Source organism: Cyprinodon variegatus, unplaced genomic scaffold, assembly GCF_000732505.1.
Source record: "Cyprinodon variegatus isolate N-32 unplaced genomic scaffold, C_variegatus-1.0 Scaffold56, whole genome shotgun sequence".
In the NCBI taxonomy this organism is placed as follows: Eukaryota; Metazoa; Chordata; class Actinopteri; order Cyprinodontiformes; family Cyprinodontidae; genus Cyprinodon; species Cyprinodon variegatus.
The window spans coordinates 1-71489 of NW_015150509.1; the positions used below are offsets into that span (position 1 = coordinate 1).

General features: G+C 38.0%; 5 protein-coding genes across 7 annotated transcripts in view; 2 read left to right on the forward strand and 3 right to left on the reverse strand.

Annotated features, from left to right (window-relative positions):
• The first annotated feature begins 4429 nt into the window (after positions 1 to 4429).
• On the forward strand, positions 4430 to 28700 carry LOC107082582. The gene is made up of 4 exons (XM_015371345.1): positions 4430 to 4714; positions 20141 to 22227; positions 22637 to 22939; positions 24136 to 28700. Exons 2-4 carry the CDS (start codon positions 20157 to 20159, stop codon positions 24399 to 24401), a joined length of 2640 nt encoding a protein of 879 aa, XP_015226831.1. The 5' UTR covers positions 4430 to 4714; positions 20141 to 20156; the 3' UTR covers positions 24402 to 28700.
• Positions 28701 to 33800: 5100 nt separating this feature from the next.
• Positions 33801 to 38474, forward strand: gng3 (guanine nucleotide binding protein (G protein), gamma 3). Its single transcript, XM_015371308.1, has 3 exons — positions 33801 to 34031; positions 34632 to 34731; positions 37960 to 38474. Exons 2-3 carry the CDS (start codon positions 34633 to 34635, stop codon positions 38086 to 38088), a joined length of 228 nt encoding a protein of 75 aa, XP_015226794.1. The 5' UTR covers positions 33801 to 34031; position 34632; the 3' UTR covers positions 38089 to 38474.
• A 4126-nt stretch (positions 38475 to 42600) lies between these two features.
• On the reverse strand, positions 42601 to 47583 carry banf1 (barrier to autointegration factor 1). Its single transcript, XM_015371352.1, has 3 exons — positions 47445 to 47583; positions 45375 to 45527; positions 42601 to 44128 (listed from the first exon to the last, which is right to left on the reverse strand). Exons 2-3 carry the CDS (start codon positions 45498 to 45500, stop codon positions 43982 to 43984), a joined length of 273 nt encoding a protein of 90 aa, XP_015226838.1. The 5' UTR covers positions 45501 to 45527; positions 47445 to 47583; the 3' UTR covers positions 42601 to 43981.
• Positions 47584 to 48277: 694 nt separating this feature from the next.
• Positions 48278 to 53614, reverse strand: prdx5 (peroxiredoxin 5). The gene is made up of 6 exons (XM_015371319.1): positions 53448 to 53614; positions 51863 to 51997; positions 51649 to 51780; positions 51514 to 51552; positions 51369 to 51433; positions 48278 to 48612 (listed from the first exon to the last, which is right to left on the reverse strand). Exons 1-6 carry the CDS (start codon positions 53541 to 53543, stop codon positions 48507 to 48509), a joined length of 573 nt encoding a protein of 190 aa, XP_015226805.1. The 5' UTR covers positions 53544 to 53614; the 3' UTR covers positions 48278 to 48506.
• Positions 53615 to 57938: 4324 nt separating this feature from the next.
• esrra (estrogen-related receptor alpha) overlaps positions 57939 to 71489 on the reverse strand; it is an 18521-nt gene continuing 4970 nt past the window's right edge. For all 3 annotated transcript variants that reach the window (XM_015371334.1, XM_015371336.1, XM_015371335.1), the window contains 6 exons: positions 66245 to 66628; positions 65827 to 65943; positions 65595 to 65708; positions 64891 to 65058; positions 62232 to 62501; positions 57939 to 58359 (listed from right to left, as the gene is read on the reverse strand). In XM_015371334.1, coding sequence (XP_015226820.1) covers positions 58106 to 58359; positions 62232 to 62501; positions 64891 to 65058; positions 65595 to 65708; positions 65827 to 65943; positions 66245 to 66623 — 1302 coding nt within the window. In that variant the 5' untranslated portion in view covers positions 66624 to 66628 and the 3' untranslated portion in view covers positions 57939 to 58105. The remainder of the gene's footprint in view (positions 58360 to 62231; positions 62502 to 64890; positions 65059 to 65594; positions 65709 to 65826; positions 65944 to 66244; positions 66629 to 71489) is intronic.

Sequence of the window (71489 nt, forward strand, 5' to 3'; positions counted from 1 at the left end):
TGGATACGACGGTCAAAAACTGTTGGTCTTTTACCATTTCTTACCGTAAATTTACTGACTTTCTTTGCAGTTTCGACTTACGGTAGTTCCATGTAATTTCTACGGTAATGCAATGTTTTTGGATACGACGGTCAAAAACTGTTGGTCTTTTACCATTTCTTACCGTAAATTTACTGACTTTCTTTGCAGTTTCGACTTACGGTAGTTCCATGTAATTTCTACGGTAATGCAATGTTTTTGGATACGACGGTCAAAAACTGTTGGTTTTTTACCTTTTTTTACCGTAAATTTACTGACTTTTTTTACAGTGTATACTTAACTTATCATACTCTCATATATTATCAGAATGTGATAATCCCTTCACATACCAGATTCACACATAATTTTTTCAGAAGCAACATATGCCAAGACCCCTAACAAATGGGATGTTAACTACTGTTAGGCTCAGGGTGTTAATTTGAAAATATAAAATACTTTATCCATTAAAATAACAGCTGTGACTGGCACTGCTGAGATAAAGTGATTTCAGTGTTGGCAGGGGATTTATCATTAAGTCATAATTTCTCTTTGGGAAACTGCAACATGTGTTTCAGGAGATATAGAAGAGAAGCTAATACAAATTGCAGCTAAAGCTGTGGATCTTCTCTGAGGCTTTAAAGATAATTATATCCTGCAGCAACAACAGACCTCAGTTTCACTGAGCTTTACATTAGTAAAATTAAGCTAAGATACATAAAACAATATCAAATCGAAAAAGGGTGAAAAAAACAAAGGGATCATTCCAGTGCAGGGGATAGATAAAACATGACCTTCCATCACAGACACAGTTCACCCCTTTTCTCTGCAGCCATGCCATCTAAAGCAGCTTTAAGAGCTGAAATTAGCCTGCAACTCATGGCTCTCTACTTCTTTGAGATTTTACACAATGAGAAAATGACTTTCTGGTCAATGTGACATCCCTGCCAATCATCTCCTTTTCTTTAGAGCAGAGAAATAGGGCGCTCTGCTACTAAAGATAATACAGCCTCAAAAGAGTCCATAGAGAAAAGAATGAACTGTTATTTTTTATTGAAATAATTGAATGAGAAAAAAGGATTTATAATATCAAAAAATTATCTAAATTGATCATAAAGATTACGTTATATTGGATTTATGATGCACCTGACACTTCTTAAGAGGGAAATATGTCACGTGGCAATGTGACAAGTGAATTTCTCCACTGTTAGATCAATAAAGTCAATCAATCAATAAACCAGCTGCTCTGTGGTTTAGTCAACTAAGAAGAAAGCAGCTATTTAGAAAGCAAGAATAAAGAACAGACAGCTAAAACTAAATAAACAGAAACTATAAGGTCTCCAGCTAAAGTTATTTACAATATATCCAATATAACCTCAGGGAATAAAAAAAAAATAATAATAATAATAAAATAATACTTTAAATGATCTAAGACAGAGGTCTTCAACAGGGGGTCCGTGACCCCTAGGGGGTCCTTGGAGGTACTGCATGGGGGTCGCGAAAGTTTTGATTTATTAGGCTTTTTTTTTATATTCCTCCTGCTATTTTCTACTAATTGAAATGTCTTTAAATACACATTAACATGAATTCAACACACTGTAGTAAGCAGATAAATGGAGGCAGAAGATGTCTTTCAGTCATCAATGCACACATTCAGCGACACACAGGAGCTCTTTCAAGCTGAGCACCGTTTCATTCACAACACCTGTTCCATCAACCAGGAATCAGAATAAGAAATACCTTAATAATCCCAGGGCGAAATTACTTTCGTTAGAATAATAATATTTTTAATAGAGTGGCTATAGGACCAGTTTGATATAACACAATTTCATACAATATAAATAATTAGGGGGTCCCCGCTCCATCTCGCCATCAGTTTGGGGGTCCTTGGCCTGGAAAACGTTGAAGACCCCTGATCTAAGACAACACAGAAAATATTCATGCATGTAATTAAAGCTAAATACCGCATTATTCTTATTAGCATCATCTTTGAATCTATCTTTGACAGTAAAGGCAGTAAAAAATAAAAGTAAAGAATGACATAAAGGTTCACTGCTGATCTTAAAAAAAGCTGTACTTGCAACTTATATTACTTGTGTTTCTTTTGTTGTTTTTTTTTTTTTTGTTTGTTTGTTTTTTTTGCTTTTGTAACATTCTGATGTTTTTTGGTTTGAACAAATTCTTAAGGATGTGCTAGAAAGGCCCATCTGAAACCAATACCCAAAGCCAGGTTAAAATCAGTTCCAGGACTTTAAAACGATGCTTAGAGATGGATGTATCTAACCTAAGTTTCATCCATTTTATGAAGACCAAATTATGTCTACAGATGTTTATTCATAACAAATGTATTTAAAAACAGATGCATCAATTTCCGCTTCTTTCACATCACAAATATGATCTAGTTTGTCTTTGTTTAAGTTTATCATTCTTTCTGTGGTTATAGTACTTTTGCAAGTTGTTACTGTTAAAACAAAACCAAAACAACACAGAGAGTAAGAGGGTGAAGGGTGAAAAAGGTTTAACTAATTTTGACATTTTCATTGATTTTTATTTTTATATAGTTTTCACTTCTGATTTTCAGTTTTATTTTAAGTATTTGTTAGCTACTTTAGTTCATTTTGTATTTTTTTAAGCATTGTTTCAGTTTACGATTTACATACTGGAGATTAGAACAAGTAATTTAAAAAAAGAAATAATTGAAATAAAACCTCAATTAGCTGCTGCAACATAAATGGCCTGACCGTCTGTACCTGCACCCAGGCTCGGACTGAGAACAATTTTCGGCCCTGGCATTTTTCCATTTACACCGGCCCATCTATAACGCCCCCTGCCCCAACCCTTCCCTACACGCTGCTGCATAATGTTCCCACTCACCACATCAGCAGGGTTGCCGACTCAGTTTTCCATCCCAAAAATTTTTTATAAACCGCCTGGATATATGAAATCTCGCCCAATTTGAACCAAAGTCTATTGATCTCTTAGGCCATAAAGTTAAAGAAAAACATGTTTTACCCATAGGCCGCCATTCCTAAACTCTCAGATTGGGAAATCTGGCAACAACGGACCTAAGAAGGGAAATTTTTTGCCTTTAGATGCAAAACCCCATCATGGATGCAACATATTTTTGCAATATAATTCAACATAGATTCGCTAAATATAAGAGGAACATCGTAGGTCGGTTTAAAGAAAGCATTTTAGTTTTATTATAATTTAGTTTGTTGCATTTTATAGTTTGAAGAAATAGGATTTTACAGTTTGAAGAAATAGAAAATGACACCATATGCCAACCATCACAAGGATGAGCATGACAAGGAAGGGCTATATATACTAAATGCATAATTTAAGGAGTTAACATTGTATTACTTCTTGAGCCCCTTGAGTTATTTCCTGTCACAGGTAGGTGCATCGGCTGGAGAGTAAATGTTGGAGCCAGTATGATTTGTTGAAAATAGGACCGGCCCTCTGGGTGTTAGGAATCCAGTTTGTGTGGGTTGTTTGTATGTTTTTCTCCCTCCACCACCAGGTGGTGCCCCGTCCTCGTTGGGCCTCCCTGCACACCTGGTTGTATCATTACTGGAGGAGTATTTGAGCAGTGGGCTGTCACTGCCTCGACGCCAGAGTGTTTGCCAGTTTTGGGTACTCTAGCCAAGCTGAGATTAGCTGAGTCTAACCTCAGTCTTTGTTTCTCTGAGTCTTACTTTTTTTTTGTCATTCCCTCTTCTCTGGATAAACCCACGGTGGCTGGATTCAAGGATAAACAAGAACCCCCTCAAACGTGAGTCCCACTCCATCAGTATTCAAGCTTCAGTCACTTTTCCTATGGTTCCTGCTGTGATCTCCCCTCCAGACCTTCCTGTTCCGGTTCACCAGTTCTCTGAGTTCCAGATCCAACTCCTGTACTAATTCCCCCAATAAACCTGTTTAACTTTTCCCCTGGTTCTCTGAGTGGTTCCCTGCATGTGGGTCAGATGTCTTAAAACAATCATGAAACCGGGGACATGCCCGATTTCACAGATTACCAGTCTGAGCAAAACTTTTAATTTCCTATAAAACTTTCAATTAGATTTAGATTTTTTTTTTGAAAGACCTACATTTTATTTTTATTTCAGTTAACAAAATGTTTTTTTTTATCTATTATGTTTTTAGTTAACAATAATAACATTGTAAATTAACATTTAAGCATAATTAGATATTTTTATGTTTAATATTAAGTCCAGAAAGGGGACACTCTATTCTGTATTTTGATGTTTTTATTTATTATATTTACCCCCCCATATTGCCCGTTGAATCCTCCTCCCCCACCAGCCCGCACGTGCCGCGTGCTCGCCCCTGCTCCGCTTGTCTCGTGCTTACACCATTGGTGGGGGATGATGTCATCCACAGCGAAGACAATAGAGCCCACCTCCCCCTCGGTGTCTCCTCGCCACGCGCGCACCGCGGCTCGGTGTGACACACGCTCGGACGTGACGCCAGCTGAGTGAGCCAAAAGCACTTCTGATGACATTCGCTGCTGAAACAGCTGAGCACCTGCCACTCTCGCCGGGGTTATATCTCCTTCCACTGCTATGCCCCCATCTTTCTTTTTTTATAAAAGGTGTTCCACATCTGGATCATCATCATTCCACGCGCGTCCGCAGCAGGCATGAGGATTTGTGATTCCGCTGCGCGTAAATGATGATCACACAGCGGGACTCTTGATGTAAGTCATGTCTGATCTCAGTTATGTTGGTAATTTTCGACCCACAGGCTGTGATTGGTTCCCATCAGCAGCAGGAGGACCGCTGTGCTGCTTCTCCACCAGCTCTACGTGTTGGACCTCCACCTGCGTGGCTTTGTGTCAGACTATGTGCTCCAAACACAGCAACGTGTTTTTCCTCCTGCCTGCAACGCAATAGCAGGTTTTAATGTGCAGCAACATTCTTTATTTTCTTCTGAGGAGTAAATGTGTGCAGAATAACCCCTGATTGGATAAATGCACATTTAAGCAGCTTGAAGTGAGCAAACATGTCTGCAGCAGGCTCGGGCCTTCATCACCTTTTATTTGCTGTTTGCAAAACCGCAAAGATGCGATAAAAACAAAGCGCGCAGTGCGCCACCTAGGTGCGCTTTAAACAGCGCTGCGCGTGTGTTTTCTCCTCATCTCTGACCTGCAGAGTAGCTGCAAAAAAAAAAAAAAAATGTGGAGGAAGAGCAGCTAGATTTAAAAGCTGATTTACTTCACTCTGTGGTGCATATTTAAGGCATTATGGGAATCTTTAGGTTCCTGATTTAGTGAAATGGTTAATATGTTTAAAAGATGAGCTGTGTTGAAGATTATTTACATAGAGTTGGAGCTGAAGGATTGCTTGCATAGAACATAATGGATAATGATAAAATACAAAATTGTGCAAAGGTGAAATAATGCTAAGCGAACCAAAAAAGGTTGTTTTTTTATGCACTGTATGTAAAATAGACAGCAACACAAGTCTTTAATGTGACAGGGTCACTCCTATTGATCACCCCGCTGAGAGCCATCGCTCAGCAGCACAGTTTTACACATCATAGGCCTGACTCATTGCTTATATAAAACCACAGGAACCCATGGTGGTGACAGAGAGATGTCTCACTAATGAGCTTTATTCACAAAAGCTTGTGGGAATTAAAATAAAGAAAAAGATGCAGCACTAAAAATTACTTCCTCTGTGGTTTGATGATAATCATTGACATTAGGACAGCTCCAACCCTTACCTATGAGCAGTTTGCACCTTCTGATTGGCCTGGTTTACAGTTTTTGATGGTGTACTTAGACAGAGCTCCTTCATTCCTTGATGTGTGTGTGTGCATAGTCCACTCCTTCACATTTCTAAATGCAAAAATCAATCACCTTGTATTTCTTGTGCAGCACTAGGTACTGTATGGTAGCTATACGCTTAAATATCTGATGTTGCTTGAAAACAAATAGGTTTTAGAATCAGTAGAGCCAATAATAGCAATATTTGCAGCGTTATTGTTAAAATAAAAAGAAAATGATTTAAATATAAGAGTGTGAAATCCAACTCTTGGTCTCTAAATAGTATAGAAGATTGTTTGTTTGTTTTTTTGGCCATAATAAATAAGAATAATCTGTCACCAGTTCATCACCTGACCGACTGTCTGATGCTAAGCATGGATTTTAGCCATAAAGTGAAGTCATAGTTGAACTAGAGATCACTAAACAGGAAGCTTTGACCTTTCACACCTTCTTCCAGCCAAAGGAAAAAAACTGCAGCAAAAACACCACTAAATGCCTCAGTGTCTCAGATCTGAAAATAAATAGATTATTTAGTCATATTAATGACAACTTTTAGATATGAGAGACACATTTATTTGACTTGAACTTTGTGTATGATTTTTTCAGACCTTTATATAAAAGAGGTCGTTACATCCCCCAGGTCATGAGAAAAGATTGCTCATAACATTTAGTTCTAACTAACATGTTCAGATGTTTATGGCAAAATTAAAAATCTCTCTTTTTGTTTCCAAATTTACCTTAAGTCTCAAACTGTGCTTAGAAACATCTGTGATTCAGTCCTGATTGGATTTATAAGATACCAGTATAAACAGCTTAGACTGTTGGCTAAACTGTATTTAAAAGCCACTGGGTTTTCTGTTTGGTTCCATTTCTTTCTTTAGTCCTTTTGGACACACAGGATTCCTATGAATATCCTACATTGCCTTACATCAGTACTTGTTCTGCAGACAGATTTAAAATCAGACAGAGCTCAAGTTAGACTTACACAAACTTTATTGTAATTTTGCATACATAGAGTGTATACAAAACAAAATCTTGATGCATACAGCTTTCAAAATTTAAATGAACATTACCACTTATAAGGTGCAGAAGTAATCAGAATGTAAACAGTGTAGGAGAAAAGGAAACCCATTTTAAAGTCATGGTGTAAAACACTTGTGGTTTCAGCAATTGTTTGTCAAACATGAACCTAAAGTGAAATCAGATTATTCCTGCTATCAGTGTATTATGACTCTTTCAAGCCCAAGGGCAATAAACAAGTTGGTGTGCCACCTGTTAGAAGTGGATAATGTTTGCATCAGATAAGGAATCTCAGGAAACATGGCTTCTTCAAAATTTGAAGCAATCACTGAAAAGCCTGTGAGGCCTAAAGCTTAAATGCACAGAGGGAAAAACCTTTTCTGTGTGTCATAATTGGCTGTAGACATCCAAAATAGAAGAAACACCTTATTTTAAGAAATTAATAAAATTCAATACTTTCCTAAAAGAAAACTGAATGTTGTTGTTATATGTAGTGTTTTTTTTCTTCCCCCAGTGTGTTGTTGTAGATGTTAATAACTGTAGTACGATTATGTGTGGAGGTCTGTCTTGCAGAAGCCTGTGAACCTTCTTATAAGGATGAGGTTCACCATTGTTCATCATTTTCTTAATTTTATTAGGAATTATTCAACATGAAATCATTTTTATCAGCTTGTTAATTTTCTTTAGCAGTGCTTCTATAATCAAATCAGTTCATGATAACCAAAGTATTTCCATTCTGATCACATTTTCAGACTGCATTGAAAAAAATCCCACTTAAAATGCATTTAGATTAAAAAAAAACATTACATTTTATTAAAGCCAAAGAGAGTTGGAAAAAAAATTTAGGTACAGAATTAAGTCAAATTGGATTGTATTTATTGGCAAGCAGCTAAATATGCTAGTTCAAATTAGCAGAGGCATTGTCACTATCTTCATGTCAACCTTAGTTCTTTCAAAGATCATCCATTTTCCTGCATATTATAATTTTTTTTTTTTTATATGTAACATAAAGGTTTGAGTTATTCCATCAGTGGTTGGAGGACAAGGCTACCATATTGGGGTCTTCATGCTTGTAAACATGGTTGAAGGGACTGCAAGTATGTCTGGTGTACCTACTCTCCAAGACTACAGAAATGTGTTTTCTCCCCTTGGAAGACAGAAACAATTTGGCATCTTTCAACTCCTGAAGCTATGACTTTAGAGTTCCTATAGCTTGTTTTTTAACTCGCTATCTAGGCAGATTGTTTTCCTTTCATTAGTGGCTGAAACTCTTAAATGCTGCAGTCATGACATCCTCCAAAGTCTGTGTTCTTTTACAGTAGAAAGAATGAAACAAATCTTTGTTTTTGTTCTTTCAGCCCTGGTAGGTTCAACTACATGTTATTCCTACAATCCATCAGTGGTTGGAGGAATAAGATTACCATATTGGGGACTTCAGGCTTGTCTTAATCTGAAGCTGAAGCAGAGCTGAAAGATGCCATATTGTTTTTGTCTTCCTATATGGTGAAAACGCAGTTCTTTAGTCTTGGACAGTAGGTACATAGAACTCCAAAATGACGTACTTGGAGTCCCTTCCACCATGTTTACTGATATGGACGTAGGTTTCTATGACATTTGGCCTCTGGCACTGTTGTCTTTATTTTCTTTGCCTCAACATCTCTTCTAAAATAAAGTCTGATGCAAATTGCAGAGGGAGAAAACAAAAGACTTGTTGTCGGTCACTGCAGCTCACAAAACTTATGGTTAGCTTTGTATGTCCAAGCTTAGCCCACTCCTGTCAAAAGGATTTTTCATGTGTCATATGTGGCATACCTGAACACTAAATGGTTTGGGGGATGCTTTTTTTCTCCAAAAGTTATTTTTTTTACCTGAAGTCTTTAAAGGCTATATTTAAAGTCTAGCTGCCAAGCTGCTTCAGATCAACCTAAATCTAGAATATCATGACGTATAATATTAGTCTTTGTGTGCTATCTCCTCCACCTTATAGTACCTCACAAAATCATGAGATCATAGCTTCAAATGCTTGATTCAGAGTGTAAGAATAAAAGGTGGCATTGGCTTTTTTTTTATTTGTGATTCCTTATCCTATTGAAATGCACATGATATCTCCATTTTAATGCGGAGACACATGGAGAAGTGCTTTCACATTCATATTTTTTAGTTTATATTTCAGCGAGGTACTATCTGAGTTAGAAAGTGTGCTGCTTGAGAAGCCGGCTTGTGCATTAAAACGTGAACGTTTGCCGCAGTTTCAAGGCCGTCATCCACCAAGTTGGTCCGCCTTTTAAGGAGATTATTCGAAATGTATTCAGAGCAGATTACGGTTCGTTTTATCTTCACCTGTCAGGGGGCCCAAATCTCAGCCAGCTATAAAACCTTCTTCTCAAGCTTCTTTTTTCTGATTCTATTCAGAGACTTCTATTTTTGGATGCCTTTTGTTCTAAGTTTGTGAGAGATAACAGTCCTGATTTCTTATTTTAAGGCTCTTCCTTTGAGCTGTACAGGAGATGGTTATAGGAGAGCTTAGCAAACGTTTGGTCCTACAGATTCAGTTTTCCGTTACTTTGTTTTGACCAATGAAAAAACAGCATAAAACTTGTTTTTGTCTCAGACAGGAAATCTGATTCTACATATTCTGTCTGCTGCATGTTGCAATCATGCTGTTGGCTTGCTGTCCTCTTCACGCCGCAGCTTCAATCACTCTCTGTCTGCTGACTGCGGAAATTAAGTGATGTAATTATTTTGACTTGCCCCTTTCTCGCCCGGCGTGATGTGAGGTCTGGAGAGGCGGATGTCAGCCAGTGAAAAGCGAATTTAGCAATAGCCTGGGAAGGGCTTTACTGGAAACGTGCCGTTCTGTTTTCCTCCTCACTTTATCCGAACAAACCTCAATCAAACAGTGTGGGTCATTTTTGGGGTATGACCATGCCAGTGTTAACGCAACGCTCTCATTTGGGAGCCTGAGTCATAGCGGGAAGCATGCTAAGCTGAGTCACATTGTTTATTTCTTTTGACATCATTAGATTTGTAACATAAGCCTGAATAGTGTTTGAGTCATCAGGACTGGAATGCATCCTCTTGTTTTTACTTTCCTCTACTTGGTTAAACTGTTTATCAGTCATTTGTACTATCTGCATCCTAAAACCTGACCTAAGTAAAGTTATTATTTCCATTCTGTCTGTCATAAAGACATATACAGCACATCTCCTCTGAGGCCAAGCCCCATTAGGCCCCCTAAGGGATCCTATATAAACATCAAGGCTCCTCTGATGCCTTCCTGACCATATCTGTTTTTTTTTAATAACAAATAGGTTTGAGCCTTATTTATGTATTCATTCCTGCCTCTGATAGTCAGCCAAGTGCATCATTTCGTGTCAAGCATCACATCAGTGTGGTTGTTTCTGCCCTTTATTTATTTAATGCTTAATATGTGAGTGAACCCATTTTCTGCCTACTGTATCCTTTTATACCGCTACAAGGTATTGATAGTTATTTTTCTTATTCATAAAGCAAACATTTTTCTTATGGAGAATGTCTTCTTTAGTCCCGTTATTTGGATTAATCGAGCAAACTCTGATCCATGCCTCGGCATTCAATCTGTCCAATTGACCCGTTTCTGCACACTCTCACAAATGTTACTGCTGCATTAAAACAAATGGAGCAGCCTGCATGTAATTCCTTGATTAGTTCCTTGTAGTTAACTGAGGGCCAGAATTGGTTTTATGTCTTTTTCTTGTGTAGCTTTGTGTTTAGATTAGGGGAGCTATTCAATTCTGTTTGGTCTATTCATGAAGTGCCAATTTAAAATAAATATCATCCTAAGGCACTTTAGAAAATAAACAGGCCTAGATTGTATCCAAGTGTTCTGTCTAGTTCATACCACAATAGAATCATATTGCCACAATTTGTTTAGATAGATTTTATAATAAGGGTTGATAAAAAGTAGTCTATCTAAGGAACATTGTATTCGCTCTACAGTGCAAGCATGTGGTGACAGTGGAGAGGAAGGATTCGCTTTAAAGAGAAAGAAACATTCACAAGAATAAGGTTTAAAATCCTTGTCCGTCTGCCTGGACCAGTACTTCTAACCTGGTAGTTCTGGTCCAGTGCTAAGTGCATTGATGGCAGCACTATCCCTGCAAGTGGTTTTATTATTTAAAGAGTATTGCCAAACATGAAATAATTGGTTTAGAAATGCTTTTAATAAAAAAAAAAAAAAAACAATGAGAAGGTTGGCAAAGTTAATGGCAGGTCTAGCTCTATGATTTGCTTTGTCCATTAATGGGGCTATGTAGCTAAAGAGAAAAGGAAAACGCTATGCATACTTTCTATGGGGGGGAAAACAACTAAATTATGCTTTATTTTGCAGAAATTTGCAAATATACAGCAGTTTTGAGGCTGAAGGATCTCTGCTAATAGCTTCACCAACGAAGGAACAGAGCAACACACAGGATGTCCTGATGAACTTCCTTAGAAAAGAGAGAAGCACATTTATGCAGAGGTCATTTGGCCACAATACCCCTGTTAATGGCTTCAAACAGTAATGAGACATGGTAAAATACAAAAGAACAGAATCCAGTGTACTTTAAATGAGAAGGAGAAATAACAGGACTTGGCTTTATCCAGTAATAAAACATGGCAAAACACTCAAGCAGTGGGCCTTGGATAGACTCAATTAGAAAAAAAAGTACAAGGGTAAATGAAGGTAATGTAACAAAACAAAAAAAACTTGTCACTTAGTTACTTTGTCCATCTGTACCTTCAAGAGTTACAACTGAGCCAGTAGCGCCTTTAATAAAACAGAAAAACAAATCTGAAAGAAACCTCCGGGGCAGTGGTAGCAGCATTCTAAATAATATAGAAATAGAGTGTGGTAGAAGAAACACCATTGTGACACTTAGGATACCCAGATTAGAAATATATAAAGGTGATGAATAATGAACCTACTGGATCCATTATTTATTTGGTCTGGGTCTGAAAACACTGCTGCTCAGTGGGTATATGCGATAGGTACTAAATGCCAGAGTTAATGCAGCATCATCTTGCATTACTGTAGATTTAAGAAGTTTGAACTTAAAGCAGAAAATTATAGATCCATAGATAGTTACAAGAAATATCAAAGTTTCTTTCTCTGTGCTTCCTTGAAATATATATCAGAATCAAGTTTATTGCCAAGTAGGTTCGCACTTACATGGAATTTGATGTGTTGATGGTGCAGAAAAATATATATAGAGACAATATAGAATCTATAGCTATATACAATATAAAACATGCAATATAATATATATAGTATATAGCTATATACTATATACACAGTAGGTTGTGCATTAATGTAATGCAGGAGGTTTGGAGATGCTACGTTGGTGTAGCTTGTAGGTCCTGGGTGGGGGAGGGAAAAAGGCATTGTCAGTGTCAAAGGGGTCTCTGGGCCTTGGTAGTGGATGGGAAGAAACTGTTCCTGTGGCATGAAGTTTTGGTCCTGATGGACTGCAAACTCCTGCCAGAGGGAAGTGTCTGAAATAGTTTTTGACTGGAGTGCGAGGGGTCAGCCACAATCTTCCCCTGTATGCCTCAGAGTCCTGGAGGTGTACAGAAAAGCGGCAGCTTCGATCATTTTATGGATAATAATGCTGCCCAAATATTTTGCACTTCATTAGTATCCACTGAATATATCATAAAAGCTGATTGGTTAGTTAGCAAATTCCTGTCTAGTCAGCAGCAGTAATATTTTTCTAGAGGCTATGAAAATTCTCAGCTGCATGCGTTAAGCTGTGAATCAAATTCAAATCAGCCTTCCTGATGCTTCTGTTTAGAGATTTACCTCTTCAGTCTGCAGCTATCAGGTTTCCACTACGTGGACAGTAGTGAGTAAACGTTTAAGGATGCAGCATTTCCCATCAAAGCAGCAGCTCTACGGTAAACTGAGTCCACACCTTAGAGTTTTCACAAAACAAACATAACAGTTGTGCTATCACTGATCGTAGAAGCTTGTTGCCGATGTAAACAGCCAATATTTGCTGTGGTGGCTGATGAAGTCTGATGCAGCAAAAGAATAGACTGTGCCGCTGAGATCATTTTCTCGTTGTCCCTCGGATGTCGTCCGCTCTGCTGTGTGGGCGTTTGGCCCTGTCCTGTGCTTTTTGATGAAGTAGCTGCACAAAAGCAAGTTGGAGAGTGGGTACCAGAGCTCTTCATCAATCTTGTACATTCAGAGAACCATCTGCACCCTTCCCGCGGAAAGAGAGAAAGCAAGAAACACCAGCCTCCTGAACAGCCTGTCCCCAAACACTCCGCCTCTCCATTTGGAGAAGAACTGTACACCCCATGGCCCAAACAAGCCCTGTGACTGATGACTGTGGAGCCTGCAGGAGAATGAGAAGTCTGCTGAAGGTTTTATACAGTCTTACATTGCAAATGCTAGACTCTGTCTTGCTGTAAAGCTAAATCTACAAAAAGTGCCTCCATCATAATATTTTCCTTGCCCCATGCATGGCATGTAGAGTTTTTATACCTGTCTTCATACCTTTGCCTCAAAAAGGCTAGATTCATGGCGTACAATAGTAATTCCATAACTACTTTCTCTTATTTAGTCTGGCTCTATTTTTGCTGCCTCTCTGATTAACGATGTCCTTCACAAAGCCTGTCAGTTTAGGTTTTCATTTCTTCCACAATCTTTTTTTTTTTGTTTCATTTTGCCAGAAGTTTTAGATATTATACCTTTCCTGTCTTGTTTCGTCACAAACTTCTCAGGTCTTGATGGAACAGCTGAATTTATAGTTGGATTAACCTTAAAGGTATAGTGGAGGATATTCTTTTTACGGGTGGATCATCAAAATAAGAGATTCTCCTAATTGTCATATATTCTGGTGATGTTTACGTAAGGCCGTCCGACGTGCTTGTCCCCATTTTCACTTACCGGTGGTGAGTCTGACATAGTGGAAAAACTGCTAATCTTCTATTGGATAGTAAGCTCGTATGAGCGATGCAAACAGAAACTTTTAAATGGGCTTGTGCATGTTCTCACATGCATTAGATAGGCTTTCCCTCTCAGGAGTGGGTACAGGGTTGTGCATGTGGATTTTTTTTTAAGTGGAGAGGGTGGGTCTTTTCAAAAATTCGTGAAAATCCTCCACTATACCTTTAATACATGCATAAATGCATTTACTAATTAGTTGACATCATAGGGTAATTCTGTTTGGGTTATTAAAGTTAAGGGACTGAATAGAAATAAAAATACTGATACCTATAAATTATATTTTCCTTCCACTCTACTGTGGTCTATCTCAAGTGGAATAAAAATAAACTGTGGTCTGAAGTTACAGCTTTACAAAAAAGTTTAGTGGAGGTGAATACTTTTGCAAGGCTTTATCTGTCTAAACACCAAAACTGTGAGTTAGTTGTTTATGGAAGTTAAATCTGTTGGAAAAACCTTGACGTGTGCACCGTCCTCCTCCTCCTCGTGGCTCCTGGCTGACTGTTAAAGCTGTTATCGTCTCTCTGCTGGTGTGTTTTTAGCCGAGGGAGGCCGTCATGATCTCCCCCTGAAGACTTGTGCAGCTCTTGCTACGTTAAGACTGAGTGCTGCTCCTCAGCTCTCTTTTTTTGTGTGTCTTTTATCTGTGTGAGTTTGAATTTCAAATCATTCCGCTTTCATGTTCTCCAGTTCGGAGGCAGCTAAAGGGATTTCATAGTGCTCCCTACTTAGGATCATTCATACCTGAACCCATGCATTTTACATTAGTTTGGCCACAAATATCACCCTAAGGCATTTAGGTGTATTCTTATGTTTCAAAAAATTAAGCTAGTATAATATATGACCCTGAAATATGATCACACCTTTTATTGAAATATGCTGATAGCTTTCTGCCTAATGTGATATAATGCCGTTTTACCTGCTGATGATAGCTGTTATGCTGCCAATACTCACTGCTATTACACACTGCCTGATGGGTCCCAAGTCAGTAACACTTTGATTTGAGCCATTAAATTGATGGAAGAGTCTTTGTCGTCTGTATCCCAGTCAGCCCTAAGCCAGACTAGGTCTGTGTTCTGACTCTTATCCGTAGCACTATGCTCAGCCTTCCTTTATTTCATCCCCTTTTCTTACTTGGCTGTCACCTCAGAGGCATTCTGCCGTATGGCAGCTTCAACGGTTAACAAGTGGACAAAAATGAAAGGTTGCAGAGAGAAAAAAACCCAAAAACAAGTAAGTTCTTTGATCACAAGAGCAACAGCCTTTTTCCTCCGACAAGCATCAGACGGGCCCTAAACGCTTTGTACTCTGCTGTTTGGCAACACGCTTCAAGTGAGGCAGCTGCAAGAGGAGCTCAGCGTGGTAACATAGATGCTTTCCTTCAGTTCTTTCTAAATGTCTTTAGCCAACTAATTATGAACAACTAACAGAAGTGCTTTCACACAAAGCGGGTTAATTAAACACAGCTCTGATTAACCTCCTAATTACCAGTTCTTCGACCTATTTAGATGGTTTTGTTCTTGAAGCGGTTTGCCTTTGGGTGCAGAGGAAACAAAGCAGAGACATGACAAGATAGCAAATGTTGTTTTGGTTTTAGAGTTCCTACAGCCTTGGCCACCGGGGAAGAGCTGTTAAAACACTAAATATAAACATTGTACGAGTCAGTTTACAGATTACATGATTATAAATAATTCCAGATTCAGTATATACCAATTATACAAAGTTAGGCAGCATACAGTGTCCTTCAGGATGTGAAAAAGGGGAAACATATATGTATGTTTAGCTAAAGGTACACCACCCAACACATATTTATTTTTATTATTCAATGCAATGGAAAATTGTATACCTTATACCATAATCACCAGTGCTAGATGTACTTGGAGCCCTATAATCCATAGGAAATAAATATAACTAAATATTTTTTTATTTTATTAGGTTTCAGGAGAATTTAAAGGTGCCTCAAACAAGCTGCATAGGCTTCACACTTTATGAGACTTACTTCAGACTATCCAATTGGATATTGGATTTAATAAGCCAATCAGGCAGAATGTTTGACCTAATCTTGCTGTCAGATGAAGCGACAAATCAGATCTTCCTAATCACTACATAGTGTGCTACTGCCCTAGCAGTGATTTCTACTAATGTTTTTGTTCGTTCTTCAGTATTTTTGCTGTAAAATCCAATGTAAACATCAAACAGCTACAGTACTGCTGGTTCATTTTGAGAATTTTTAACATCTCTGTTTTGGTCGAAGCTGTAACTGTAGTTGAGTGAAAACGCCAGTGGCCAGCCCCGCTCTCTCTGTCACACACTATGTTTGTGAAGGGGAAAGTGATCAGAGTGATTGTGACTTCCACCATGATAAAACTGGGTCAATGTTACCCCAACCCCCCTCCACTACAGGCAAGGCCGAAAGAGGGGGGGTGGAAAGAGATGTGGATACCATCCCCAGACTGCGCGTGGATTTAAACATGGAGACACTGGAGCGTGCTGTGCTTTCCCGATGGGTTGGTAACTGTGTTGTATAGGGGTTGAACTCCCCGCCACCCTACCCCACCCTCAAGATTGTTCTGACTTGTTCCTTCCTCTCCCTGTAGTCTGTGGTTTATGGTGCATCAGTATGATCTGTTCCTCTGTATTTTATCTCTGCCCACTTTTGTTACTGTCAAACAGTGTTGTGCATTTCCAGGGCCTCCCATTGATCTCCCTTTTCCTAAAGGAATCTTTCATACAATGGCGACGGGACAGCGAAGGATGCGTTGAAATGAAAATCCACCCTAAGGGAGAGGGGGGTTACAGACGGTTGAGGGTTCCTTGAAATGCTTTCCAGTTCAATAAATATGGCAAAAAACGAGTAATCAGTCATAATTTCCTTATTAGCACATTCCTTTTCTGCCTCGATTACTTAATTACTAAATAATAACTGTAACTACTCAAAATGCCCTTCCCAATTGATATAGATGATCCAAAGCAATATAATGGTGAAGATTCTAAGTCATCCAGGTCTTGATCATTCCAAAAAAGTAATAAAAAAAAAAACAAACAAAAAAAACACAGGGCTTTCTTTTCAATTCCCATCCAGGAAGCTTTTTAAATTGAAAATGTCAGAATCTCAGTAACAGCTCATTCACTTTGCGGAAGAAAGCGCAATAGATGATGTCAGAGTTTCTTTTCCAACCAGCAAATAGTTCGATGGGGTTAATTAACTGAAAATCAAAATTAGCAGGAACTTTTTCAAGCATTTGAAACAGGGACGGCCTTACAGAGGATTAGAAGGAACAGATTATCAATAAATCCTGTTTTCAGCCCTTTGTTGTCCGGGACCTTTGGTAGCATGTAGTCTCTGTTAAGCAGAAACATGCTACAGTTTTAGAAATGCTATGACCTACTGACTAAATGCCAGTCATGTAGTTCAATTATTTTGGGTCTAAATGGAAAGATAATCCCTTCAGCAAATTCTGAGGTTCTTGTACTGGTTGGATGTGCTGGGAAAACATCCTAAGGGGAATAATCTGGCAGGCTTCCAAATCACATACAGATGCGTATCAGATATTTAATCCATATCAGATAACTTCAGAATGTCCACTTGATACTGAATGTGTTCCACCCATTTTTAGGGGCTAAGGTAACCCATCGATGTAAAGAGAAACAGTAAAAAATGGAGCTCATCTTTCTCGACTTGATTTCGTTTCCAAAAAGAAAACCTCTGAGCCTTTTCAGCCAAAACAGATTTTATCCTGATGCTAATTTTAGCATGATAACGTTGTCCCTGCTGGCCAGCACTGTCAGAACCACGCAAAGAGGAAATTAAAGCACTTCATCAAGCAAAGATCAGGGGCTGATTATAATTACCAGTGTATCAAGAGGGTGGATTTTCATTTAAATGGCAGTAATATTTCATTCCAATGGTTTATAATAACAACATTAAAATGAGTTTACTGCAAGAATGTTGGTATCAAACTTCAATAACCAAAGTAGCAATTCTTTCGAATTGATCACAGGAGCAATTTAAACCATTCAAATTGTGAGGATTTTGCACAACTGTTCACTTATTAGAAACTCTCCGATAATCTTTTCTTACTTGGAAATGAAGTGAAAAATGACTATGTAATTGTTCTGTGTTGTCTGTGTATGTGGTTTTCTGTTATGGCATGGACAAATGCTTGTTTTACCATACCATACCAACTTTATTGAAGAAGCACTTTATGCACCAGACAGGACCAAAGTGCTGTACACAATCATAAAATACAATAAAATTATAAAATAGAAAAAAAACAAGTGTAAAATACTTATTAGTATACAAACAGTATAAAATAAAGTAAAACTTCTCAAATTGTATCAAAAGCCAAGGAAAAAAGATGAGTCTTAAGAAGGGACTTAAAAATAGCAAGAGAAGAGGCCTGTCTTATGCTCAAAGGCAGATCATTCCATAACTTAGGAGCTGCCACAGAAAAAGCACGGTCCCCTCTGAGCTTGTATTTTGTATTTTAGCTGAAAAGCTATACTTTATCCAGTTTCTTTTTTTATTTTACTATCCATCGCAATCAATTCTGGTTAAATTAGTAGAAAAATAGGCATTTTTAAATGTTGAACTCTAATATACAACACATAAACTTACATATTACCCTTTCTATTCCCCGCAAAAACAAGCAAATCTACTTCAAGAAAATAATCTTTATTGCACAAAGGGTAATATTCTTAAAGAGAAAACAAAAGCATTGTTGACTCACCTTTTCACTTTTATTACAGTGATTTTAGCTAACTACAACATCAGCCATGATGGTGTTTTATTTGATAATTTTTTAGTTTTTCATCTCCCCTCAGAGGGATAAAGATTGTTACAGCTCATTTTCCACAGCTTTTCCTATTTAGCCTTTGAGGAGCCTTGCTGCCATCAGGATTAGCTGGGATTATGTGTTGCTAATAGCAAAAAAGGTTAGCACCTTCGGATATTAGGAGGAAAACAAATACGAACATAATTGAAGACAAGCATTGTTGTCCATGGTGTAAGGCAGACCAGACGTTGAGCTGCATGATTGAATGGATCAAGTTATACCCTGCCATATCCATTCCTGTAAAACATGCAACCGAACTGCTGTTAAATTTATCCTTCACTTCCTGAAAATGTTTCTTCAGGATCAAAACTAAGGTTTAACTTTACGGATTGTTTTGTATTAAGTCATGTTTTGTCCTGCAAAATATTACAGTGACTTGCAAATGCAAAACATATGATTTTTTTTATGAAAATGTGTCACCAAATTAAAATATTTTTGATTTGCTGTTCCTTACAAAAGTATTGATATCCTTGAGGTCTTTCACATTTAGTCATGTTACCAAAAGCAGTAATGCATTCTGTGAAATGTAATGTCACTGGCCAACACAAGGTGGTGCATTATTGAATGCTGAACATTTTTCTTCAGATTTTATTATGTATTCTTTTTATAATACACAATTTAAAAACTTTTTTCTTCTTTGACACTTTATGATGAAAGTATCACCAACTGTCAAATAATCTCACAAGCAGCAATGAGGCCCACAGTTCAGCTACAATAAACTGTTGGAGACTGCTTGTAAGCTCATCTAACCTCTTTTTATTGAAGAGTAGCCAGAAGAAAGCAATTACCAAATTAAACGTAATAATAAGAAGTCCTAGTGTCAGATTTGGACCAGCTATCAGAAATTAACACTACTAAAAGAGAGATCTTTGGTCGGAAGAGGAATCATTCAAACTATTTGGGCTGCATTAAAAATGTTCCAAGTGGAAGGAGAGAGACATTGCACAGCATAGTGTTGTTCCATCCATCCAGGCAATGACTATAAATATGTATAACTACGATACAAAGGTTTAGTATAAAATACTATCCCTGTGTTAGAATGGCCAAGTCAAACTCCAGGCCTAAATCCAACTGTTCGTCTGTTGCAAGACTTCAAAGCTGCCCTTTACAATTTATCTCATTTAATCAAACAAAATCCTAAATCTACAAAATGAGTTTCCTTCCACATAATTATTTACTAGTTTTCTGCTGGTCTTTCAAATTAGATTCATATAAAATGCATTGGCATTTTTAGATGTAACATGAAATTTAAAAAGGCTTAAATGGTACCAATACTTTTGTAGCTTTACATTTCACATTCACCTTATTTGTTGTAATAAACATCCCTATATTTTTAACATAAAAACAAATTGCATAAGTGTCATGCTATGTATTCCTTTGTAAAACTGTGTGTCAATCAACATGAGTATGTATGTGCTGTTTACATCCCAACTTGTGAAATGTAAAGGTCTGTCTAATTAGTCCAGTATACGTGACAAAGTTGTAACTTCCTGACAAATATGATTGTTTCTTCTTTTTCATTGCCAGCTTTGCATAAACCCAGATGCCTCCACTCCCTCTCGACGAGCGCATAGTGGTCATTCAACGCCCCAAAAACGCGTATGAGGCTTCCCCACAAACCGTCCCACACCATTCCTCTCAAGTAACAGCCTCTACCAATGGACAAGTTACCCGACCTGTCCATATCCATGCTGCTCATTCCCATTTTTACTCACCTGTGTGTAAATCTCTAAGTGTGGAATGCAAGCGCAGGTCGTCCCGTGTGCAGAGATTCAAGGGCGACCAGCCCGCCAACCCAGCAGCAGTCCGACATGTTCCGAGCCACTGCCATAGCAATGGTACAGTAACACTCGGCCCACGACTTCCCTCCCATACACATACTATTGATATCAAGGTATCGGTGGACAAAGGGGGAAGAGGAGGACTTAGCAACTCCTTAGGGCGCACTGGAAGTGTAAAAGGGGGTAGAGGGAAATGTGTCTCTTCACAGCTGAATCCAGGACAATGTGAGAGAAAAACTGGAAACTCTGGGAGGCCTTGTGGAGTGGAGCACAAGCCTCAGCGAGTTCGTCAACTTTCATCTTCCCCTGGAGGGATCCTTCAGTTTGTCCCTGCTCAGGCACAACAGCATACATTCAGACGAGAAAAGGAGAAAGAAAACTCCACTTTTCATAACAGAAGCGACCAGGAATTTCCCTCTTTGGGTCACAGGAAAAATTCCAAGCTGGGAACTGTTCGTCAAAGCCATAATAACCACAGTCTGCCCTACCAGCACCACTCTGTTCCTGTGCCCCATGCTGCCATCATAAACTCTTCCTATCCTTCCTCCCCTCCACCCCAACCCCCTGATGTTCCTGTCTCTTTTCAACAACATAACCAACCTTACCCGTCTCACACAAGGGATCGCCGGCCCCACATTCTTCATGGTCTTCCGTTGTCCCCTTGCTCCTCCCGGGTTGGAGGGTTCCCTAGTCCAGACCACACTTGCACCATTGACTGTGCACACCCGTTCAACTGTGGCTGCTGGAGATTGGTCAAATGTACAGGGTGTAAAGGAGATTCTTCCAGTTACCAAGGAGGCGGAGGAAGCACTTCTACCTCATTTTCCTGTGGTCACAATGTTGGCGCAGTGAAGAGAGGAAGTAAAGACATGGGCCTAAAGAATTTGGGTGGCTGTCTCTCCACCGCCTCCACATCAAACACCTCCTCAACGAATAGCACCGCCTCTGACTGTCGAGCAGCTCGGTTCAAACCTCTACCTTGTGCCTCCTGTGGGGGAGAGGCTGGAAACTTTGAGAGTCCTGCTATCCTTCGTAAAAAACTAGTAGGGGGATGTCTTCCCTGTACTTCTCTGACCTCTTCAACCCCTTTGCGGGCGATTCAAAGCTGTGTATCTGGTTGCAACAACAAAGCATCCCAGACTGGCAGTTCTTCCTGCAGCTACTGCAGCAGTGACCCAATAGTGGTTACATTCAATCCTCGCAGAGGAAAACCCCCTGGACGAGGATTAGGGCCGATTCAACCGATGACTATGTCACAAGCTGATGATGATGACTACAGTGTCCGCACCATCTGGCCTGAAGAATTGGCCAAGAAGATGACCCATTCTAAAACCCAAAAGAACAACTGTGCTGGGATGGGTGTTGGGAAAACCTGCTCTAGTCATGCCGAGAATGGCAGAGACGGAGGCGGCATGGCCATCTTGGACTGTCAGAACCTTCAGGATTACACACAGAATCATCTCACAGACCATGCCGGCCGACGACGCCTTCAGCAAGGAAAAATGGCCGCACTTGGTTTTGTAGGCAGCAGGTTGGGATCTAGCTATGATGATGGCCGTAACTCGCTGAAGAGGCTCTTAAATAAATCAGAAGATGTTGGAATAAGCGACAGTCCTGAGCATAACCAAGTGTATCTAAGATCCACTTCTCCCCACACTGTGTCTCCACCATCTCCTGTGTCCTTTTCCCCTCCACCATCGGCCCCCAGTACACTCATCAAACCCAAACCATGGCAGAGAGACAGGGAAGGAGGACACTCTTTGCCATCGGCTCAATCCCTTCACCTGGCCCTGAACTCCCTTAACAGAGATCAAGACGAGGAGAACAGCCGAAGTAAGATCATACTGCAGTTTAACTGAGTAAAGCAGGTTATGTCCCTTTACTAATAAAAAAAAAGTACATATATTTAACGCAAAATCTGGCCATCTTAAGTCTAAAAAACACCTGTAAAGCAACTTATTGATCAACTTCATTGATCATGTTTTGGGAGTAAAACAAACAGTGGAAACAAATGTTCAACTTTTTCTTGACCTAAATGCATTTATGAGCATTTGTACTAACTTTAAATTAGTTATAAAATGTACTTCTTGTCAGAACTTACTTACTCCTAATGTGATCTTTACCAAAAACATTGCAGTGTTACCAGATATATAAATATCCGTTTTTGTAAATGTGGTTCTTAAGGTCACTTGAACTCCTTGAAATACCAATGCATCTCCATACTTTCTTTTTTGTTTCCCAGTGAGGCTGTCTCTGCCACTGTCCTCATCATTGCCAGCTTCACTGTCCGATGAAACTTTGATGAGTCCCGATGCGGAGAACGCCGTCATCAGCCCGATCCTGCCCTTCCTGTTCCTGGGAAACGAGAGAGATGCCCAGGACCTGGACCTGCTGCTGCGCCTCAATATTGGCTACGTCGTTAATGTAACCACACACCTGCCGCTCTACCACATCAACTTGGGGCTGCGCTACAAAAGGCTCCCGGCCACTGACAACAGCAAGCAAAACCTCCGGCAGTACTTTGAGGAGGTCTTTGAATTCATTGGTGAGAACCAGACTTTGAAAAACTTCATGTGTGTACGAATGTGTATGTGGCATTAGCGTTATTCTCAGGATTTGAGAAGTATGGTATCTTGCTTACTGGCCTACTACCATTTACCTTGCAATCACATTTCTTCATCCAGGGAAAGATAAATCAGGATGCACGTGTGCCAGTCTCTTTGTTGAAGATTAGGCTAAATTAAATCATTGTTTTTGTAGTCATTTCATCTTTAAGCTATTATGATGGCTCTATTATTGAGTTATTAGTACTGATTTTTTTTAATTAATTGGACATATGTTTGATCAACAAGCCTAAACTAACACCTTTCTCATCCTTTACTATCAAAATAAAGGATACCTTGCAATTACCCTTAAAAACATACCACAACTGAGCATCCTTTGGTGGCACAGTGGTTTGCATGCATGACCCATGTATGGAGGCCTTAGTCCTCAACATGGCCGACCTTGGTTTGAATCTATGCAGGAAACACCTCCACCAGCAATTTTGTATTTCATCTAGAGAGCCCGCAAAGTGCCAGGATACACCTAGTCAGCAGGAAATCTCCATAAGCAGAAGAGATCTCTGCCGGTGTTATCACTGCAAGTTATATGTACAATTTGTTTGTGTTTTCTCCCTGTTTTCAGCAAATGGCCCATACACTAATGCTTAGAAAACAGAAAACAGAACTTTTAACTTAATATTCTGAGCTCTGCGAGCGCTCCACTGGAAACTCTTGCTGCCGTGGTGCATGCTGCGACAGCTGTCAATCTCAAGAGCGGACAAGTCTGCTCTGATGCATGCTGGGTAAGGGGCAAGAACAACATTCAGGGACTTTGTCCATTCTCTGTCTTGTGTTTTTTGTGAATTGGAACAGTACTAGGGCTGAGGCTGATAATGTTGCACAAGCACATGAGAACACACAAGTACACGTATTGAGAAATGGCCATTGTCTGGTCGCAGTGCAAGTCAAAGCTACACAGCTACAATACATGCTGTATGATTTAAAAGCAAACATCCAAGCCAGTACAGGGCGATTAACATTCTGTTTTGTATGTGTTTGTGTCTTTGTGTGTGTGTGTGTTTTTAATGTTTCAGTTGCTCGTGTTTTATAGACACATACAAAGGCTCTGTTTTTTTTTTTAATATTTCCGTATTTTACTTCATGCAAGAATTGATAAAGTTGTTGTTCTCATCCCCAGAGGAGGCATATCAGAGTGGGCAGGGTGTGTTGGTTCACTGCCAGGCAGGCGTGTCCCGTTCTGCAACCATCGTCATCGCCTACCTTATGAAGCACACCCTCATGACAATGACAGATGCCTACAAATATGTGCGGAGCCGTCGGCCTGTGGTGTCGCCCAACCTGAACTTCATGGGCCAGCTCTTGGAGTTTGAAAGGGACCTTAATTCCGGGGTGACTCCTCGGATTTTGATGCCTAAACTTAGCGGTGTGGAGACGCAGGTCTAAATATTGTAGCATTAAAAAGAAAAAAAGCAGTCAGTTTTAGAACCGCATGTACAGGATAGTGGAAAGTCTTGGTGGGTTTGGCAAATAGTGCACTTTTAATACCGTGAAACATGAGCCAGAGGACTGGATGGTTCATTTGTTCAATTGTTAGACAATTTGATCCCCATCCAGTATTCTGCTTATAAGATAATGTGCCAATATTTTGTACAGCTCCAGTATAATTCAGTTCTCTTTTATTTTATCCGATAACTCTTTTTTTCCTGTTTACAGTAATCTCCACAAAGAAAGAGTGACTTTATTGCCCTAAATCATAAATGCATGCAGAACACAAAACCCTGGAAAAGGGATAATTGTTAATCATTCATCTACAGCAGCTTTTTGACGCTCCTGCCACATGTAGCAGAGAAGTGCACTTTATTTTTCATGCATTAGTTAAGTTATTACCCACTGAAAAATCATAAAGAGAAGACCTCACTAACTGTTTTTAAATTGAATCTTTTGCTTACATTTGAACAGTGTAGCATGGACCTATTATGAAAAGTTAATACAACGAAGCACCTTTTTTTATTTTAGTGGTTAACAATAAGTCTGGACAGGGAAATTTACACCTAAAAATGCAGGTTATACAACAGAAAAAGGTCACTTTAAATGCATTTGAATGCAACAGTGCAGGGGCATTTTCTAGAGTACATTTTAACATACGTGTGGGATTGCAGGATGTTTATTGCTGTTATAATGTGCTTTAAAATGTCTCTTTTTATGTTAACTTGTATTTCTTTGTGTTTTACTATGTAGCGAGAAACAAACCTGCAAAGGTATTTCAGAAATCAATGAGCACATGGTTGAGTTTTAAGCTCCAGTAAAAGCTCATGGGGTCATGCATTTATTTTTCTATATGGAAAAACCGCTGCAGTTTGGAGAAGGGTTTTTTTTTTTTTTGAATGGCAACTCATACCAGGCAAAGATCATTTAAAATAGCACAGTGCCAGACAAAGTTAAAGACACCACTTCTAAAAATTTTTAAAATGAGTTTTTATTGCAGTAGCATTATCTTACACATTTAAAGAAACCCAAACTTTTACTTTAATTTAAAAAATGTTTTATTACCAGAAGAACTTTGTGCAAAATGAATGGTACCCCTGCTGTCAGTACAATATCAGTTTAACTTTACTAAATCGATTCAATTTACAGCAGATTGAGCCAGCTTTTAATTATTTCCACCATAGTTCTTGTTGCAGTTTTTAATTTGATTTGATTTTTAATGAATTTGTTAACAAATCTAGTTTTATTCAAGAAAGACAATGCAGTCCTTTATAAAAAGAGTTTACAAATTCAGGCAGTAAGCCGTTATTAAAGGTAAACCCAACATTTAACCTTTTTTTTTTTATTCAAAGGAATTCATCCAAAAAAAATTTAACAGCCAAATTTTCTTTTTAAGTTCCCTTGCCTTGCTGCTCATTGTGTATTCAGATGATAAACATGGAGGCAGAATATCATGGATATAGTATTTTATTTATTGATGTATATATATTTTTTATGAAAGATATGCTACTGTAAGAAAAGCTCAATTAATTCTCAGGCGTTTTGCGTGTCTTTATGAAGCTGGTCAATAAAATGGCTGCCAGTGCAGTTTTTTTTATTGAGATTTGTTTTCCAGCCGAAATATATTTTAATTGCAGCATCGGTCCCGTTTTTTACTATTATTATTCAAAAAGTTGACAGATTTGGCCTTACAGCTCGTACTGACCTTCTCAGCCATGTCTTTCATTACTATGCATTATCTTGATAACAAAGAGTTTGTTTTGTGTTTGATTCACTGTGAATTGTTTTCTGAGCAGTTCAGATTTGGATCTTGTTTAGTAAGAGAGTTTAATTAGGCACAGGAGGATTAGATAAAATTAATCAAATAACTTGATCTAAGTTAATTAAAAAACAGATCATTTGACAATGATACACAATGGTGTGACGTCCCAATAGATCTTCCACTAGCTGAACATTATTAAGCTATGTATCTAATTAGATCTGAAGTGTTGGGTTGGTAAGGGTTTTCTAAAATAATTTACTAATAATATAATATACATTATGATTATGATAACATGATATTGTTATCTAATTTAATTTAATATTTGTAAAATATGTATTCTTTTAGCAGCAAATCATGCAATTTTATAGCCTTTTAAAACTATGTGTTGAATTCTGTTATGTGAAAACCAATGTTTTCTAATGCCTGTTATTGGATTTTTATTTAATGCAAAGTAGAACAAACATTTCATGAAAAGTAAAGGGAAATATGTTGTTTTTTTTCTATTTTTTTTTTAACCTATCAAATTTAAAAGGTTTTGTTGGTTTATTTTGCTTAAAAACCAGCCTTCATGCCCATCACATCTGCGAGTTGCAGAAAAATTAGCGAGAGTTCCGTCAGATGAAACGACAGAGAGTATCTGTGAATAACTGTATTCCAGTCTTGCCAGTAATTCAGCTTTTTATTTTGGTCCAGATCTGTTGTTGTCCTGGAAGGAAGGAAGCTTCAAGTTTGTTTATTGTTTGGTGGTATTTTTCCTCCTTGACTGTCTTCCATTAAACTTGATCTATCTTAGCTTTCCTTTCCCTGCATCCCCACAGCATTATACTGCCACCACCCTTCCACCAAGAATGTCCAATGTTAGTTTTCTATCACAGGTTCGCATGGAAGTTAGCCAGAAAACCTGTTTTGCACATTTTTACTACATGGCTTTTAGCAAACTGCAAACAGGACTTCTTAAGACTTTCAATAGATTTGAAAAATCTATGACTTGTGCTTGAGAATCATCATTTATAGTGACTTTGTCAGCAGATTATCTGGCCTACCTGAGCAACTTTGCAGCTCCTCAAAGTTTACAGAAGGCCTCTTTTGGTTCTTTGATCAATTTTTTCAATGATTGATAGATTTCTCGTTTAGTCGTGCTATTTTCATTTTCATAAAATGTAGTCAAAGGCAATTGCCTGGACTGGATTTTATCTAGAGTTATCAAAGCAAAGGGGGCTGAATAGAGATGCCTTTCTAAACATTTGAGATTTTACTTTCAACCCATAAGAATCCAATAACATGCATTAAAGTTTATGGTTCTGTGAGCCAAAATGAGGTTTAAATACTTGCATGGCAATTTCAATTCGTCATCATGAAATGTTTGAAATTAATTATTGAACCCTTTACAACACTGACTGGGCTAGCTACTCTTTTCAATTAAAGTTATGGAGGGATAGGTTTACAGGTTTTTGACCCATTTCTTGGAACAGTTACAGTAAAGATGATTTTGAAGTTCAAAAGTTAGATGGAAGATTCCCAGAAACTAAACAATAACACGATTTAAATAAACATATTGTGCACCTGATAGAGCAGGAAGGAGAAGTGTAGCAATATTCTGTTGATTTTTCTTTGTTTCTAACTCTAGTTAATTTTCTTTCCTCCGCGATCGAGCTGTGATTAAGAGAAAACCTTGGTCTAGTTCTCTGAAAACCACAATGCCTTTAGTTTGTGTAAACTGGTACATAGAGTGAAAGAAATCCTTAAAATGTGTTTATTTTCTGGCAAGTTAAATTTGTTATAGTCTTTATATTTTTCTACAGTCAGACTTCTTAATTTTTGTTGGATACACAGTTTTACATGAGTGTTTTCTTTTTTATTATAATACATGTCTCTCTGGTTTTAAATATAAGGGTCTGCATGGACAGAATAAATCTCCGACTCTGCCATGGCAGTTTGGATCTTGGCAAGTGGGGGTCAACATTGTTGTTTTAGTTGTTTTTTTTTTTTTTGTTTTTTACCTCTCGCCTTTTTTTCAGCTTGAAAAACGTCAGCCAAGCATGCTGACCACTCCTCTCGTCTCTTCTGCAGCTCAGATCACCTTAAAAAGAGAGAGGACCTGCTGTGGCTCCCAGATTTCCAAATGAACTTTATATGCAAAATGGCTGCTGAAGCAATTACTTTAAGGCCACACTGTGTGGACTGGCTACGCAGTGGCCTCGTAGCTGACCTCAAGATGTTTGTAACCGAGAGACACTTTGACGGAAAAATCTCTCTTTAATTTGCGGGAACTGAAGGGCCTCTCTGTGTGTGAAAGTGAGTATGCGTGTGCTTCTGTCTAATATGTGTGTTCAGATTTTACTTGTGTTTTTGTCTTGAAAAATGGGTTGGAGGGGGTTAAAGTAACTGTGCATCCAGGAACATTGTATATCTTAGCTTTGCTTTTTCATGGGAACTATTTAATTTAACGTTCCAATTTGTTCAAATTTGAAAGTTATTAATGAGATAACTGAGTAGAAAAGACGGCATTACTACATTTCCTGATGGGGGTATGAACCCTTCAGGTACGACTTGTCATATTAATGCTGTGCTGTTTCTTCATACCCCCCCCCCAGAGACCTAGAAACTCATGTGATTTTCCTTGTAATGCTTTTCTCCTGCTTCCTCCCTTTTCATATTGGATCTTTTCTCTTTAACCAGTTTCATATTGTAGCATCCGGTCCTTGTATTTAGTCGTTTTTACCTCTATGTACCGATTATACTCTTCATAATCCTTCTGAGGTGCACTGTGACAAACATGATGCTGCTATATCAAAGACTGTGTGTCTGCCGATCGCATTTAGCAGATGGTTACCGCTGACTATGCAGGTAAAGCCCTGCTTAAATTGTTTCAATTCAATTCCAATGTGCTGCCTCAGATGTTTCCCAGGTTGAAGTGCACAACTGCAGGATCTGTAGCTGTCCATGGTGGTCTTCCTCTGCAAGCGTCGAAAAAAAGGAACAAAAGCAAAGTGTGTCAAAGTATTTCTGGTTGCCCTGTCACTTTTGCAGGTTGCTTTTTCTGCAGGACAAGTGTTTTTGGCCAATACCATCTCTAATCTATAGTACGTTTCCGATTGGAGTCCGGGCATAAAATTATTTTTGACTTTTGGTACAATGAAGTTTGTTTTATGACGACCGTTCAACTACTGTTGAGTCATTCATGCTGAAACTAAGATTTTAAGAAGTTTGTATGACATGATGCAAAGGATAATAAAGATGCAGATGTGTATGCTGTGTGGCTGTTTGTTGATTAGACATTTATGGATTTGTCAATGGTTAGATATTTGGTTCCAGCTTTTAGATGAATATTAGATTTGGTCAAACCCTCATCATGTTCACTGGAAAATAAAAACCACACTGTTAGAACCAGGGAGAGAATGTAATTTGAATGAAGAATTGATTTCTAACTTGAAGTGAAAGATGATCAGATATAAGAAAAGAAGTAATTACTCTGAAACGCATAAAGGGAATGGATAAGCCTATATCTTCTATCAGGAGAAGCCTCTCCTCAGCCTTATGCTGCCACCACCATGTTTACTCATGTAAATAATTTGTTCTTAATGCTATTTGCTCTCATTTTGTTTTATATTCCCCCTGCGTCAGGTTTATACTCTTACTTTAGATTGTTATTTGCATGACATCCACAAAATGCCTAAGTGGGTTTTCACTCGCAAGGTGTTGGACACACATAGTCATGTCTTTCAAGTTTATAGTTTAGAATAGAACTTTCATAAAAGCTCTTTTAAGACACAGATGCTAATCAGTTCACATATTCTCAGGATACACATATTTTAGATTTAGAAACATACTGTATATTCTGTACCAATGATATGATTGCTGTTCTCAATTCAGTTTATTTATATAGCGCCAATTCACAACACATGTCATCTCAGTTTACTTTACAGTTCACCAGATCATACAGTCAAATTGATTCAAAGTTTTCTATCTAAGGAAAACCAGTTGATTGCATCGACTCATTGACGCGGATGCAATCCCTCAAACTAAGCGTGCTTGTAGCGACAGTGGAGAGGAAAAACTCCCCTTTTAAAGGAAGAAACCTCCAGCAGAACCAGGCTCAGTGTGAGCGACCATCTGCCGAGGCCGACTGGGGTTCAAAGAGACAGAAGCAGAGATTAAAAAAAGCAGCTGTAAAAGGCGGCCCCATCCAGGAAACACACAGCCAGGCAGACAAACTCTAAGCCAACTCCCATGTTAGAGGATGAAGAGAGCATATCCAGCCAGTCACAGTTAGAGAAACAGGACTACACTGGAAAAACAGGCAGATCTCTGCCATCTACATTCTCCCACCAAGTTTCATACTGTATGTAAGCCAAACCAAACCTGAGGATGTGACTGGAAGAGTTCTTCTTGTTGGATTTTAAGTGTTAACACACTGGAACTGGTTAAAAAGGAGAAATAATGATTTCTCAGACTGTCACTGGGGATAATATGCTTGTGTTTGTGTGAGAGAGAGGGGGGATCGGTGTGGGTTAATGCACTAAAAGCTCCTCTGAGCTCAAACATGCAATGAAACCGTTCTCTGTGATAGGCTGGAACCGCCAACAGATCACCGGCACTCTATGAATGAAGCCAGTAGTGTCTGTTTGGAAAGTATTGAGTCTTTATGTTTCCGTCAATGCAAATGGACAATTGCAGCTGATGATTCGAATGATCATCATCATTACATAAGGGCGGTTTGTGATTCTCAGCAGCATGCTGCGGCACCCAGAGGGCAGATCGATCAGAAAGGCAGAGAGGTTAAAACAAACTCAGCATCCGCCTGATGTAACTTCTTCAAACAGCTCTGCCGTGCCAACTGTGAGAACCAGGTTCTTTTAATCATTTAAACCTACCCGTTTACTGTTCTGGTTTCATCCTAGACATGAACATCTCACATATTTTAGAAATTGATGCTTTCAACCCCATTATTTTTTTTTTTCCTTGGAGGAATAATAACTCATTGTGCAGCTTAGTAAGTAGAATGGTTAAAGTGTGCAACACTGATTTTCTCCAGCTAATAAAATTATTGAATTGTGAATATTGGCCAAAATATGCAAAATTGTCAAAAAAAAATGTTTTGATAAAGGGACCATAAAAAGTTGTAGTCCATAATTATTGCTCATCTTTGCTGTTAAGATTGAGGTTTTGGGAAGGTCATCAAAGAAGCTTGGTTTTGGTCTATTGTAACTTCAACTTCAAGACATCACATTGTTTTTGCATTGAGAGCATATATACAGTACAAGTGCCTTAAAAGTGAATCATAGGCTACCCACTGAACCTTTTTTTTTCCCCATTTTATTCACATCAAATAAACTTCACTGTACTTTATTAAGATCCTATGTAGCAGACCAAAACAGGGACACTTTTTTTAAAGAAGAAAACTCTTTATCTTCCAACCATGTTTCTACCAGCGTTATTCTCAAAAGTAACCTTTGCCTCCAACCTCTTTTAATCTTCAGTTTCAGACATGTGAAGCACAAACTCTGAAGCTCTGCAAGTTTGTTTTTAGCTTTCGCCTGGTTTTAGCTGTTTCTGCAGTCGGCTGCAGGAAATAAAAGTGCAGTGAATCCAGCAGGCAGGTTGTATCTGAGTTTTAGTGTCTCCAGACTCAAAGGTCCCGTGTGCCTCTACAGTAATTGAGTTGAACTTAATTAGGACATATTAATTAAGTAGGTGGAAAATTGTATTTAGCTGTTAAATACAAAGGAGTTTAACATCCAGTGAAATGTGGTCTGTTGATCATGTATACGGGCCTGTATGATTTAAGATGAGCATATTTACTTGTTTTTCCACTTGAATTATACTCATTTTAAAAAGATGTGTGAATAACCTTAGTTCACCGAAGGGTTTATTCCACCTTGCTTCCATTGCTCGGCTCAGTTTTGCTTAATCTGGTCTGCTCCTCCCAATCATGAAAAAATGAATAATACATTCTTATAAGAACTCTGAGTATTTGACTCTCTAATCTAAGGTAACCAAAAGTGAGTGACCTCCAGCTGTTAGATATATTGACGAGGCTTATTACACTCAATTTTCTATATGAGCAGGAGTCATTCAAAGCTGCCACCAGATGGAGTCCTAAACTAAAGCCATCTACTAAAACGCTTTTTGTTTTCTGCTCTAGTAAAGTAAAATAGCAACTAGGGAATATTTTGCCTTTCTGCAAAGTAAAGAACTGATCTATATGTAACTTTGTATGTTTGAAACCTAGCACTTGACAAGTGAATAATATTATTATAATAGGTCTATTTGTACATACCTTGTACAAATAGACCTATTATAATTCATTTTAGAGATAAATTCAATTATATAGTATAGTAGGCCTACATATGGCCAAAATGCTTCACAGATAACTACAAATTATCAAAATATAAAGAATAAATCTGTAACATAATAAATGGATAAAACATAGGTTTCTGATAGCTATATGGAATATCGACCTAATCAGTCAAAGGCCAGTAAAAAGATAAGCTTTTGAATTTTTAAATCATTTCATGCTCTGAGGAGTGTTAAAATCTAAAGGAGTGCAATCATGAATGATCTGTGTTGATTTATTTTTGCTGGGAATATACATTTTCTTGTCGTAATGCTACAAAATGCAAATAAATGAATAATAATAATTAAAAAAAATGTATTTTCTCTCTGTATAAACACTTTTTAAAAAAGGGTTGTAAGGGAAGTTGGTCATGGCGTCTCCCCGTACCAGCGACAGTTTACGGCAGACATAAACCGGAAGACAGAGGCAGTAAAACAGAGAAGATGTCCCTCCATTGGTAAACACAAGTCGGTAACTTTGCGCCATTAAAGAAAATAAATCAAACATGGCGTCGAACCATGCTTTCAGAACGAAAATATCGTCATGTTGTCTTCTCTCGGGTCTTCCTATCGACTTGTTATAAAACACAGTGTTTATTGAAAATGTATAATCTACAAACATAAAAAAACTTTTCTAGGTCGCCACAAGGGAGTGAAATGTATCCGCGGTGTCAGATATGTCTGCGGACAGCTTTCCTTTACAGGGTGTTTGGTCAGAGAGCGTTCTAAAAACACAAACCCACTCTGCCAGTTTATTCATTTTTCTGTGTCATTCTCATAAGCTAAGAAAAGGATAAACAATAAGACATTATCCTATTCCAGTTGCGAGTTATTAAAATAATAGTGAAAAGCTATACATTTGAAGAAATATAAACCATTGAACCAGACTGCAGCAGTCACCATAGCAACGGAGGAGAGGGTAGGCATCATAGATCTCAGAGGGACACAATACCAATCATGTCTGTGGGGGGTGGTAGATTTCTACGATATGTTAAATTATTTAATGCTGATTAAGTAATAAATATACGAATTAAATATTATAACTTCTGATTTAGACTTCAGTATCACACCCGGGGTGAATCCAGCTGGACCAGATTTCCAGCACACAGATGTGGCGCAGTCCACTTACAAAAGAGAACCATCACCAGTGACATTACCCCCACCCCCAAACAAACACACACACACACATACACATCCCTCCGTCTGGTAGGTACCATTCTCAGAAGAGGGGGGTGATCCCATCCATCCACCACAAATCTGGTGCTCACTGTGGCAGAATTGCAGTGCACCGGACTGTACAGGGCAGGGTACCATCCAAGGCTTGCTGTCTGTGAGGGGTGGGGTTCGGCTACACTCATACCACCAAAAAACAGAAGCTTATAGAAGAAGACACAGAGAGGTGGAAAAAGACAGGAGGAAAAAAAAGAAAAGAAGAGAGAGAGACGAGAGAAGAGGGGGGAAGATTGCACCTGAAGAGGAATATCATACGGGTAAGGAGAAGGGGGGGTGGATGGAGGGAGAGGAGGAAGACAATGAGGAAAGGTCCAGAATAAAAGAACCAGATTTGCTCTTTTCTCTCCTCAGCTTTTTTTCTTTCTTTTCCATAACCCATCCGACATCATTTCTTTTAGATATTCTTCTATAAGCCTCCCTGTGCATATACTGTAACATCATCGTCTTACACCTGCCTCAGTGGCTGCAATCATTTGCTCCTAGCATTTCATTTTTTCTATGGTTTTCATGCACAGATTGGGGGAAAATTTCAAATAGTCTTGCCTAGTTGGCCTAATTTATGTTGCTTTGGCCTCGTCATAAAAATATGCTGCCTTTTGTCACTATAGAATGACATAATAAATCAGCTATGATTAATCTATGGCATAATATTGACACATATTCATAGTTTCTAACTGGTGATGTCCAGAATTAACCTTGCTGTGCAGCCAGAGCCATTTAACTTGAATATTTTTAAGATCTTATCATCATCTACATAAGGGTGCATCACTGTGTATCTGGTTAAAAAGCATGTAGCAGTGCACTAACAGGCCTAATGTTCTTTTCTAAACCACAAATATTGCTGTTTCTGTGGCCAGGATGAAAGGAGACACCCCAGTGAACAGCACCATGAGTGTCGGCCAAGCCAGGAAGCTGGTAGAACAGCTGAAGATCGAGGCTAGTTTCTGCAGGATAAAGGTAAAACAGATATAGTATTTTAAAATATAATTTTACTGTGTTTGCGTTTCCTGTCACAACTCAGTGTTTCAGATTATTTAACAAATGCTAGTATCATAGGAATATAGCCCAAATATAAAGAAAAAATACAGTTTTATTAATAGAAGGTAAACAAGCCAGCCTTCCCAACCAAACTAAACTTGTTCTGTAATGAAACTGGCACGATCAGCTTCATTTTTGAAATCGTTTAACCAGCCACACCCTCTATAATTAAGAACTATGTAGAACCCGTCTGACAATATGAAATGGACTCTGATCTAAAGATTTCATAAACAGATGATAAGCAAAGACCTGGAAGTTAATAGAATAGAATAGAATAGAATAGAATAGAATAGAATAGAATAGAATAGAATAGAATAGAATAGAATAGAAAATCCCTTTATTGTTGCACAATGGGTACATTTCTGTTGTTTGCAGCAGCAAAAAAGTTTATAGCTGAAGGAGCTCTCCAGCTCTACAACAGCCTCATGCATGGGGAGGGAAACATTATCCAACAGAGATGTTAATTTAGTACCAGCTATTACTCAAACGTGTAAAAAAAAAAAAAACATCCAAAAGAGTCAGGTTGCACCTTCTGATGACACCTCTAGAAGTCCTTAAACAACCTCAGAGAACATCTAATACATGATAGACCCAGTTAATGTTCATGATTCACCAATAGGAAAGGAACTGGGCAATAATGACACCCATGGGATCCTAAGGTCATTACAAAATTAAACAATATATGTTTGCAAATAATTCTGGGAGAATATTCGGTTAAAAGTAAAAGCTGGTGAAGAAGGCCTTACAATTGCTCCTCTGGACTCTAAACCCAGCTGTTTAAAAAACTTCTACAGCTGGAAGCATCTTGTCTCTCAAGGCGATATTGTTGTTTTCAAGCTCTAAAGGACAGGATAGGAAGAATTGAACAGGTGAGGACAGTACAGGACATTATTTAATGCTGTTTAACAGATTTAGAAGTACTTTATGCTACGTAAGTCCAGAAAAGGGCTGGTTTGCCATACTGCCAACAGGAAAACCATGCAGGGACATTTAATCATAAATCCTAAAGCTGTGAAGCTTAGTGTCTTCCAGTTGTTGATACTCACATTCCTCACAAACAAACAACAAAACACTCACAAGGAAAGTCCCATACACACATAAACACCCCCTCTGACACCCAAATAGACCAACAGCCTATTCTATATAGACTTTACCTAAAAAAAAGTTAAAAGGGTTTAGATTTTTTTCTTCTTTTTCTTTTAACTGTGTTTTATGTTTTTAATGTAATTTCTGTACGTTTTTTGAGGTTATGACCGCTTTCTGCATGGGAATTCTGAGCTGGACGTCTACAACAAAAACCTCATTGTGGTTCCATTATCTCAGAAAAGAGAGTTGATTTATTTTTTTTACATTTGGAATCAAATCAGCACATTTTGTACAGAAAAACAGAAGTGGCCTAGTCAAAGTAAAGACCACTAAAAAGCTGTAGCATGACCTGAAACAGGTTGCTCAAAATTCCCTTCATTTAAAAAAGGTTTGTGCAGTGGGCTAAAAATCATTAGTTATAACAGAGTTATTAGTAGTTCTTGACATCAACTCAATGAGTTAGAGCGTTTAGATGACATTTGCTTCTGTAGATAGAGCTAGATTGATACGCTTCTTAAGAGATCAAATCAATTAAATCGGGTTATCTTTGTCTGACATAAAACCTGTTTGTTGGATTGAGACATTTACTTGTGAGGAAAAAAAATTAAGGAACATTAAATCAGAAAGGAAGCAGAAATATTTTCTCTTTACCACATTGGTTCAACACATTGTAAACTAATTTGACTAAAACTGCAGCAAGGTTCTTTTGACCTTCTCAGATGTACCTCCAGTGAACTGCAGCCCACTGGAACGTTTCCAAGCAGTTTATCCTTCTCTGATGTCCATCGTGGCTTTAAGGAGACCTTTCTGAGGCATCGTATAATTTAAAAGATGAAAACCAAACATATATAAACCAGTCAAACCTCTCAATCTAAAAGCAAACTCATTATTTGATAAAGTCTTGTTATGTTTTGTAAAACCATATCTTCCTCTTATATAGAGTTTCAGTCTAAATATACATATCATACAGGAAAGGCTTACAGAGATATTTATCTAGATTTTTCAAAACAACAGTTTAGCTTTCCAGTTTTTATTTGATAAAAAAAGAAATGCAAATGCAATTGTTTTCATTTAGGATCCCATGTTCATAGCTGTTTAAGATAAACATCGCATTTTTATGATCAAAATCTGGACCACGTAAAGTGAGCAAGATACCCAGAATGAAAAGCCAAGTATGAATTCAGGATGGGGCTCTGCCATGATGCTTTTCATTATTCTGAGTTATTATTAGGGCTGCACACAATGTGTGCAATGACACATAATAAACCTGTGACGGAAACAGACGGATGAGTACATTTTCTCAGTAGGCAACCTCAAGATAGTACAAAAAGAAAAAGCAGAGCTCAGGAAAAAATAAATCAGGGGTTGAGGACAGTGCCCTGCAGAAGGATTCAAACCTTTTAAGTCTGTATTTTATTTCATTATTATCATTTTAGACCTTTTCATGAAAAATAAGGAGAGAAAGCGATAGAAAAAAAGAAAAAGGTGCAGCCAAAAATGAAAAGATAAAGCAAAAAAATACTACACTGAAACAAATCAAACCAAACCAAGGTAAAGTACTTGAGCAGCGGTGTACTTTATGTTCGATCAGAAATAGCTTAATGTTTTGATAAATCATTCAAACTACTACGTTATTTCCTGACAAGTGTTATGCAGCAGTCGATTCAATCCGCCTCATTTTAAAAACACACACGGTGTCACACTTCCACATCATCAAAAATATTTTACCAAGCAGTTATGGTACTAAACAAAGCTGTAGATTTTGCAAAGAATTTATTTTATTTTTGTGGAGTTTTATGTCATGGTGCAATAGGGGAAAAAAATTATAAATATAGGTTTAAATCAACTTAATGACTGAAACAGAAATGCCATCCCTTATATATACAGCTGAATAAAGTTCCAGCACCTTATTTAAATCTTCCAACAGTGGATGCACAATCATCACAGAGCAATGACAGACATTTCTGATTGTACTTCACCATTCCTTTGTCTAATTAGACGGAACACCAATATGTTCTGCTGCTTCCAACATGTCTAAGAAGTGTTCATGTTTACCTGCAGGTTTCCAAAGCAGCAGCTGACCTGATGGCGTACTGCGACGCCCACGCCTGCGACGACCCCCTGATCACCCCGGTGCCCACCTCAGAAAACCCTTTCAGGGAGAAGAAATTCTTCTGTGCTCTGCTTTGAGACAAATCATCAGGGATTGTTGTTGAATCAAAGTACAACTGTACAGTATGTACATGTATGTACAGTGTGTACTTGTACTTCCAACTCAAGCAAAATGTCGGTGTACTATAGTAACCTCACAACAACAAAAAAATAGCTGTCAATGTACAGTTAAGAATCAGCGTCAAAATATTTAATTTTCTTAAACTGCAACATTTCAAGGATTTGAGACAAAACTGAAACGTCGGATTAATCAAAATGCGATGAACCTCATGCGTTAAGTAACTGCCAAAATGGACAATAAACGAATCACCTGGTTTCTTTTTTTTTCGCTTCTTATGGGCAAACATGGATATGTCACTTCTACATTTAGTTCATAGTTTAAGTGGTGCTATAAGCTCAGATTTGGAAAAAAAGGAGCCAGACATAAATTCAACATTTCTCCCCTAATAATCTGTTTTCATTCGGCGTCACATATACGCTGATGATATTCTGCTTTCTCTACCAAAAGGCCAAAACTCCTCGTTTTCAGCCTTACTCACACCAAGACTTATATATTTTTCATGTTTTGGCAGTTACTTGTTTAAATAAAAGACAACAGCCATTTTAAAACTCAATCCTACAGCTCATTCATTTCTAGGGTTTGACAATATTTTTAGCATTATACTCATTTATAGTGTTGCTGTGGCGTGGATGTGGAAGCGTGTGTTTATGCATAGGTGCTAGTGTGAAAATTAAACAACAGGTCCAAGTACCCGAGCACTGTAATTTGGAGGTTTTATAGTTTGATAGTGCACTGACCCATTATTGTTAATCCCAGGAATTATTCATGGACCTTTTATTTGTAATCGAAGCCGCAAAAATCAGCTTAGGTTAAGTCTGTTGTGTGAATAATATTCTATTTCATTAGAGCACAAATTAACTTCAGCAGTTATAATCTATTGAAGTATGATGGTAGATTATATTCTGTCCATAAAAGGGATTATGTGGCCATTTAAAACAGAGGTTGTTGTGGAAACTGCATTTTATACAGTATTTAACAAACAAGCTGGTTCCTTTACAAATCCAAAACATATTTAAAACGATATCTGGACCCCGCCACCCACCCTACCCCCAGTGATTTACACTATTAAATCTGAAACTGTGGAAGAAAAGGTTATCCTGGAAAATGAAGCACTGAAATAAACTTCTTCTCATCAAAGATGAACTCTGTCTTGTTGTTGATTTTTTTTACTTTGTTTAATTACGAACACATAAAAGGCAGATCTTCAGTACAGTTTACATTTGGGGATATTTGAGCAATCAGGTCATGCCTCCCTTTCATTAACAGATCTCTATTTCTAACACCTAAATATGACATTTAGATGCATTTGCTATGCTAAAAGTAGAAAAACTGTATTGTGATTTATGAGTAAAATGCAAGCTGTTACAGACAAGTGTTTCTTGAGCCTTTTAAAACGAGATGCTCCTGTGCCGAAAGTCTTTCACAGTGTTTGGGAAAGAGACTGTTACTTCGAAATGTTTACTTAACAATTAAGAATCAGGCTAATTGCAGTGATGCACCAATCTAGTTGTTTACTAATAAAATCAAATACCTGGGCTGAGCATAACGGCCAATACTACATATACTCACCGGCCACTATATTAGGTACACCTGTCCAACTGCTCGTTAACACTTAATTTCGAAGCAGCCAATCACATGGCGGCAACTCAGTGCATTTAGGCATGTAGACATGGTCAAGACAATCTCCTGCAGTTCAAACCGAGCATCAGTATGGGGAAGAAAGGTGATTTGAGTGACTTTGAACGTGGCATGATTGTTGGTGCCAGAAGGGCTGGTCTGAGTATTTCAGAAACTGCTGATCTACTGGGATTTTCACGCACAACCATCTCTAGGGTTTACAGAGAATGGTCCGAAAAAGAAAAAACATCCAGTGAGCGGCAGTTCTGTGAGCGGAAATGCCTTGTTGATGCCAGAGGTCAGAGGAGAATGGCCAGACTGGTTTGAGCTGATAGAAGGGCAACAGTGACTCAAATAACCACCCGTTACAACCAAGGTGGGCAGAAGAGCATCTCTGAACGCACAGTACGTAGAACTTTGAGGCAGATGGGCTACAGCAGCAGAAGACCACACCGGGTGCCACTCCTTTCAGCTAAGAACAGGAAACTGAGGCTACAATTTGCACAAGCTCATCGAAATTGGACAATAGAAGATTGGAAAAACGTTGCCTGGTCTGATGAGTCTCGATTTCTGCTGCGACATTCGGATGGTAGGGTCAGAATTTGGCGTCTACAACATGAAAGCATGGATCCATCCTGCCTTGTATCAACGGTTCAGGCTGGTGGTGGTGGTGTCATGGTGTGGGGAATATTTTCTTGGCACTCTTTGGGCCCCTTGGTACCAATTGAGCATCGTTGCAACGCCACAGCCTACCTGAGTATTGTTGCTGACCATGTCCATCCCTTTATGACCACAATGTACCCAACTTCTGATGGCTACTTTCAGCAGGATAATGCGCCATGTCATAAAGCTGGAATCATCTCAGACTGGTTTCTTGAACATGACAATGAGTTCACTGCACTCAAATGGCCTCCACAGTCACCAGATCTCAATCCAATAGAGCATCTTTGGGATGTGGTGGAACGGGAGATTCGCATCATGGATGTGCAGCCGACAAATCTGCGGCAACTGTGTGATGCCATCATGTCAATATGGACCAAACTCCCTGAGGAATGCTTCCAGCACCTTGTTGAATCTATGCCTCGAAGAATTGAGGCAGTTCTGAAAGCAAAAGGGGGTCCAACCCGTTACTAGCATGGGGTACCTAATAAAGTGGCCGGTGAGTGTACAGTCTGATACTGTTGAATAAATCACCTATACACCTTATGTCAGTAAAGCTGTTGAACCTGACATACTTTTTTAATTACACATTGAAAAAGATATAAATGTACTTGATGTAATTTAATACTGAATATTAGCAGCAAAAATGAATAAACACTTCTATGTTCACAGCAAATAGATATTATAATAGAACATAAGCCTAAAATGTGCTGTTACTAATAAATTACAGCACAAAATATTAATATATTAACATTTTATTTTACATTACTAAATTAAGGGGAGTTATGGCCTGGTGGTTAGGGGAATTCCTACAACATAAGGCAAGTTAAATTCAACACTTTTTTGTTCCCTGAAATAAACCTTTAAGAACAACTTCCCAATAAACACAAGAAACCCTGGTTGCAAAAAATTTAACCTGATGTTTATTTTAACATAAAAATTACTTTCTGGCCCAGTAGAAATGTTTATAATTTTGAAAAACTTTCCATATAGGAAGATGGTTAAAAACACACTAATATCAGATATATTTTTAAAAACTAATGATTGGAATTCACAAACTTTGTTTTGATCCCTACTCAAAGTCCATAATAGCTCTGCTTTCATTGTGGGCGAACCGCCAAACATTATCCAGAGATTTGGTGCTACTGGGGCTTTTTTTGAAGTCGGAGATGGCTGTAGAGATACGGGTGGAACAGAACTGAGAAATAGCTGCTGATTCTCTGTAACTTCACTTTAGTGCTTTGTTTTTCACTCCTCACATGTCTGACTTCACAGCTTTGATTCCCATAATGCCGAGCTTGAATGACTTCTTGCTCTAAATACGCCATTCCTCATACACATCACCTGGCTCCGGTTTTTAGCCATGCAGAAAGCTTTTGGCTGGATAGCCAATTTTTTATAGAATTTTTTATTGCATCACCCCAAGGTGTATTTGCAACATAGTTTTTATTGGTTCTGCTGTCAGGATGGAACTAATAATGCTTCCAGCGAAGCCGTTCAGTAAATTTCAAATAATGATCATGAATTATTATAATTTTTAGATATGAATTACAAAAACAAAATCCTGTTTATGACTTGGTGACAATTTCAACAACTATGAAAGTCTGATTTAAGACATTTTAATACCAATTAAGGTCATATTTTTATATTGAAGAATTCAATGCCTTTTAAGACTTTTTAAGGATCTGCAGGGAACCTGTCCAAGCCCCACTCCCACAGACGGACACTCTGGCTCCATGAGCAAGACTCTTAAGCCCACACTGCTCCCCGGACGCTGCACAATGGTAGCTCACTGCTCCCCAAGGGGATGGGTTAAATGCAGTTAATTTTTGTTGCTCTCTATTTGTGAATGTGTAATGACAATAAGAGCTGAAAAAAAAAATAAATAAATAAATAAAGGACTTTGTTATTCGTCTGATATCTTATCCAGCGAATTAAAACCTGAGCCAAGATCTGATCCGTGTATCCGATCTGTACATCTGTAGTTAGCTGTTTTATAAATCTTGAAAGAGCATGTTGAACATTATCGAATATTGGACTGACCGACCCCATTGCATTCTTTCAACATTTTACAAATAAACTGTTAAATCTAAACTGTAGAAAAGGTTATCCTGAAAAATTAAGCTCTGAAATAAACTTCCTGTCACTGAAGACACTGTGTGTTATTTCTTTAAATGAACACGAGTCCTGTGTGAATGTGACACATGTCGTTTATTGTTTTTTTTTCAGTGAGATCAAAACGAACGGGCCAGTGTTTTCACAGATACCTCAATGACCATTTTCATATAGCTGTTGGTGGCGTCTAGATATCAATCTGCATTGTGATCGATATCCCAATTAGTGATAAATACATCTTTACAACAGCATGCGATAAGGCTTCTGACAGCTAAAACTAAACGAGGGTCAGAGCGAATCGTCACCTAAAAAGCAGTGCACAAGTGTTCGAGCTACAAGTCAGGTAATATAGTTTATCTGAACGGTTTCCAGGTTTGTTGCATCAGCATCTTCAGTCATGTACATTTCCCTCTCCAGGTAACCCAATGGGGATGTTCCTTCATTTTTTCAAGTCCAAACAGAAAAGATCAATTTCTAAAGTTTTCTACGACTTTACAGCTAGAACAAGAATCAAATCATTTCAGCTTTATTTTTAGCAGAAAAGGTAACTTTTTCTGAGTCGTCCAACAAAACAGCCTAACAAGGACTTAGAGCAGAATTTATTATTTAGTAAAAAATCCTTTTGTCAAACTTAGCAAGTGTGTTAAATGCAGGCAGCATCGCAGTTTTCTACAACAGCAGTGGCAAATGGAGCAAAACTGAACTTTTTGTTCGCTAACAAATACTGTGGTAGAAAACTAATACTGAACATCGCCCTGTAGACAGCAGTTAGTCAGCATCATGCTTATCTTTAGCGGGAACTACAATTAAAAATAGTCCTTGTGAAAAAAAAACTCTGAACTAACAGTGATTTTCTACATGCGTGAGTATTAAGCACAGAATGGCAAATTTTCAATGCAGTTTACTTTTTTTTTATATTTAAACCAAGGTATCAAGTTAAGCGCAGATCTTTATTCCAGACGATAAAACAGAAGTGTAATAACATTTAAAAGCCCTAGCTACAGTAAAAGGAGCAAAAACCACAACCTGGATTGTTCGTGAACTACAAGCAATACAGACAGTGATGGTATAGATGTGTTAACATTGGAAATTATTTCACCTGTTTTGCATAAAAAGGGCATTAAGAGTGAGTAGACATTAGAAGGTGTCATTACTGCATAAAAGCTGAAACACACAGCTTTCATCCAACTCTACACGCTCAGATTCGACTCTTCAAACAGCTGCTGAGTCAATCCCAATAAAATCAGAGCCGATGTGTTTTGGCATTAACTTAAAACTGAGCAGGAATCTGTTGAATGGAAATAAAGGCTGTGTGTTACTTTAGTGGTTTAGTGAAAACTAGTGAGGATTTGTCGCAGAATTGTCTGGGGATAGCTGAGGAGGTAATGTACATTTCAGACTTCAGAAGTAAAAAAAAAAAAAGAAAGAAAAGAAAGAAAAAAAGATCGACAACAGGATTTATAGGAAGGCGTCACACCATTCCTTAAGACAGCCGTAGCAGTCACGTTGCTGCTTGGCATTTGCTCCACAGGTGTCTTTAAGCCAGTCTTTGAAAAGCTCCTCGTCTTTCTTCAGAACTAGAAACTGGCCCAGGACAACGTACGCCTGGGGAGGCAGAAAAAAAACATGCACGTTAAAAAAAAATACAGCATTAAACCGGTAAGGGAACCCTGTTGTACAGGAGCTTAAAAGCTCAAGCGTCAACAGGTTTTATACAACAGTCAGTTGGCCATTTTCCAACAATCTACCAAACAGAAAATGAGAAATAAAATGTTCTCTTTCACATTTCTAAGCTAGACCTGTCACTATCATCAAATTTATTATCATCTGGAATCCAAAAAAGGACTTCTACATTATTTTTAAGATAACACATTGTGTCATAAATGTTCTGATGCTCCAGGAATAAGGCTCATTTGATTCCTGTCCAAATTCCTTTAAAAAAAGAAAAACGTTTCTTTTACACAAAAACATTCTTTCTGAAACTGTTCCATCGCTGCATTGTTTTATTACTGTTCTTTCAGTTTTATGTTCAGCCTCATCATTACTGTCATACTTAGTTTAGAGTTAATCATCTAAAGCAGTTTACTATGAAGCATGTTTGATTTTTTATTTATTTGTCTTTTCATTTCAAGAGAATGTGTTCTGTTTGGGAACGTCAACTCAACATTAACATTACAGGTATTTATAAAACAATACCTGTCCAAGCCCCCTGATGATTAGGTGGTCATTTAGGTTGTTTTGATTAAAAACATGATAAACAATGACCTTTGGGACTTAGAAAACAAGCCCATTGCTGCACAATGCAGCCGTGGATCGGAATCAGCTCATTTTTTTCTTGGATTAAAAAAAAAAAGGTGATGAAATTTGTGAAATTATGCATAAATATGGACAATTGTAAAAGAATAAGAAAATACAAATATTAATTCCTTATTTGTTCGGAGTTAAAACAAAAACTTCTGTCCAAGACTTTACATACTTAAACAGCCCAAGCATAAGAAAAAAAATTAACAGGAGGGTTATTGTCAGACTTAATTTGCAGACAGTATTGGACATTACAGTATTTTTCCAGATGCACAGTATTTATATTGTAAAAACACTGTACAGTACAGTATTTTATTTTTTTATTTTCTTAACTTTGTCACTCATTCTGTTATTTTTATAAAAGATTTTTAAGGTCCACATTTGTGTGACCACTTTTTCTATAACCTCTTGCTGCCGTAACACCACGATTTGCCCATTGTGGGACAATACAGGGATTTTCTATTCTATTCTAAACTGGCATTCAAAAGAACGAAAACACTTAAAAAAAAAAGGTATTTTTTAATACATGAAGAAATAAAAACATTCTCACCTTATCAAAGCCTTTTTCCTCCAATTTTTTGCCTAGGACTTCTCCGATGCCTGCTAGAGCGTTCACAGGCTTTTCCCCCATGGGTTCGGCGACGAACTCTTTATGTTTTTGGGATGTCGAAGACATGGCTGGGTCACAAATGTGAGGGCAGAGCTGCAACATGAAGGAGCACAAAGGAGACCAGTTGATAAGAAGTTCATTTTCTAAATAAAAATCATTCCTCTACCAAAGAGTTTCTTTTTAACAGGAGTAATTCATTGATATGGTTTAGTTTTTCTTTTTAATTATTACTAATAAAAATATAAACCGCTGATTGAGTAATTGATGAGCCTTATTAATCTCTCAGTGGGGAAAAATTTGTATGGGATATATATAGTACATACAGTGCATCCACATATGGCAGCTTTTTTTTAAATAGGATCATTATACAGGGTTATTGCATAGGGTGTTTACATGGGTATTAACCCTTTATAGAGCAAGTTATTATTTTTCATCCCTTGCATACCCCTTGAAAATGGAGTCCCACCCGTCCCGCAATGAGGTCTAGAAGCACAAGATCTATATCCAGCCATTCAGCAAAGATCCTGCAACATGGCTACACATCTTACTTTGGCATTTGGCCAATTAGATAATCTCTTGAATGATATATTAACTACTGTAAATTAAGTTGAAAAAAAAAAGGTTAACATGTCAAGAAAAAAAAAAGGTAAAAAGCTAATTGAAAAGTTGAAAAATAAAGTTGAAAAGTTAATAGGCCTAGTTAACAATTATATTTAGGTTTATGAACTTAAATTTAAGTGCCTGTATCAGCATTAACGCCTCTAAGGTTATGTTGGACCAAAAAAAATGTGTGTTTTTCATGATTTCTTCTAGAAGCACTTTAGTTATTTTACTTAAAATATTCTGCCGATTTAGCGTTTCTTGTTATTACATTGATATTCATTTTTTAATGTTAAATCGTGTCCTGGACTCCAATAACACTACTGGCTTGAGCACTGGGGAATAAAACTGAAATCTAGATGAGCCATTTTTTTCTTAAAATAAGTGCATTTGTTCTTGGATTGAGGAAGCAAAAGAGACATTTTGCCAATGGAATAAGACAATTTACATTTAAAATAAGAAGACACAATTGCCCTGTCTTATTTCAAGTGCATTTTATCTAAATATCTAATTTTTAAAAGTAAAAATACTTCATTGGGAAGCTATCTCATGTACCTACTCAAATTAAGGGTAAATACACTTAATTTAATACATTTTAACTTATTTCTAGATCGTTTTTCCAGTGAAATGTTAATTTTCAAAGTATTTCACTGAGTGCCCTATACAGGGTAAATATAAATGGATATTTATTGCACAGGGTAATGCACATTGTAAATGGTAAACTGCACAATATACATTGCACAAGATAATACCGTTGTAGTGTCGCGTTGTGCACTCATCTAAGAGAAAATGTAATCATAAATGACACTTTAACACTTAAAAGGCTTTTCTGCTGTATTTATTGAAACATCTTTGTTGGTGGAGCTTGAACTACAGCAAATAAACGTTGAGATTCTTTAGAAACAGCGGATTAGTCCTTTATCAAGCGCTGAATAAAAAAAAAACAGGAGCAAAGTTCACTCCTAGTGTCCTTACAAGCCATTTATATCGTGTCTTCCTCCAACCACAGTGGAAAATGTTTCATTTCTTTACTAACTGATCAGAAGCTCCTGTTTCTCAGAAAGCTAGCTGTGAAATGGGCGCGCGACGTCCACAGCTTTCTGCTAGTTTCCAGCTAAACGTCGTTTTAACCAAACTTTATCCCGTAAATCCCGCAACCAAGAGGCGAGTTACTGTTTTCCATCATTTCCTAATCAATCTAAAATCTCACAGCGGGTTCAACATTTGAAATGAGCGCTTTTGAAAAATGATGTAGCTCAAACGGATGGCGCCTTTTGGCTAAAGTAGCAACTGTGTTTCTTTGCTTATTTTACATCTAATTTCCTTTCATATTCTGACTTTTTTTATGATTATTCTAGAAACTTTTAACCCGTTTAAAAAGCCACGCAATTAAACCGCGAGAGAACCTACCTTATAGTCTTGTCTGAAATAAATGAAGCCGAAGCAACAAGCTGTTTGCTTTCAGTTTCCACCGGTACCCACAATGCTCTGCGCCAGCGCCACTACGTTGGAGGGAATTCTTTACCCTGCGTGTGAACTTGCAGGCTTGCAGAGCGAACTGTGAAATACGTTTGTAAATATTTTATGACCCTCATCTTATAAGAAAACCAACCTAAATTGACTGGACTGACCCCCAAAAAGGGAATGACTAGATACTAATAACCCAACCTCAGCAGATTTCTATAACTCTCTATAGAAGACTACTTTTCATGTTTACGTTATATGCGCCTTTTTTTGCAGCCCAGAGAACTCAATACCTCTTTGATGTTTTGGCTCCTGTTAAAAAAAAAAAACTGGATTTAACTGCTTAAAAAAAAAAAAAAAAAAGACCCGTTTAGGCAAACTTCCATTTAACCTGTTCTATTAATTGACTTTTGTTAGGTAGAAAACTGTAATTTCTTTTGAAAGATCCTGCATGCAAAAATCTTTACTATTAAAGAATAAAAATTTATTCCTGTGTCTTTCCAGGGGGCTAATCAGGTTTTCACAATCAAATAATTACGACTTCAAAGAATGTCTTATTATTAAAGCCTAGTTTTAACTCATTCATGTTTACATTCCCTTTTTCCAGCAGCTAAGTGTTTACTAGTTTGCCACACCTGTTCAGACCAGAATTGTGAATAGTCTGTAAACAAATCAGCTTGCATTTATTTGCAAACGTTGCTGAACAAGTGTAGAGGGTAAAGCAGCAGAGCATTACTTTTTTTTTTCTATACAGAAAAACAAATGGATCAAAATAAATCACACAACAAGGAAACTACTCAAGTTTATTAACTATTAAGTAACAGTATACAAAGACTAATGGGCTGTCCTAGGAAGTTTTCTTCTTGTCATAATTGTGCGCATTAATCACCATCCTCCTGTAACTAGGCTCCAGCATTTGTATTCGTCTTTGGGAACAGGGCCAAGCTTGAGTGGGTATGAGGTGACGGGGATGGAGGAGGAGGGCGTGTGTTTAGAAGCAGCAGCAGCCTACAGCTCAGCTAGAATGTTGGAAGAGAGACTGCAGGTCAGGCCGGTGCCATCAGGCTCCACATTGATCTTCTTCACGACTCCGTCTTCCACCAGCATTGCATACCTGAAAAACGTAAATCAGAACAGATTTAGACCGTAATCCAAAGGTCTATTTGTAGAAGTGTAAAGCTGAGTCTGAACCAATCATAAAAAGATTGTAAAATCATTTTATGTGTTCCAGAGATAATCAGAGATCAGATTGATTGCTTCCATGTTGGCTTAGCGATACTTTTAAAATTTTGTAAACCCTGCAACTGTTTGTCATATTAAAAAACACCATATTCAGTAAACAAGCATCCCAAATCATGAAAGAGGGGTCTGGCTGCAGAGCTGCACTGTGAAATCTCTCCTACTGTTAGAACAGGAAGCTTATTCAAAGACTTTCAAAGTAAAAGCAAAGTTAATTCAAAGGCTTTCTAAAGTAAAAGCTAGCTTCTACAAACACCCCGGGAAGCCACCTTCTTTTCACAAAGAAGTGCTGTTATGCTGCAAACTTTTGAGCACGCGCAGTTTTACTCCCAACCAAACTCCTATCTGGTATAATAGATATGTGCTACATAGAAAAAAAGTCTCTATTTGGATCACTGGATGGAAAAGGGCATTTGGTCTATAAGACATTTTCTGAACAACAATGGAGGTTGGCTGTCCTATGAGGATTTTTGCTTACTGTAATTTAAAACGCTCCTATGCTCAGTATATTACAGTCATAAACTCAAGTCTAGCAGCAAACACGTGCTGCATGCAATTCCTGAAGGCTTCGAATACAACTTCCAGAATAAACTTCTGGTCCTGACAGTGCAGGAGACCCCATTTTGCAGGTCTGCAAACAAAGGGTCCTGACAATGCAGGTCTGCAGCCAGACTCTTAAAACACGAAGCTACCACCGTCAGGATGATGAGCAGGGTTAGTTCTTCCTCATAGCATTTGTATTATTAGGTTAATCTAATCAGAACACCTTCGTCCTCATGTTTCCAAACAGGACCTCTTCTGACTTTAAACGATGGCTTTCTCTCTGTGCCCTCCGACAGATTTTAAAACTACAGGTGATGCAAAGCAAAGTTATCTGTAGGCATTTAAAGTCGTGGGGAAGCGGCTGTTCCAACGGCTGTAGTTCTGTATTCTCCCAAGTGGTACCCGGCTTTACAAGAGTGAATAAAGTGAATGTGATTGGTCAATTATTAAGAGGGCAGGATTGTTGTGGCGGAAGGTTTGCAAGCTTTCGGTTGCGGCCGCTGTCTCGGAAGCATCTTGCTAACAAATTAGCAACTTAGTGCTAGTAGGTTCCTAATGGGATGGGAAATTACATTGGGACCAAGTAGCACTGAGCAACGACACTGTCAAGGAACGCTATGGACAGCAGTAACATGCAAGAGGTGGAGAGTTTTCTGTCGGAAGTGGAAGAGTCTCCTTCATCATACATTTTTTATATAGAGGAGGAAAGCGGGGGCAAAGTTGTTGTGGAAGAGGACGCCAGGGCAACAAAAGCTTGGTTTGGTGTAGAAGGCTTACAGCCATACATGATTGAGCCCTTTCCTCGCAACGCTGCCAGTTCTGTTAGCTCTACGCCTGCTGAAGACACAGACGACCATCCCCGTGAACACTGGGACAGAACTCAATGGGAAAGGAAATGATTCCTATTTCAACCGTTGCGTATATTAGCTGCGACATATGAATCAAGATGCTATGACCGAAAAAATTTGATTGACAGATGACCGCTGATACATGATTGGCTGAATTTAGGTGTACAAAATAACGTATAACTAACTGGCCTGCATAAGATGACAAAAAAAAAAAAAAAAAAAACAGATTTTAAGAGGATTTTCTCTTAAACAGACATCTTTTTAACTTTTGGGACGATATGGTCTGATAAAGAGTACATTTATATGCATGTTTAAGCCAGAATGATTTGAAATTTAAATATGACCTCCCTACGACTTTACAGCGTTAAATTCTTGTATAATCCAGGCGGTTCAGATCGTGATGTAGAGGTGAAACTATTTGCATAGGTTATTGGCATTTAATTCAGAAATAGACATCTTAAAATGTGATGCACACAATAGGAGCAATTTCTGAGTTACATGCAATTTAATGTGACTTATATTTGTATATTTATAACCCAGCTCTACTTTCTTTCTCTCGTTCTATAAAGGGCAGATTTGTGGGCGGTATGACTCAGCCACTCCAAAGACTGCTTCTCCTATCTAGCATATTCAGCGATGGGTCCAAAGTTTGAAATACAAACTTCCCTCCAGAAAAAAAAAAAAAAAAAAAAGGCTTTTACCGGGCAGCTGGATTCTTTCTGAGCTCATTTAGTTACCACCCTGGGACTTCTGGCAGTAGTTTGTTGCTCTGGATTTTTAGGGCACTGAGGTAAAGGTTGTCAGCTAAAAGTGCAAATGCCTAATATAAATATACTAACTTCTTTAATATGCACCAGTTGCCTTTATTCATATTATTTTGGACAGAAGGAAGGAGATGATATTGGGAGAGAAATAGAAGACATTTCGTAAAGGTCAACAGGTCCAGGACTCAAATTAACAACAGCTGTCAAGGACTAAGGCTGCTGTAAATGGTCACATGCTTTAACCCCGGTGCTGCCGCATCGGCCCTTTTTCCATTTTTAACTCCACTCTATGATCATATGCTACTTTATGCCAGTTTAAAGCACTGAGTCCACATTAAATACCATGAATTTGCCCTTTTAATGTGAAAAATTCTAACTCGAATTTAGGAAAAAAAAAAAAATTATACTAACTCAGAACTAAAAGTAAAAAGCAAAGCTTTCGATCGGATATTTCATAATGAAAAACAAATGGTTACCTTTTGGAGCGTTGGTTGCCCAGTACCTGCACAATCTTGTCACTGTCAAGCAGCAGGTCGACTGCCTATAGAAACACAAGAGCTAATGTGAACACAGACTAGAGACTCTGAGCCAAACGGGCATATTGGAGGCATTTATTTTTACCTTTGCAAATGCACCAGTGGGATCAGCCAGCATTCTAACCTGCAGAGGAAAACTGACAATCAAAACAAATTCCCCAAACTTATTGTGAATTTCTACATAAATTTGCTTTTTTATTTCTCCCTCTCAATCATTTACCTTTCCCTCTGCTCCATGCTCCTTTCCCCATGCAGCCATGACAAATGCATCATTGACGGAGATGCATGCCACCTCATCTATACCTTTACTCCTCAACTCACCAGCTTGCTGCACAAAGCCTGGAAGATGAGTCTGTAAAGGACAAATACAGTCAGCTGATGCAGAGATCAGTGGGCAGAGGAGAGGCCAAGCGCTGGTAACGGGATGGGCTCACCTTAGAGCAGCCGGGGGTAAAAGCTCCAGGTACAGCAGAGAGGATGCCTTTCTTCCCCTTAAACAGCTGATCCATTGCTACTTTATTCCCTGGTTCACCCTCATGAACCTCCACAGCAGGAAGAGCTTCACCAACCTGATGCCATTTAACATAAAAAGATGTTAAAAAAAAATAAATAAATAAACTGGGTCCAAGGATTTAAGAAAACATGCATTTGTTCAATGAAATAAACACTAGCTTTTTTATAAAGTCTAACAGTAAAATACAATGTTGCTCCTAATTTGCATTTAATGAAAATAATAAATTGAGACTTGTTAAAATGTTAACTTTCTTATACTGTACCAGCTACAGGCACTTTTTTTTTTTTTAACAATCCAAGCATTGTTTTAATTTTTACCATATGAAAAACTATGATTTAATAAAAACTTCCTTTTATCTTTATAAATTTGTCAGAGTAGACACAAATATGGTTATAGAGGAAAATGTACAGCAAGTGCAATTTTATAATAATTAAACAATATCTAATTTATAAATTCTGGTAGTTTGTTTCTAATGTGTTTGACAGGTACATAAATTACAGCAAAATCCACAACTAAACGACTTTATTTTTTTATTTTTTTTAACAAATACTTTAAAAAGAGATTCCTTTTGATTGATTTGAAATTATGAGAATCAATTTTGATTTACTTGAAAATAAATTAAACCCGAGTAGTTGAACTAATATGGAAAAACTACACTGATTCTAACAAAGAGTAACAGCAAATAATGAAAACAACTTGTTTAGATGGTAAAACAAAAATCAGAGCGATAAAATTCCACAATACGCAATATCGGCTAATGGCCACTAGATGGAGACAAATCAACCCTTTCTTTCCCTTTTTTTTAAAACTTAACTTTATTAGAAACTCTAAGGTGAACAGCGGACATCCGTTATGGTGAAATAACGCAAGAAAACAGGATACCATGAAACACAAAAAAAGTCGTTCATGAAAGTGCATATATTGGCTGTTATATACAACTTTTTTATGTTATTTGATTTTTTTTTTGATTAAATACCGATTTCAAAGTTTAAAAAATATATTGGAAGGGTTAAAATATATTACATCATACTATTCCTTCGAGGCATGGTTACACCTTTTGTCAAGCAGGGTCACATCGATGATTTTTGTTGTCATTAACAAACCGATTAAGAGCTTTATGAGTCCCAGTACAGTCATCTTTGTTAAATACTTTATTGCATCACAGCTTAATTTACGTAGAAAATAAACGTGCATCGCAAAGGGCGTCTTTGAATAAAAAAAACATATACTTAAGAAACAGTTGGGAAAAAGTCGTGCTACTTATTATCAAACGTTATGTCTCAAAGTTTGACGTAAGCGGATAAATCTGGTCTAGTATGCAAAGCGGTAAACAACAATATGCAAGAATCTCAGATGCGGCAGTCATGGCGACGGTATAAAAGTTAGCAATGCATGGTTTCAGTTGGAAGCTGTGCACAATCTAACTAGGCGTTTCACCGTACAAATCCGTGCCCCCCTTCCTTAAAGAACAAACGGCGTACAGCTAAGCTAACGTTATCTGTTACCTGAATCGGCATCTTGTTGAGCGGAGAACAGTGCAGCAGTCTGACGCACCAGAGGACCCTGGGGGTTTTAAGGAGGGAGCCTGTGATGGTTAACATGATGGCCCTACCTTAGCTGCGCAGCTAACCAGCTAGCGTTTCGGAATGCGTCATGACGCCATGACGTCGCGTCACATTTTTCTTCTTCTCTTATTTTTTTATTGGCGGATGGCAACCAACTTAAGGTTCAGTTACCGCCACCTACCAGACTGGAGTGGTTATCAATGATGTCAGAGGGAAGTTATTAATTCATACCACGAATCTGCATATTATCTATCTATCAATATCCATACACACTCACATATAAATTAATATGTGTGTATATGCACATGCATACACACACTTATATTACTTTAAATACGATTAAATTATCCAGTGTTTTAAAAGAAAATCAAATTAACTGATTGCTAGCAGAATTAGATTTACTAATAATACATGTTGAAATGTTTCCATCTTAATACAGTAAGTACAAGCCTCTGTACTGGTTCCCTATTCTGAATAGAACTATTAAGTCCAGCATGACCAATTCTAAGTCGAGATACGACTACCTCTTCTTTCCGCCTTCCATTTGTACAGCTATTACCCCCACAGTCTTGAATTTTATTTAGATCTCTTCAACTGTTTTCACTTGTACTAAAGTTATTTACTGTCTCAGACTCCAGCAAGCCTGTGGACGTGACCCACCCTGTAGTTGACATCTCTCAGGTTCAGGCCTGCTAAATTTTAATCACAGCCCAAATATTAGCTACCAGCTAAAAGCCTGTGGTAGGAGCTAACCCCATGATCCGACTGTTGCTGAGCTATTGTTTAGTTTTAGATGTTTAGATATGGAGATCAATTCAGATTTTAAACCTGGTTTCCCTTTTTACTCTTAGAAGCTGCAGAAGACATGAAGAATGGTGCAGAGACCAAACTTCCAGCAGAACAAGCACCCTGAGGAATGGCCCCAAGTTCATACCTAAATCCAACTGAAAATCTGTGGTAAGACTTAGAGGCATAGTGGAGGATTTTTGCTAATTTTTGAAAAGCTCCACCCTATACACTTAAAAAAAAAGAGGGAACGACCATTAAAAGCATGAGAGAATGCACAAGCCCATTTCTTCACGTTCACGCTGTGTTTAGAAGTTGCCATTTGCATTGTTCATACAAGATTACTTTCTAAAAAATTTGCAATTGTTCCACCATGTCAGACTCACCAGTAAGTGAAAATGGGGATGAGCATGAAGGACAGCCTTACGTAAACATATCAGAATAATTGACAATTAGGAGGACCACTTATTTTGATGATCATCCTTCACTCTACCTTTAAGAGATTTATATTCAGACATTTTCCATCCAACCTAACCAAGCTATATTAATATTGTAGAAGCTGTGAGAAGTCAATAAAAGACAGGAAATGATGTGTGTTTTATACCAGAAAAGGCTAATCGGTTTAGACTGCTTGGCTGGAAATACGCTGTCACGACACAGCAGGACATTATGTACTTTCTTTTGTGTATAAGAAGTTTAAAGTAGAATAAATAGGCTCTGGATTTATGGAGCATAGTTTTAAAATTACATTTTTACCCTGTCACCACAGCAAACGCGGGTCAACCATGAGATTCTGGTTAAGAGATATGCCAGTGGCTTTAAGCTTCAGCTTAGCCCCTTCAGAAATAAAAATAACACAGGTCACAATCTGTTTCAGTAAAAAAGTGAAAGGGTTTTAGTGTTTCTAATTAATTGCTGCTATATTTATATCAATAAGGATTAGTGTGGATTATTTACGCAAGAACAACTAATATAGGTTTATTGTTATAGATGATTCCTTACCGAACTCTTGGATAATCTTAAGAAAATAAATTAAAAACTTATTTCACAATGAATAGCTATGTAAAAAAAAAAAAAAGAATAAAAAGAAAAAAAGAAAATGCTTTGCACCTGAGAGCAATATAATCAGGAACTTACACAGGTCATTTTAGAGACACAAGGCAAAACAAAAAAACAGATGGAGACCAACTAAAGCCAAATTGATTTAGCGGAATGGGCCGATTGACTTTAAAAGGATTGCGTTAACACCAAGGCTTCCAGTGTGGACGCCTGCATGGGGATGGTCAGCGGGTGTAAAACACAACAGCACACACACCTACGCACACATCCACAGAGATATGAGACCAATGATATGTGGTGGTGGTGTGTCCGTTTATTACACAACACAAAGCACCTACAATTATCCACTCCCTGCAGAGCCAGACAGTGGAAGATCCTGTTTTTTTTTTTGTTTTTTTTTTCACAGTGGATTTAATGTGAACATGTTTAGACAAGGACATCAAACTCTTTACCTAAATAAAAAAAAAAGCCTACACACAGAAATTTACAGCCAGTATAGCACACAAAATTAAAGCAGTGTCAACAAACGACAGTAAATTGAGTAAAAAATAGAATTTAATCATTTAAATACTCTTTCAAAATACAAACATTGATTTGAATTTTTCTAAATTAGATAACATTAAGTCGTTTCCATAATTATAACTGGCAATGTTGAATGTACAAGGTGGCTATACAAGGAAATGTGTGAGGTTTGGTAATTTGTTGTATTGCTCATTTATATTAATGTGCACATTAGTAATAGAACCTAGAAATGACTGTATAATTTGAACAGTGACACTAAAAGCAGTCTATCAAACCCCTCCAACCCACTGTACCGCAAACACACAGGTATACTCGGAAAGATAAACTCAACTCCGTCTTTGCATATAGGACCAAAACAAGAGAGGATGGAAAGAAAAAGGAAAAAGTCAAAATCCAGCATCCTGCTGCTAATGTAGCACGTCGTTTTGCATCTATTAAAGCAGGATTATTACATCGGAAAAATAATGCAAAAAGAAACAAACTCAAGGCTCAACAAAGTCACTATATCCAATATCAAAATGTTTGCTTTCTTTTCTCCACAGTTGGTTGGCCATGTGGCTGATGCTGCCTCCTGAGGTAGCCTTCTGTAGCCTCTCTAAGCCGCTGCATTATAGTGCCATTAAAAATTGATCCCTAAACTAACACCCTTGAAAAAAAAAAAAGATTACAGATCACATGTGAAGCGTAATTTTAAACCCACGACAGAGAGTCACAATGCAAATACCCTTATGTCCTAAGAGGGAAACTATGAAAACTAATTTTTAAATCTTTACAAACATCAGCACACAATAAGCTGCACAAATATTGTGATGGGGGAATTAGTATTACATCTGCTGGCTTCATTAGCTTCCACTACAAATTGCATGGTTATTGAAATTGAACTGTACATAGCTAAAAGAGTGCTGACCGTTTGGTCTCTAAATAGTTATAGGGATCTGATTTTTATTTTCTTAAACATCAGATGTTTTTTTTTTGTTTAACTAAATGATAATTTACACTGACTATACAAATATTTCTAATAAAGAGTAGGACCTTCCACACGTTACCAGATGAGCTTTCAACATCCTAAAGGAAGATGTTGCATAAGCTGAATGTCTTGCAGCCCTGAGCTCCGTTCAAGGGCGCCGGTTCAAGTTCAACAGATGTGCATCCAGAGGAGGAGGAGGAGGAAGAAGAAGGAGGAGGATCTCAAACTAAACAGTTCAAGATCTTTTATGCAATGTTCATCGATGCTGCAGAAAATGCAGCAAAAAAGAAAAAAAAAGAAAAAAACTCACCACACACTTTAGCAGTCATTTAGTTTAGTGTTACAGCCTAAATATGAAAGAAGTGTTTCTCTTTTCTTTTAAAAGACACAGCTGCAGAGGTCAAAGTGTGGTTGTAGTGGAGGGTGTTGGGGTGTTACAAAAACAAACAAATGAGGCTGATCCCACCGCCAAAGCTATAATGTTAAAAAAAAGTTGCGTTCTTCCCTGATCTCATATTCCCCATCGCGTGCCATCAGTGCCGCAGGATGACTTTTAGCTGTAAATCCAGAACTTCTCCGTGGCTTCATGTTAAATAACCCTCATATTCAACTTGTATAAAGATCTGCAGTCTTTCCCGTATTCCTAGAATACGAGATGATCCAATTAAAAAATAATAAGCACTTGGGGTGCAGAGTTTGGAGCACAGCCGATGACGCACAAATACTAGTGAAAATCTTGTCGGTTTTAATCTGGATTTTGAACAGTATTGCTTTTAACGTATTGCAAGTTACTCCTATGGTCTGCCTACAACTCCGGTTGCCTCACCCTGCCTCAAAGGACCCTCAAGTTTGATGCCAGATGTCTTATTATGGCTTTTATGTGCAGATGTAGCATTATGTTAAAAAAAAGTTCAAACGCTACACAAACTGCAGTCTGTTGTTGTTTACCTAAAGGTTAAGTGGTAAAGTATTTGTCTTTTCAAAGCGTTCCATGAAGTGGTTAAATATTATGCAATAGCTCGTGGATCTTGGCAGGTACCTCATGGTGTAAAAAAAGCAAAATCCCTCCAAAAAAGGTGAATAAGTACATTTTTTGCTTTTCAAATACTCTCCTCCTTTACACAGCTTAAAATAAGAAGCATAAATCCCTCATTATTACTTCTAATTAAAACGTTCCTTTTTTTCCCCATAAATCGCTAGTCCCCTCTTGTGGACCAGCTCTGTTCTTTTTTCTTTCCTATCTTGATGTCTTTCGCTCCATCCTCTAAGGGGAGTCCATCATGGCCTCCAGCATCTCCAGGAATAGTTTGTGCATGGGAACGCCACCACGGGTCTTGATGCTGTAGAAGGTGGTCAGAGCCCGGCCGGCGGTCTGTCGGAGGAGAGGCAACGTGAGGAGGAGGCGTCCTGCCCGCTGGGGGTCTTCCGGGCGCCGCTGACACTCGAGCTCCAACAAGCCCTGGTGGAGGAGGTCCCGGAGCTTCTGCACAGCCTCCATGTCCTCGATGTAAACAGAGTCTGACACAACAGCAGGAGCACATGGTTAGAATCACTGTAGCACATTTAGCTTAATTTGCTTCCCTCCCTGCTTAGCAAGCTGTCTCCAAATAAAAATATTTTTTTTTCTTTGTTGTTGTTGATTGAAAATGGAACAAACTTTTAGAATATTCCTTCTCGCCGATTTGAACATATTCCCTTTAAATCTGAGCAACGACTCAAGCTGCAGACTTTCCTACAACTCCTCCCACAGCTGCTAATTTGGTCACATTGTCCTTGAGTTTTTTTCCCCCTCTCCAAAGTATAAATAGCCCTGAATGTAGCTATGTGCTGGAAAAACAACTGTTCATTCATTCAGCTAGTGTTGGCAGAGCACACCTGCAGGGTAAATGAAGGTTTCCTGTATCAAGCTAGATTTAAATGTTTAATTCTGAATTCTACACGGTATCAATCTGGAAATCCTCACGTAGAAAGTGTTCGCAAAAAGGAGAGACATTCAGTGCAATTCTCTGAGCTGATTGGATACCTGCCTCCGTATCAAATTCTCACGCAGTTAATTGATGAATCAAACTTTTCTCAAATCCCATCGGAAGAATTGCGCAACCATCTTCCCATCCACAGAGGTAAAAAATGTTATTGTTTAAAAAAAAAAAAAAAAAAAGAGGGTATTCCAGCTAACCTCTTAACTTCCACCGCAGTATATTGGTATGTTTTTACATTACATTATTTTCCGCATCAAATATCACGCTCATATCAAAGTGAAACCCAGCGTATTATACCTCTTAAGAAAAATGACAAACTCAAATATGAGCGAAACCTTATACTACAAAAACAAATAACTAATAAATCGTCATCAACTCAGAACTCATAATAAGATCCTACCTTGTTTTTCTGTTGTTGCGATTAGAAAAAATACCTTACGGTGAAGAAAATTGGGCTCATTTTGTCCGTAACACTCCACAGAAAAGTAATATCCAGTAGTTTACCCCAAAAAAATAAAAATCGAAATAATCCACCAAAAGTTGTTTTTTTTTGCCATAAAAAAAAGTAAAAACATAAGAATGAAAACATATAATTCATCTCCGTAATGCTACTTGTCCGCTATTTTAGATCATCTACGTTGTATGGACGTATTCACCTACCCATTCACTCCATACATTGAGTGTAACTTCCATTTTGACTACGCACAATAGTATGGAAAATTCCTTTACCTTAAAAAAAAGGCCCTCCCCATGCGCATGCGTCATAGAGTTTTGTTCTGCTGGTGCTCAAAAATATAGGAACCAAATGATCCTTGATTGACATATTTCGTTAGAAAATAAGATATTTGTGATGATATATGGGAAGTGTAGGGGCAGACTGAAAATATAGGGTTTATTTACCTGCGTAAGGAGTGAGAGGCTTCAAAACTGGAAATATTGGTATATAAGCTCAAGTCAGTCATAAAATTCAAATAATCTAGTTTGCAACATTTGCTCCAATCGTGCCAAATGGACCTTTTACATACAAAAAGGGTCATAGTTTCACAATGTTTATGACTACAGGTTTGAAATTTTACACAGTTGTGTAAATGGCCACAACATGAAGAACAAGTGTAGTAGGTGGGAGAAGTCAAATATGAATTATACAAAAGATATAACATAAAAATTGAATTTTATTGTTTAAAAAGGGTTTTACCCTGTACACATATTTCCAGAAACTAGAAAGTCTTAGACTTCAATTTTGATAAATCACAAGCATGTGGGATTTATATTATTATTTTAAAGGCCAATGGCATTTTTTGGTATGCAATACATTTGTGCTCAAGCTATAAAAAGGTGGGCGTTACTAAAGCCGGTGTTCTGTCAGCTCAACATACCGTTTCAGGTCATCATACCCGTAATACGCTAATAACGATCACGCATGCATGATCTTTATTAGCAGCTATCAGTCCCATACAATGGCTCCAGATTGTGCCAGTAGGCTCATTAGGTTGTAATCACTAAGTGTCCTAACCCTAAAGTTATTCAATTTCCACTGCGGAATTCATGAATCTATTTAAGTGCAATCTGAAAATAATTTCAGTAGTTCTTCATGTACAGTAAAAATAAATAAAATCAATCCACATATTGTTCATGTTAAACTAAAAACAAATAAATCTCATATCCTGTCACTGATTTGTAGAATCCTCTCCCTATAAATATTCAATTCTCTGTCAAAAAATGCTGATCATTCTTTAATAAGGTCCTCATCTAATGGACATGCAATGCTTTAATTTTTTTAAACTAATTTGTGTGGTGGACCTGTTTTGTCGTTTTATGCAAAAAACGACGACAAAAACCTGACTAAATTGGGAAATAAAACAGCATGATTGGCTGTAAGGACAGTGGAGACAGAAGACACTATGTAATGTGTATTACTGTGAGTGTGCTGGCCTGATGGTGTATGCTGAGTGGACAGAAGTTTGTTGTGCTTCAGCCTACCACCTCTGGTTGACGACATATACGTCTCTGCATTTCATTTGTCCAAAACATTTCCGTATCAAGTCGAACGCATCTGTCGGCTCCTGGCAGGATGTATTTTTGGGAGTTCGCGACAAAGTACATTTTTAACAATCTGTTCATTTGTAGCTACATTACAAACATATTGCCGTTCTAAAGAATGATTATATCTATTAGAACAGCTAATATTTATAGAAAAATACTTGTATTCATAGATGTGTGTATTTTGCTTGTCTCCAGTCACGTTATTTGACAGAAAAATCCACCAAATCCAGTGACCCGTCTCCTCTTGGTGCATCTCTGAATACAGCAGATGTTCTCAAAACCTAATATTGTGTCTGATAACACAAGACAGGCAGATTATTGCTGCAGGGCTGCAACTGAAAACTGTTTTTCTAATCAATTAAGCTGTTGGCTACTTTTTCAGTGAACTGCTAAATATCATATAGCAAAATATAGTTAATTGGAGATAGTTTTGTATGGATTTTAGACCACTGTTATTTGGAGAGTCATATATAATTTAAAGGCAAATAGCTGTATTATACACAGTTTTGTCTTAAAGGTATGAAAGACGATTTTCCTAAGCAATTAAGTGTCCAGATTCTAACAAAATGACTTAATTGATGGCTGGCATTCTCGCACATATGGTCTCCCCCTCCTCCTAAGAAAGAAAATCCATAAACTCTGTCCATGGTGGGGCCAACAAAAGATTAGCCAATCCATTTTCCATTTTGAAATACTAATCTATCTGCGGAGGGGTTTCCAGCGTAGAAACCTTTTACTAAGGAGGGGGCACTGACGCATGACCACGATTAAAAAAAAAAACACAAACAGCCATTGGACATATCTTTCACCTGACTGGGTTAGTCATTTTACAATCAGCATGTTTTACAGTCTTCAATTAACGATTATCCGATTAATGAATTAGATGAAGGTTTTATCAACAATGGATTGATTAGATACTTTTAGCTCTTAATGGATGAAACTGATTTGATTTTAAGTAATCTTTGTGAGATTTATGCTGAATTAGAAGAGAAACATCCTGCATGGATCAGCACTAACTGAATACAAACTGCTTATCCTCTCCTGCTACACTCCTTAGCCTCAAAATATAAAAATGATCATTCCTGAGAGGCTGTTTATTCCAACCCTGATAAGAGATGAATTATTTTTCATCCAATTGAATCTATTTTGTCTTGATAAAATATTTATTGCCCTTTTGTAGTTTATTGCACATGTTGAATATTGAGCCAATCTATGAAAATAATTAAACTAATGTAGTTAAACTGGTGAAGAACACCGTTAAGCTAGAAGCTGCTATTATAAGTGAGTGAAACTAATTTAATGACACATAGCTTATCAGTCTAATCCTTTTATCTGTAACTAGGAGGTGAGAGGTAGAGCTGGAAGTACCTGAGTTTGTTAGAGCGATGGCTTTTAGCATGACAAACTCCTCCCGGTCCACATTTAGTGCACGGAAACGCCGCGCAAGTTGGCTAATAGCGGCGTTTAGCTCGGTCAATCCAGCAACACGCGACATTTCCTCATCCAGGACAAAATCCTCAGCGAAAACCACCTCGTCCTCGCAGCCAATGGAGCGGTAAGCTACGCCCAGCACTAGCACCTCCAGCCAGACAGACTGCAGCACAGACATCTGGTCTGCTAGAGACAGAGACAGGAAGCCTGCAGGAAACGAGACAAACAGAGATCCAGAAAAGTTAGAATGAACACAAACGGCGACGAGATGGAAATCCTAATCATATTGGCCGAGTTCTGCTTATTGGACTGATTCCAATACATAAAAAAAGAACAACATCAGCCAATACATTCTGCATGCCCTACGGATACTTAGCACCACTGTTAGTATTCTGAATGTACCACATTGGGGAGCAAAGAAACAACCTCTAAACACAGCAGAATGTATCCGATATGCTTCCCTCCAAACAGAAAAACCAAAATGTCAATAGTTTTTAGGAACCATATCTATATACAACTGCAGCTAACCAACTCTTTGTGTATATCTCTACCAGCTTTGTGATAAACAGACCTAAAGGATTTTCTAATTCGTCCTCACTACGAATGGATCCATTTTAGCATAAAGTTTTAAGTCCTGCCATAGATTCTGAACGTGTTTAAGTTCTGCATGTTGATTACGCCCTTCTGCTCTAACTAAACTCCTCCCCTGTAGTCCTGACTGCATGTTGTTGGTTACTTTCCTGACAGCAGATGAAACTCTGCAGTCTAAACTTTTGCCACCTCTAAAAGGTTTTGTTTTCCTGTATGGCTCCATCCATCAACTGACCAGCAGTGGAAAAGCTTTAGTTTCTCTTGACAAAAACTCTTCTTCAATATCTTTTAAACATACTTACTTTGTGCCTTATATGACTTTTGGACACGTTTTGGCTTTCATCTTGTCCTTTTTTTAATTAAAGCTAAATTTGTGGCATGCCTACTTATCCCACCCGAGCTGGGGATTTCTGCAGCTCATCCAGCTATGAAACTATGAATTATGGGCTTGTTAGTGCTTATCAACAGGAAGAACAAAATAGAAAGAAACAATATAAAGTTTATGTTTATCATGGATGTCCAAGGGAAATCCTAATGGTTCAAAATACATCATACAACCTTTTCCATGTTGAGTTTACATTTCAGTACGTAAACTCAGCTGATTCAGCTAGAATTAGTAAGCAATGACATCTTTGTAGAGATCAGTTTAGTCATTTGTTTATAAGTGATCCCAACAAGAGTTAACTAAACTAAGCATCAGTCAATGGAAAAGGTGGGCAGAAAAAAACAAAACAAAAAAACATCAAATCCCTACAAAGGATGAGGAGATATGACGGGGTAAGCGCTGCAGTAGAGATGCTATTGTTCCTGCTCAAAGGTGATGAATCTCAAGAGCAGCCTGATAATTCTTGCAGCTCTACCATCACATCATAAATACCTCCTTTAATGAATGCAGCAGCCTTTAGGCGTTTTATAGGCTCTACATGTCCTGATCGCATTAGCAGTCCTACCATTAGCTCTGCACATACAGTTACCTTGACATTTGGCTTTTAATGGCCTTTAGCATCAAATTTCCATTGCTCAGCATAATGATCAACATACTTCTAACAATGCATTTATTAGTATACTGTAGAATGATAACAATGCATTTATTATTATACTGTAGGGGAATGATAACAATGCATTTATTATACTGTAAGGAATGATTCTCTAAAGGCTTTATTCTGTGCAGGATAGACATGCACCTATCCGATACCTGGATCAGATACATGGAATTGCTATTTATTTCTTTTTGCTTCTTGTTAATAAATAATCAAAAATACATTAACAGCTGTGTTAATTTGTTACCTTTTTTTTCTTTCAAGGTTAAAGCCTTCACTTACACGGCCAGTTAAATGGTTCATTCATTCAACAGATCTTTATCGGATATCATGGTAGGTGGTGGCCTAGCGGTTGGTGCATAGAGCTTTGAATCCTGGGATTTCGAGTTCGAGCCCCACAGGTTGTCACTCAGGGTTCTTGAGCAAGACCCTTAACCCCCCCACTGCACCCCGGGTGCTGAACAGTGGCAGCCCACTGATGGGCAGAGAGTTAATTCTCCTTTGGCACATCTCTAGTGCTGAAAGAATCAAAACAAGCGCATCGGTTCTATTCAGAGCACCCAGAATTCTCTCACAGTAGGTTCTGAGGGTTAGAGGCGAATATTTTGTAAAATTTTGTACTGTATTTTACTACTGTAATCACCTCAAAAAAAAAAAAAAAGAAAAAGAAAAGAAAAAAGAAATCAGCACCACATATCAGCAATCTTTTAGACTAATGATAGAATAATCTACGTTAAAACAAAAATACAGAACAATTTCCTTCAAATTTTGTCCAAACACACACAATCAGAATGACATGATCAGAATAAGTGTTTATATGGATGTTAATCATATTAACCATCCCTCTTATTCAGAATACAACTCCATTCTGATTGAGCCGAATATGAAAAAGAAAAATCTTCCAACTTTGTCAGGACCCATTTTTATCCTAAACACTTTATGTAAACCTGTCATCCGTCTCTTACCAGGAATGTGTTTGGCCCAGCCGATGATCACAACCAGCTCCCGATCAGCGAGGTCACAAAGGGTGGTAAGCGTACGCTGGGCCGTGTCAGGCTGCAGAGGATCTGGCATCGCAAACAACTTTTCAGGCTCTGCCACTAAAAGATGAGACACAATGATGTTGGAAGAACCTGTAGAATAAAAACAACAAAAATGTTAATCAAACTGCTAAACCAAAGCTGGTCCGGGTCCTATAGTGAGTCTCTGCGGGCAGTAGAGGGCGCCCTTTGAGTCCAATTGTATTTTCAATCAATTTCCACATGGATCTGCTTTAAACTTCAACAGAGTGGAAAAAAGACTGATTGTTTTTTGCAACTTGACTGCCCTTTCTTAACAGCCTTACAGTGTCACTACCATACTTCACAGTCAATTTAAGTTGTAAACATTTCAGAAAGAATTTAAGCCTCAATAAAAATAAGTTAATTCTGAAAAAATTCATCATCTGATTAAATTTCAGATCCTCTTGAATTGGTTACTTTTAATAATCTCATTAGATATTGGCTAGTTTAATATGCAGGGGTTATATATTCATTATTAGACATCATCAGAGGACAGGCTCATGTCAAGAGGAGCTTATTAATATCGTCTCAGCTGGGTTCTTGCACAACATATACAGCTCAAATAAATCAATGCTTAAAGACATAAACAGATATAAGATAAAGATCACCTTTTTCGCTCTCCTTAGTCAGAGACAGAGGGGCGCTCTGATACGTTGCGTTCTCCACCTCCGGGCGCCTCTTGTACTTCTGCCTCCCACCTCTGACTCTGTCGAGACGTACTCCTAAATCACAACAAAATGCTTACACCGACTTCGAGCTAAGCTGACCAATTGGTTAAGAGCAAATGATGGAAGATGAAAAAGCAGAAAAATAATTGCGAAAGATGGGTCAAACACTTACCCTCTTTCAGCATGCCTACTTTGAGGCACTTAGTGAAGCGGCATGCCTGGCAGGCTTTTCTTCGCCTTTTGGTGATCTCACACTCATTTGATGCGGGGCAGCTGTATTCAATATTACCTGAATGACAGAGAACAGCAGCTTAAAGTCAACAAGATGTCAGAGAAATCAAAACAGAATAAAACATCATGGATTATACAAGAAATTAAAGGCTTCTTACGAAATTTTTTTCATAAAGATTTATTCAGCTCAGTTTTGGTTATCTATCAAGCTGTATAAAAAAATTTTTTTGGAAAAACTCTCTTGATTTCACTGATACCGTCCCTCATAAAGGCACAACAAACATGCATAAAGGGCACATAAACAAATTATATGCTCTTTATGTTATGCCAACACATCCGTTCCACCAAAACACACACACCTTGAATGGTTCTCTTAAAGAAGGCTTTGCAGGCCTCGCATGACGCCACGCCGTAATGATAACCCGAGGCCACATCCCCACACACCAGACACAGCCTCTTGGGCAGTGTGCTCAGGGCGTACTTGCATCGGCCCGCTCCGTTTCCGGTGGAGCCCTCCTCCGCCCCATCGCCCCCCTCGTCTTTGAAATGGCAGCGAAGGGCCGGCGTGTAGAGGGGCGGTGAGTAACGCTTGGCCCCATCACCTCGGGTTCCCCCGCCTCCACTCTGAGAGGAGTCCGAGGAGGCCCCGCCGGGGCTGGTCCGACCTCCCCCGCCTCCTTCTGGGCTGCTAGGTTCCGCCTTTATGTAGACATCAGAGCGACGTTCTCGGGAAGACATGATGCCTGACAGACGAAAACATAAACAAAGAAAGGTCAACGTAAATATGGGTGTAGAACATTAAGGGTTTGCCCTTTAAACCAAAACATAGAAAGGTAAAGCCGTAAACTGGGCAGTTTCACTTTGATCTGAAAACTTTTAGCTATTTACACTGGAAAAAATCTAAATTAGTCATTTTTTTCTTAAAACAATATTTTTATTTATAAATTATTTCTTGAATTGAGGAGGTAAGTGAGACAATTTGATAACAGAACAAGACAATTTACATTTAAAATAAGAAAAAACAATTGCATTGTATTATTTCAAGTAGATATTATCTAATTATCTGAGGTCCTTGTCACACCCTGCCGATTTAGCATATGCCTGGCGTCACAGAATCTCCTAAAACGCTGGCATACGCTGAACTTTCTATGTATTTTTTCAATTTTGGGCATATATAACGTATTCATAATGAGTCCAGAACTTAGGTCCAACAACAGCCTAACTTATGCAAAATGCACGGCAGCATAGAAGCATCAGTTAAAGCACCTGGTGGCGCCCAGGCTGCATAAAAAGATGTTTTTGATCGCAGTATTAACCTAGCTGCTGTTTAGCGCCCACCCCAAAAAGAAATAGAATTAAAAAAAGAAAAAGATGGTTTGCAGTCGCAGCAGATTCAGCATCATGTTTGCTAGGAAGTTTGCTGCTCCTGGCCGTGGGCGTGAATCCAGGGAGGATCCATCACATTCACTTTCTCGTTCACCCTATGATGGGGATGCAGTCTGGAGGAGAACTGAGTTTCCTCCTGTGAACCAAAACGCTGCCAAGGGTCTTGCTCAGAGTCCCAGACTAACAGTCTGTGGAAGTGGAGCTTGAACTCAGAACCTCTGGATTCCAAGCTCTACGCTCTAAACACTAAGCCACCACCAACCCTAATCAATTTTTTTCTTGCTTCGGTTTAATGATATAAAGCAAATAAAACAACATATAATACTTTTAAAAAATCGAATAATTCCCTCTAGGAGGTCATCTTAATTTAAACATGCTTGTAAAACAATCCCGATTCACTACAAAAAACAATATACCTAAATATTTGCTGCTAGTGGTGTTACATAGTGAGCTAGTTTATTGGTTATGAGTAGACATGCAAAAAACGATTTACATTCGAGCTATGGAAGCCCAAGGAGGACATTGGTAGAAAATAAAATCCAGATTTTCCCCAAATGTTTTCATAATGGCTAAAAATCAATTATTAGTCTATTCTTATGAAATAGGTTATCACATCGTTAAATCCTCTGGGCCATAAACTAATGTGTCTAAATTCTCCATTAGATGTTTTACCTCAACAGGAATTAAAATTGAAGCCATTTATCAACTTTATATTTTATTTAATTTTAGAGAGTTATGTTCCAACATGAGAAATATTGACTAATTGATAAATCAACCAACTGAGTGTCAACCACAAGAAATGTGGTCAATGTCATAATATAGTGAGTTATAACAAACCATTAAAAAATCATCTACACTCTCCTGGCTGAGGAAGCGAAGCTTTGATTTCAGCACTAACTATAGAGGTGAATTATTTTACAATTATCCTCAGGTTTATGCTGTTGAGCCTTTATCTCAGCCAGCTGTACAGTTTACACTGATGTCAGACACAGGGCTAGAGTTGACTGTAAGCACAGTTTTACAGTACAACTAAAACCCTCTCGACATAAACTGCGGTGACAAATCGGTCTCAGTCCGGTAGAAAACGTGCCGGTCCGTTTGGGAAAGAGCAAAACAAGCAGTGAAGAGCGTCCTGACAGTGAAGAGCACCTTGATTTTTAAACCGCTGAATGTGGATGTTCCCAAAAGGCCTTCACATTGCTAAACTAACCGGTTCATTTCCAACACTACTGATGCTTTGATACATTTAATCCAGACATCAGAATGTAAGATTTAACACTTAAATACAAAACTCTACAGCCTCCGGACGATGGCCGCTGTGTGAAGTCTATGGCTTGTGTTTCTAGTCATTAAAACTGCCAAGGTGACAGAATGAAGGTCACTGTGCTCATAAACAGTGGCCACTCCTCCTTCAGATCCAGAGATATGACTTATGTTCTGTTAATGCAGTAAGGGTGCTGCAGTAACCCGCCACCGTGGCTGTATGCATATCTTCAATCAAGAAAAAAGGAAACTAATTAGCACAAATCTATATATCTATATAGATATCTATATCCATTTAGATATATATATATTCAAACGCTCCAATAGATTCTACCATTCTATTTATTAAAGCCATAAAAAAATAGAGTTTGACAGAAATGCAACTTGTTCAGAGGTCAACCTGGTCCCAAGACGTACATCTACTGCAAACGAGGCAATAAGCCTAAAAGCAGTCCGATCTCTACGATCCACCCTTTACTCATATAATAGGAATCCATTTCCCACTGCTTCTCTGCTGTGAGTGAACAAATGTTAGTGCAAAGATAGCACAACATTATTCTTTACCATATAAAAATCAGGCATAATAAACATTTGTTTCCATTAAAAGCCAACAAAGTGAGTTAGTTTACAGATATATAGTTTAAAACTCTCACTCAAATGGACTAATAAATCTGACTTGCGGGGCGAACATTAACATGAACAATTATGCCTTTTCCCCGTCTCTGGGTTTCAAATCATCACTGAGGACATTATGCTGTTGTTCCCACCTAATAGATCAATGCATGAGGAGGATGGGATGGGTGCAAACTAAATAGGCTCCGCTAAGCCGAGACTTGAACGTGATTTTATGCTTCTCCTGGGTGCACACTGGCTGCAAGAAAAGACGAGGCTTGGAAATGGAAATTTAACAAAACGCATTTTGTAAATTGAAATTTGAAAAAAAATTCAATTTTTACACATTTGTTTACATATTTTTTTTACCCCAATTTGTTTTTTTTTTTTTACAGATTAATATTTTGAAATGTAATATTTTTTTCAAATTTATTGTTTTTGATTGAGTTCTACGAATTGCATCGCTCTCAAATCTCATTTTAAAGATCACATTCTCTTCCCTTCTAGGGGTCAGTTGTTCTATGTTAGAATGCATTATAATTTTTTGATCGTTATTCATTAATCTGAATGCGTAAAATCGAGCAGACTAAAAACTGGGGTCGAGATTTTTTTCTATGGAAAGCGCACAGCTTCACTGGGGGAAAGAATATTTCCTTTTTTGCTGTTTAATCTTGTATTTCTTGTGTTGAAACCAAATCTGTAACATACGGAGCAGCCTGTAAATACACTTAAAAAAAATGCTTCTCCTTGCTTTTGGTTTGGCTGTTAGAAAAAAAAAAAAAAACCAGCTAGTTTCTGTTTTGGATAAGTTCTATCTTTCCGTGTCAAATTTAACTAGATAAATCACTGCGGCATAGTGGCACTGGGGAAAAATGCAAACTAGAAGGGGTTAGTGAGTAACATTAAAAACAGCATTAGGTTGTTTTTTTTATTGTGAACTGTGTCTTAACCCATATATCCAAGAAAAAAACAAAACAAACAAAAATTGTTCTTATAAAATGATAGTCAAAGGGCTGAGTCTATCAGTGATTGTCGATAGATTCGTCCAAGTCCCCAATATTAACGTTCACATTAATCAAACTCAAAAATATACAATTTGAAAAAAATAAAAGCTGAAAAATATATATATAAATCTGTAAAAAAGAATGTTAAAAAAAAAAATAAAGCTTGAAAAACAAAAGAAACTCTGTAAAAACGCTGAGCTACCTTAAAACCTTTTAAAGAAATGCATTCTAATTATGGATTGCATTTTTGCTTCAATTTACAAAAAGTGTTCTTTACTTACAACAATATTAAAAAAAATTCACTCAATGCTCAAAATTTTTTTTCAGAGATACTCCCTTTCAAATGATCTCTCTGAATCTAGCATTATAAAACCTGGATGGGAACCTACATTTGTTTCTGAAAATAAAGGTTAGAAAACTAAATATACTAAAATAGCAATAAAAGGTTTCATAGAATAGAAAACTCTATACTTTCTGTCTGAGGCCTTATGGAAGCCAGTCAGCAACAACCCAGTCTTGACTTGCACAGAGGTTTATCTGAGTTTTGTACACTCAGTTATCATGTTTAAACTGTCCAAATCCCAACAGCTTATCAAAGGTGTCTAGTCTGAACCGGCATCTACTGACGACTCGCATCGCTCTATGCATTTATTTAAGGTGACCCCAACGTTTCTGCATTCCTTTACACAAACATAAACATAGTCCCTATAAACTGTTTTGACTAATCTGCTTCCCATTTATTCCACAGTCGTGATCTGTTAGTGAAGGTAATCAAAGCTGATCATTTCAGCCATACAAACTGGGTTTAAGGATTTTTTTTAAAAAGGAAAAACCCACCCACAGTGCTACTAGGAAATATGAGTCAGTCTTAAAAGTCAAACTATAAACAACATGACCTGCCTGATGAAGACAGATTCACCTCTAAGCTTTTATTTCAACCCTATAGGGGCTGGCACAGGTTTTTTGGAGTTTGCCCTCTCTGGATATGAGGACTGTTTGAGAAGGGGGGGTCACAGCAAACCCAGCCAGATTAAAGTTTACCCTCTTTGAACAGAGTTGTAAAGCAGAGTGAATCCTTTACCCAACCCCAGCAGACATTGTGCTTTAAATTATCAACAGACCAATTTTCCTCCCACGTGCAACACTGGCAGAAAACAAGAGGTTACCATAAAAAAGTGACACACAGGCCGTTAAAGCTGCGTGGTTTATGGGAGATTTAAAGAGGGGCATAATTAAACCCGTGTGTCAATTTAAAAATAGCAAAAATAGTGTCTTATCAACTTTATAAACATGCGTTTGGTCAATATAAACCCCTGCAATCACTTGAGTTGTGTTGTTA

Coding starts and splice junctions, on each gene's coding strand:
- prdx5 (XM_015371319.1), bottom strand. CDS start 53,543: ATGTTAACCATCACAGGCTCCCTCCTTAAAACCCCCAGGGTCCTCTGG. Junction 51,998..53,447: donor TCAACAAGATGCCGATTCAG/GTAACAGATAAC, acceptor AAATGGCATCAG/GTTGGTGAAGCTCTTCCTGC. Junction 51,434..51,513: donor CCACTGGTGCATTTGCAAAG/GTAAAAATAAAT, acceptor GTGTTTCTATAG/GCAGTCGACCTGCTGCTTGA.
- banf1 (XM_015371352.1), bottom strand. CDS start 45,500: ATGTCTTCGACATCCCAAAAACATAAAGAGTTCGTCGCCGAACCCATG. Junction 44,129..45,374: donor AGGAAAAAGGCTTTGATAAG/GTGAGAATGTTT, acceptor CTGCCTCCCCAG/GCGTACGTTGTCCTGGGCCA.
- LOC107082582 (XM_015371345.1), top strand. CDS start 20,157: ATGCCTCCACTCCCTCTCGACGAGCGCATAGTGGTCATTCAACGCCCC. Junction 22,228..22,636: donor AGACGAGGAGAACAGCCGAA/GTAAGATCATAC, acceptor TTTGTTTCCCAG/TGAGGCTGTCTCTGCCACTG. Junction 22,940..24,135: donor GGAGGTCTTTGAATTCATTG/GTGAGAACCAGA, acceptor TCTCATCCCCAG/AGGAGGCATATCAGAGTGGG.
- gng3 (XM_015371308.1), top strand. CDS start 34,633: ATGAAAGGAGACACCCCAGTGAACAGCACCATGAGTGTCGGCCAAGCC. Junction 34,732..37,959: donor CTAGTTTCTGCAGGATAAAG/GTAAAACAGATA, acceptor GTTTACCTGCAG/GTTTCCAAAGCAGCAGCTGA.